The 72,089-nt window shown below is 39.6% G+C and overlaps 2 protein-coding genes and 1 long non-coding RNA gene across 4 annotated transcripts; 1 reads left to right on the top strand and 2 right to left on the bottom strand.

Moving 5' to 3' along the window:
- The first annotated feature begins 100 nt into the window (after positions 1-100).
- LSM8 (LSM8 homolog, U6 small nuclear RNA associated) lies at positions 101-4,626 on the top strand. Of its 2 annotated transcripts, none has more exons than XM_015853520.3 (4): positions 101-182; positions 541-581; positions 1,495-1,622; positions 4,373-4,626. In XM_015853520.3, exons 1-4 carry the CDS (start codon positions 152-154, stop codon positions 4,461-4,463), a joined length of 291 nt encoding a protein of 96 aa, XP_015709006.2. In that variant the 5' UTR covers positions 101-151; the 3' UTR covers positions 4,464-4,626. The 2 variants fall into 2 exon arrangements, with proteins under 2 accessions (XP_015709006.2, XP_085383938.1); XM_085527812.1 differs by having other exon boundaries at positions 101-312; positions 505-581.
- Positions 4,627-12,573: 7,947 nt separating this feature from the next.
- Positions 12,574-15,322, bottom strand: ANKRD7 (ankyrin repeat domain 7). Its single transcript, XM_085527784.1, has 3 exons — positions 14,982-15,322; positions 14,009-14,123; positions 12,574-13,762 (listed from the first exon to the last, which is right to left on the bottom strand). The coding sequence occupies exons 1-3, from the start codon at positions 15,182-15,184 to the stop codon at positions 13,643-13,645; spliced, it is 438 nt and encodes a 145-aa protein (XP_085383910.1). The 5' UTR covers positions 15,185-15,322; the 3' UTR covers positions 12,574-13,642.
- A 2,451-nt stretch (positions 15,323-17,773) lies between these two features.
- On the bottom strand, positions 17,774-19,357 carry LOC146762307 (uncharacterized). Its single transcript, XR_014942303.1, has 2 exons — positions 18,879-19,357; positions 17,774-17,826 (listed from the first exon to the last, which is right to left on the bottom strand). It is a non-coding gene; the product is annotated as an uncharacterized LOC146762307 (long non-coding RNA).
- Between the last annotated feature and the right edge of the window lie 52,732 nt (positions 19,358-72,089).

Raw genomic sequence — 72,089 nt, 5'->3', positions numbered from 1 at the left:
ATCCCGCTCACCCCTCCTCCCTTTGAAGCCCAGTCCCGCCCTCGTGCTGGGGCGGTGCGGCTGCTCAGACGGACGAGCGTCATCGGAGCGCGACGGAAGCGGGGCCGGGAACGGTGTTACCGGTGTGAGGAGAAGCGCGGGAGCCGCCGCCATGACGTCGGCCCTGGAGAACTACATCAACCGTATCCTGCTGCCGGGCGGACGGGCTGCGGGTGGCGGACAGAGGGCGGGCTGGGTGCGAGTGGTTAGGCCCTGGAACAGGCTGCCCAGGGAGGTTGTGGATGCCCCGTCCTTGGAGGTGTTCAAGACCAGGTTGGACGGGGCCCTGGGCAACCTGATCTAGTAAAGGTGTATGTTTGGTGGCCCTGCCAGGCAGGGGGGTTGGAACTACATGATCCTTGAGGTCCCTTCCAACCCGGGTCATTCTGTGATTCTGTAATTAATTCTGACTCTTGAGCTTATTACACGTGCATGTTACAGAGAACGTTAATGATTCTATTTCAGATATCTCTTATTCCTTCCTTAATGAACTCTTGTCAGGTACTGTCGCAGTAATAACTTCTGATGGAAGAATGATTGTGGTGAGACATTTATTTTGGGGGGCAAAGCAAGGTCTCAGGACACTTTGCAGTTTCTTGGGAGAACAGTCGGTTTCACAACAAAGTCCTTCCTTCTCTTGCCATTTCCCCAGCTTTTATGGCTGAGCATAACGTCATGTGGCGTGGGATACACTGTGTTCAGTTTGGTTCAATGCTGTGTTCCCTCTTGTGCCTTGCTGCCCCCAGTCTGCTGGCGTTGGGTGGCTTGGATGCTGCCTTGGTGTGATGTTGGTGCTGCTCAGCCACAGCCAGAGCACTGAGGTGCTGTTGGCACTGTCACAGTGCCAGGTGCAGAGCACAGCCCTGTGTGGAAGGTTAACCTCCTGCTGTGAGGAAGGTTAACTCCAGCCCAGCCATGCCCAGAATCTAACTGTTCTGTTCATAGACCTTATTTTTAATGTTGAATTTCTGGAGGTTTTGGGGTTGTGGATGCCCCATCCCTGGAGGCATTCAAGGCCAGGCTGGATGTGGCTTTGGGCAGCCTGGTCTAGAGGTTGGCAACCCTGCACGAAGCAGAGGAGTTGAAACTGGATGATCATTGTGGTCATTTCCAACCCAGGCCATTCATGTTTCTATGAAATTTCCATACAAGGAAGACTAAAAGTTGTACAATCAGCTGTCTAGAGGAAGGAAATAAAACTTCATCTCTTGTACCAAATAGTGTAGCTTTTAGTATGAGCACTGTATACTTTTTGCTTGAATTCATTACCATTTTCAAAGTTTTCTTCTCCAACTGTTTGTGTTCAAGACTGACATTAGAACCTAAAAAGAGCATCTGTTCTCTAGTATCTTAATATTGCCACTTTGCTGTTTAAGGTATTGGTGAGAGCGAAGATATAAATTTAAAAGGCAATTAACAAACTTTATTATTGTGTGCTTATCTTTTTCCACTCAGGGAACCCTCAAAGGTTTTGATCAGACCATTAACTTGATTTTGGATGAAAGCCATGAACGAGTGTTCAGTTCTTCACAAGGAGTTGAGCAAGTAGTGCTGGGATTGTACATCGTAAGGGGTGATAATGTGTAAGTAGAGCATGTTTTTGTTTAAACCAATAAAAAATTTCACTGTGTGCATATATATATATATATAATATATATATTTATATGCATGTGCAGTCATGTATCTTATATCTTCCTATCTATGGATAGCTCTGCTAGAGCTATTAAAGGTGAGGCATATGAAGTATCAAGTAACTATGCTTCTCTTGCAAAAGTGATTGCATTGTATTGTTATGATATTGTTGGTCTAGAATACCTGAGCTGTAAATTAACCAGGTCACACAGTGATAACAATGTGAAGAAAGGTCAGTATGAAGCGCAGCATTTTTCTTCTTTAAGTCTAGGCATTATGTAGATGTACTTTATTCCAGTCTGTGTATGGCAGAATCTGTTAACAGATGAAGAGAGAAAAGAATGTACATATAATAAGACAGAGATTATGTGCAACAAATTAGCAATCCGGTACACAAAGTTAACTTTTAATAGGATTTATTTAGGGACATTAAGGGAGAATTAAGATAAGCATTAGGGAAAAGGGAATGCTTCATATTAAAAAAAAATGCTCCGAGTTTTAGGCTTGACAGTATAGCAACTGATAGTTAAAGCTGATGTAGCAGCAGATTGAGGGGGTAAATTGACATTTGATGTCAAATGCCATGATGCAATGAGCAGAAAAGCTCATTAAATGCAGAGCTGATGATATGGGGAGGCCACGAGAGTGGTGGAAAGAACCTCCAGTAAATGAGCCTGCCAGGAAGATGAATTTTGCAGCAGCATTCTGAAAACATATATATGTGTATATACACACACACACACACACACACACACACACATATATACCAGGAATATATATATATGTATTATTTTTATATATTATTATGATTGATATATACATTTATATATGTATATTCTGTTCATGCCAGCACAGGTAAGAATTTTTATTTCCAGTTCCAAGGGATATTCATGGGAAGTCACTTTTGACTTTACCCTTATAATAAAAAAAGCTCAGAGGGGGAAGGTTTAGATTGGATGTCAGATGAAGCTCTTTACCAAGAGAGTGGTGAGGCACTGGAACAGGCCAGAAAGGCTGTGGATGCCCCATCCCTGGAGGTTTTCAAGGCCAGGTTGGATGTGCCCCTGGGCAGCCTGGTCTAATACCAGATCTGAAGGTTGGTGGTCCTGCCTTCCAGCTCAAGCTGTTCTTTGATCCTATGAAAACACATTAAAAAAATTGACAAACAAGCCAAGGTAGCAAAGAAGCCAGATCTTTCTTCTTACTACTTGATTTCTTTTTTCACTATATCAAGCTGCCACATTATTCAAATATACTCAATATATTCTTTTGTAGAAAAAAAAAATCTATATATATTTGTATACTTAACACATACAGAAATACGTTTATTAGAAGGAATATTTCTTTATTCCTGCAAATATTAATACACTGATGTTTGCTGTTTGTATGAAAGAAGAGAGAGAAACTTTAGCTTCACAAAAGGAGACTCTGAGGTGGTAGGGAAGCTATTGAAAAATGAACAGTCAAGGGATAAAGTGGTTTCAAGCATTGCAGTGTGGATAAGTGTGCACACTAGAGGCTTGCAGTGAGTATGTACCATCAATCAGAAAAACGCAGCACATTTCAAAAGCAAGTGGAGACTTTTTAAGGGAGAAGGACTGTTGAATTGGGAAAAATAGGAAATGTATTTCTGCTAGATAGTTACGTGTCTTTAAAAAAACAAATGACTTAATAATAACAATAGTAATAGCAATAACATCTTAAATGCATGTGTTTTTGCTATGAAGCAGACTTCAAAAGTGGCAGATTTTATTTCATAGAATCATAGAATCACAAGGTTGGAAAGGACCTACAGGGTGATCTAGTCCAGCTGTCCTCCCTTTACCATACCTACAGGAAACCACTAAACCATATCTCCTAGCTCCATATCCAGACGCTTTCTTTTATATCTAGGAGAATGAGATCTGATGGAAAATCTGTATTTGATGGCATGACATTTATGCTCTGATACTACAGCCAGTTTTTAATCTAAGGAAATGTTTTAAATTGAGAAGTTCTTGTTGGATAAAAAAGCTGTTAATAGTGATGTTGATCCAGCATCAGGTTTTCTTCACCCAAGAATTCTAAAGGGATTCAAATATGAAATTAGCATTCGTGCTATCAGTACTTGAACGTTCAGCTGAGAAACGCAGTTTGTGATGTCTGAGTTGCCAACATGCTGAAGATCAAGTCAGTGATAGCACTGAGAAAGCTGCTTGGCATTCTGATCTACTCATCATCATGGGAATCTCGCTACCCTTGTGGAGATGTCTTACTTTTGAACTCAGTCCCGTCCTGTCTCTGTCTAGTTCTTCATAAATACTGATGCATCAGGAAGGAGAAATACTAGGGATTATTAGGAAGAACAATAGAACAGCAGGCATCATTGTGTCATTGTGTAAATACCTGGTATGCCTTGACTTTCAGAGGGCTGCAGTAGGAAAATGCACAATGAGCAGAAGTTAGAATAACCAGAGGTATGAAATGTTATATGTCAAGGAAAACCTGAATAGACAAAGGCTTTTCAGTGTGGAAAAGGCACAGCTGTAGAGTCAGCTGATTGCTGAAATGGTACAGTGAGGTGGGAGATAACCATGAGAATTTGGCATTTAAGTGATAGAGCTCTACAGTTCAATTTAAACAATAAAAACAAAACTAAGTCTTCACTTTCTAGGTTTGCATCAGAGGATTTTAACAATTGGTAACTTGTTTTTTATTACAGTGCTGTCATTGGTGAGATCGATGAAGAGACAGATTCAGCTCTTGACTTAGGGAATATTCGAGCAGAACCCTTAAATTCAGTTGTGCATTGAAAAGAAGAGAATGCACAGGGACTTTGTAAATCTTTGGTTGTACAGACCTATTTAACAATGTTCAACAGTTTTTACAAATTGTGCGTAACTTGTTTAGTCACCAGTTTTTTTATTATGAATGTTGTAGTTTTGCTTGTAAATTAAAGTTTCTACATTTTACTAAGTATGTTTTTTGTTGGATTTACTTTGGAGATTTCATGCTGTGTAATTTCACTACGAATAATGGGAAACTCAAGCAATATCAGGACAGGGGGCTCTGGTATAGAGTTCAAAGAAGGTAATGCATCTCTGTTCACAGGCTGACATAGATGTAGGTGCTAGAGCATTCTTGGAGAAGCTGAGAAAGGTGATTTCAGACTCTCTTTCAGAAAAGACTGCTGACAAAAACTGGCAGCACAAAGCCCTGTTAGGTTGATAGGCTGTGCATTGTTGAACTGACTCTTCTTCAACAAGGTAGGCAAAGGATGGTCTGCTCACGGGTCTGGTTAGAATTTCAGACTGCAATTCAGTGCTGCCAGGAGGGAGCCTACTCAGAAGCAGAGTTCTGTGTGACAGCTTAAACTGTCAGCTGTGAAGTTTGGTTACCTACACATGTAGACAGCAGCAATGTTAAGATTATTTTTTACTTTTGGATTGCATTCAAATATTCTGTTTCAACAGCAGATTTTATTTCCTTTTTGATGCCATTGGTTTTGGTCTGGATTTGACCAAAGACTGCTAGTTACACTGGTGAAGAAATCGGAGAGAGAAGAACTGGTAACAAAGGGGTTCTTTAAATCAAACAGAAGGCCCACTACCCTTCTAAAAACTACAAAGGTGAAATCATAGCCTAATAAAGTTACACTCTACAGTGGATTGTTAGGTCTTAATTAGAGCTTAATTTTGAGAGAAGTTCCGTTCTCAGATGTTGGAAGAAGTCCGGACGAGGAAAAAGAGAACCACAAGCCGTTATTGTTTTGGACAGGGCTGTGCCAGTTGCTGTGTGACATTTGGCTTGCTGCTAAGATTCCTGTGGTTTCCCACTCTGTACAGATGTAGAAAAGAAAGTGTTTCCTAGGAGATAAGTGGTATTTTCTGCAAAAGAAGTCCTTTCTCTCACTGAAGGAAAGAAAAAAGTACTCAACAAAGAAGAATAGTTCTCAGGCTTGAAGGTACTCTCAGTACGGACTGCTGGTCTTAAGACTGTCAGATGGTTCTTCAGAGTACATGGAGAGTCCTACTGAAATACATATAAGGTGTCAGTTCACGGTGTTCTTGAAAACCGGCTTTTCCTGCCAAGAGCCAAAATCAAGAATATGATAAATAACAAGTAACTGAGTAAAATTCAATGTGTCCTTGCAAATTAGCAAACTGATTTTACAAAAATGAGCAGGGCAGAGAAAGATGATGCTGAGGACAAAAGGAAGTAACACTGAATTGGAGGTAATCGTCATAATCCACTACGTTTCCTGTGTTGCCTGACGTTGGTCGCTTCCTCCTTTTGTTTATTTAAAAGACATCTTGGAGTTAAGGGACAAATCTTGGCTAACACTGGAAAAGGATGTCTCCAGTGAAAGGACTAAACTGGCTTATAAAAAGATGTGTTGAATTCATTTGGTGTGCACTTTCACCACAAAGATGGCTTCTGTTTTGCTTCAAGCACACCAAATGAATCCATGTGCAGAGCCTCCGTGTCCACACATCTGCAAAATTCTTCAGACATTAGTTGGTCAACCCATAGGTTGAAGGAATGTGGGTTTTTTTTGAGGACTTAGTCTGATAAGGGAGGCTTTCTGTCCAGCTCATCCCTTGCTATCAACTACAGCCTGTTACCCTTAGGCCTTGGACTTGGTGAGTATCAAACATGCTGAGCTAGATCTGGAGATTCAACAGGTAGTGTGATGTATCTAGTATGATTCCATTAGTATACTACCTTTCCAACAAACATACCATTTCTGTATGTGTGAATAGATGCTTTTCCACCTATTAGTTTCCGATGGGTTAAGCTGTGCTCCACTGAGAATTTTACTCTGCAGGTAAAATGATCCTAAATACCTGGCTGGTGTTCTCAATGCCTTGCTGAGAGGTGATTTAGTTGATTCCATGGCTGACAGTTCATGGCTTGGTATTTTGTCGTGTCCCTTTAGGAATTGAATGACCTTGAAGGCACTTCTCAACACAATGAAAGCCTCTCAGAAGAGACTCAAACTCCAAATGGGAGTAATGCCACTGTAACTACATGGTTTTTTCTTGCAAGGTTTATTTGGTCTATAGTATTTCTAAACACATCTGCCTCTTTCGCATCCTTCAGGCTGTGGGTATAAGGAGCCACAGTGCCAACCAAAGGAAGTGTGAGCCACGGAGCCAGACGTAGCAGCTCTGCCTCCATGTCCGGCACCACTGTGTGCAACTTGGCTAATTTTTAGTAATTGTATTTTCATTCCTACCTTCCAGCTGTGTGTTCTGCTTAGTGATTAGAACCATGAAAGTCCATGAGTTTTCTTCGAGTGGAAGAGGGTTCTTCAGTCTCAGTTGCTGTCCAATCAAAGAGGGGAAGCTTGTACCAGGTTTAGTTTAACTACATGTGGCAGAAGGTAGTGAGTCAGGTGTTTGCCTTGAAAATCCCACACCTGCCTCTAATACTCTCTTAAGGATTTATTTATTTATTTATTTATTTATTTATTTACAGTAATTTTTACAGCAATTACAGAAATGGTGACATTTCTTCCAGTAGTAGAATCCTCCCTGAAGAAAATAAAAGCTCTGCTGACGAAGGTAGAAATCAAAGGTGAAAACAATAGCAGTCAGACTCCTGCCAAGAGCCACTTGCCTGCACTGTGAGCCTGACCTTATCCAGGCAGTAATATCTTCCTTCCTGGACCTTGCAGCACGTTCCAGGAACTCGGGGACTTGTGCTGAACAACGTGTTGCTGCTGTTAGTCTGACATCAGTAACTCTGGCCCTGAATGGGTGCCAAGAAATGTCACTCCACAATGAACTCCTCCACTTGCACCGTTATATAAACGGTGTGGGTTTCTCCTGGGGACACAAGGGCAGGAGGAGGGCAGTCCCTGTACGATTTTTGTTCTCTGAAACATCAGTAGTGGTTGTTCCCCACACCTCCTTGTCATCATTGTTTTGTTTTCTACTCTAGATTTATCTTTTCTTGACATCGTTGTAAATTTTGCCAGTAGTGACAATTGCAATGCGTTACGTGGAAACCGAAATGGAAATTGCACAGGTGGAAAAAATCAGAGAAACAGAAGTCCATCAAAAAGAAGGAAGAAGTGGGACAGCGTCCTGTTGGAGGTGGACAGGATTCAGCTGTACAGCAGCACGGATCAGAGCTAAGTTCTTGTGAACAGACACAATGTGCATGTTACGTTATGAGAAGCACTGGAAAAACTCCTAAAGTGCAGTCCTTGCTCTGGGATTGTTGTGCTTAAGTGTGTGAGAATTCTCACCTGTATAGTTTCAAACTTAGCTCAGCTTACGATGCAGATAGAAACCTGTATGTGGATACATGCTGCAATGTTTCTGCTAACCATCCAACCTCTGGTAGGTTACGGTGAGCATCTGCACCAATGGTGCAGGTGACACGGTGTCCTCAGTGACAGGTGCCCAAAATTGCTTAAAAAGCAACACGAGTGCAAAAGACCAGCAAAAACACACAGCTACATGTAAAGGGGGGGGAAAAAAAAGCTATTATTTCACACTGAGTTTCCATTTTTATTTCTAATAATTAAGAACTCTTCTTACCAACTGCAACCCAAGTGCCATTTTATCTACACCATTACATTGACACATACAGCTCGTGGACGCTCTGTTCTGCAGTGAGGCGCAGTACAGTGCTGAGCAGAAGCCAAGGAGGAAGTGATTATGGCCGAGGAGTTGATGTTGATTGAAAATGTGTGATGCTATAGAGGAAATATCACACAATGGAACCTCAGCTCGCTTGGAACTTGATTTCAAAAACAGGGCACATGAAGATGTAAACAGTCAATGGGAGCGGGTCCTGCCTTTCTGCTAACAATCAGCTCATTAGCGGTAGAAGCACACAGAATGATTTCCATGATTAAACCACAAGTGCAAAGCGTGTGCTCATCTAATACATGGAAACTGCCTTTTTGCTTCTCACCATGTTTCTTCTAGAGGTTGTCCCACCTGGATGCATGTCAGGCACAAATACAGCTTAAGTCAGGAGCTGGAGATGCTTGAAGTCTTTGAAAAGGCAGCTTTACGATCCTTGGAGTTAAAATTGCTAGGATCAGGCTGGAAGCAGTCTTTAATGTGAAATGAAATGATTAAAACAGTTGATGGGGTTAACTACTGTTATAATTCAAATAACTGTTGACTGTTATGTGGGTACAGGGGATGGCTTCCTGTTTTATCCAGAGACTGGTTTAACATCCCACAGAGTTCACAACATCAGTCAAGCCATTTGAATTTTATGTGCTGACTTCCAACATCACTGTTTTTGATTAGTGCAAAGAGGGCAGAAAGCAGTAAGAAAGGCAGCCTTCACTCTGGGAGCTGCACCATTTTATTTGTGGATAAAGACATGTATGATTCTCTACAACCACATCATGTAATGCTTTTAGTTTTGGACTTGGTTCCATTTGTTCTTTTCTGACCATCAGTAGAAGAGTGCAGCTGCCAGCAGAACTGCCTTCAGCTGAAAGGGAATTGCTAGACCACCCTGCTGCTAATGTTTGGCTCCAATGCACGCATACGCTAAGAGCAGTGTAGAGCATCAGTCATTTCTGGCTCTACATCGTCATCTCAGGCCGTTGAGCACCTGAACACCATTTATTTAAGGTACCAAAGTTACTTGTTGCATTCTGCTAAGGCTGCTGAGCCTTAGTAAACTGAGGAAACCAGAAAGTTCTAAGATGGCTCTTCTGCAGCACCAAGAAAGACTTGCTCAGTGAAGATAGTCTGGACATAAATAAGTACAGAAAAGGTGCAAAATCCAATCACAGAATTGCAGGGTTTGGATGGGACCTCAAGAGATCATTAAGTCGGCTAAAGCAGGTACATCCAGATGGGTCTGGAATATCTCTGTAGAAGGCAACTCCACAACCTCTCTGGGCAACCTGTTCCAGGGCTCTGACACCCTTACCATAAAGAAGTTCTTCCACATGTTTTCATGAAATGTTCAATGATCAAGTTTTAGGGCGCTGTTCCTTGTCCTATCACTACACACCACAGAGAAGAGCCTGGCCTCATCCATTTGCCTCCCATCTCCCTTAAGATATATATAAACATACATCAAATTCCCCATCAGTCTTCTTTTACCCAGGCTGAACAGATGTGAGTTACCCAGCCTTTCCTCCTATGGGAGATGCTCCGGGACCTTTATTATCTTTGTGGCCCTCTGCTGGACTCCTAGGAGATGCCTGTCTTTTCTGAACTGGGAAACCCAGAACTGGACAGACTATTCTAAATGTGGCCTCACCAGAGCAGAGTACAGGAGGAGGATCACCTCCCCCGACCTGCTGGCCACACTTTTTTTAATGCATCCCAGGATATCATTGGCCTTCTTGGCCACAAGGACACTGTTGGTTCATGGCCAACCTGTTGTCCACTAGAACACCTGCAGCGTCTCAGGCACGGACTCAGATGTGAACGATCCAAATCGTTTATTACGAGTTCTCACATCCCTTATATACCTTCACAAGTTGTTATTTCCTAACTTTCCCATCCTCCCTTACAACTTTCCCAAACACCTTATATGTCAACAAAGCATTCTACAAAACACTTTTCAACTGTCCATGCAGGCACATATCCAATCAGAGCTGTGAGACTCTTCTTCTCCTTGCAGAGGTGTCCTTGATTCTCATGCTGTTTATCTTGCTCCACAGCTGCTGCTCTGAACAGCTTTTCTTGTATTCCCACAATTCCCCCTTTTTTGTTTATTGACAAGCTACTACCATACTATAAAATAATAACACTAATTATATTAATAACATAATCATTATAACTCAATCAAGGCCTCGATTGACAATACTCTAAAAGTGAAAAAAGAGACAAGTCAAATACAACATAACAACATTACTGTTAAACCCACTAAGAAGAACAAACATGTTTGTACTGCAACCTAAGTTTCTGCAACCTGAAAATAAATCCATGAGGGTCCCACTGTGTTAATCTGTAACTGATCAGGAAAAGTCTTCAATTTTTATATACTCTGATATATTGATTTTTAATGACCACTAAAATTTGTGCAGTAAATGCTTTTAAGATGTTCATAACCATGCTCTACCAACTGAGTTATCCGGACTAATAACTGATTAATGATCGCACAATTTAATGGAATAGCATGTCAAATAGAACCAATTTTAGAGGACAAATGTACTAAAGTATCACTAGGGGCATTAATACTTATTGACCCTTGAGAAACAGCAAGCCATGTTGGTGGTGGATGTGACAGATAGTGCCAGCAGGGCGTCCCCTGCTTCAAGGTGCACATTTCCTCTCTCACCCATCACAGATTCTCTCCTGCATTCAGGGTCTGAAGGATTTCTTTCAGTTGTACACCACATCCGCATGGCCAGTGCGTGATATAGAGCCCAAGTGGAACACCTGCTTGGAAAACAAAATAAACTATCAAATTTAGTTCTATTAGCATGCACTTTTGTCTAAAATGATGCATGGTTATATTTCAAAAATCCCAATTAGTTGGATGTAAGAGAGGTATCTATTCTATGATAGAGGGTCAAGAGCTCGTAGAATTTGTAGACGATGTTGACCTTGCTGTATTAGCATAGCAAACATTTCCACTCGTGATGTAATAGTTTTTGAAAATGTATGAGGGAAAAATACCCATTCGAGGATAACGAGAGGATCCTTTCTTGAGGTATCCCATTGACATAACAAGCTATATGGCTGATAGAAGTTGGATATTATTATGAGATGTACTGGAAGTGATAAACAAACATGATGGCTATATCGATTTTGCACTGATGTTATTACACAGTCTAAGCATTGTTGTGCTTCTGGTGTTAATTGTCTTTTAGAAGTTAGATCTGGGTCTCCTTTCAGTAGTTTGAATAAAGGTTGCAGCTCCTGAGTAGTAATTCCCAAAAGTGGCCGCAACCAATTGATGGTTCCTAATAACTTTTGCAGATCGTTTAATGTCCGTATGTGAGGTACTATTTTGAGGATTTGTGGCTGGATAGTGTGAGATGCAATTTTCCATATTGCTTCTTTTCTGCATTGCTCTAAGACATCACAGTACGCTGTAGAGAAATTTGTCGTTCCTGCTACCTTCAAATTATCATCAGGAGGAAATGCACCCAATTCGCCTTCCGATCTACTGGACCAGGGTCACAACGATCCCCTGCTTTCGATCCGTCCGTGTCTTTAACCACGTTACACGCGGGCTGCACAGACGCAGCAGCGAACAACATGGGCGGAGCGGGGGGCGGAAGCGGCGCGACGAACGTCGTAGGCGGAGCGAAGGGCGAAGACGCCGTAGAGGGCGGCAACGCGGCGAACGTCGGGGGAGGAGCGAACGGCGGGAGCGCGAAGGGGGGCGGCCGCGGCCCCTCGTCTCCCCGAATCGGGGAGGGGTCGGAGCCGCAAGTTGGATCCGGGCACGGGCCGCTTCCCGCAGCGAGAGGCAGCGGCGGGGTTGGGACGGAGGGCGGCAGGGAATGGTCGGAATAAATTCTTTCCCGTCGTGATTGCTTAATCCCTTCCATTATCCGGCTCCAAACGGGCAACAGCTTAGCAGCCGTTCTGTCTTTAGCGAGAGAAGCCTTGTAGAGTTTTGAGCCGATTTTGTCCCAAAGTTCTCTATCGAGAGAGAACTCAGTTTTCGGAAATTCAGGGACATTTTTGCTTATCCATTTAAGAGGAGTAGCTAATGCTGAAGTAGACAGAGTCTTATCCTGATACGGTAACACTGACCGCAATACTTCGAGATGTACTTTCTGCTCCTTCGTTAGTGAGCTCCCCATAGTTCCTACTGCTCACCTTCTGTCCTGCAGAACGGTGCGGGTGCGCGCCAAACAGTCTCCCCGAAGTTCAGTCGGGCGACGCTGCCGGACCGGGCTCGCTCAGCCGCGGGTTGATTTGCTCCACGTGGTGGGCGCCATTTGCAGCGTCTCAGGCACGGACTCAGATGTGAACGGTCCAAATCGTTTATTACAAGTTCTCACATCCCTTATATACCTTCACACGTTGTTATTTCCTAACTTTCCCATCCGCCCTTACAACTTTCCCAAACACCTTACATGTCAACAAAGCATTCTACAAAACACTTTTCAACTGTCCATGCAGGCACATATCCAATCAGAGCTGTGAGACTCTTCTCCTTGCAGAGGTGTCCTTGGTTCTCATGCTGTTTATCTTGCTCCACAGCTGCTGCTCTGAACAGCTTTTCTTGTATTCCCACAATTTTCCACCAGGTCTTTCATGCATAGAAGTAATTGTCAAAACAGACAGAGTATAGCTTCCAGACTCATGTCATTAGCAAATACAGTTAAGTGCTTGGAGCTTATGTGAAAAGGCTGAGAGCATCAGGACTGTTAAGCCTGGAGAACAGAAGGCTTGTGGTCTCACCTACAGGTGTAATTATCTGACTGTGGGATGAAGTATAAAGAAGACAGAGCTAGACATTTCTCGGTGGTGCCAAGTAAAAGAACAAGAGGAACAGGCAGAAGTCAAAAGAGAGGAAATTAATAAGACTGCTAAAAATCAGGAGTGCAGACAAGAAATAAAATCAGAAAGGAAACAGAAACTGAGAGACGGAATGGGAAGTAGGTGTTCCCTTTCAGTAGTTTCCAAGGTCAACTGTGAAGCCAATTTTCTCTCCCAGAAATATAACTTTTCCATACCTACTGAAAAGAATATTACAAGTCTCTAGAAATTAACATGGCCCAAACAAAAAAACAGCACCAAAAAACAACCAATACAATAGCACATATCCATCCCTTTGCCACATTCAGCAGAACACTGAGGCACAGGATTCTTGTGAACATTTAAATCACTTCAGTCTTCACACAAGCGGGCCAATACCTAGGGATACCAATTAACGCCCCTGCTGAAGCAAATGCTCCTCTGCCTTTTTATTGGGCTTCGTCCCATATAGCTGGAAAAAAGATGCTAGAGAACAGCTTCCGCAGTTCCTCTGCTAATAGGTCAGCTTGCACAGGTAGCCACAGCCCTGGAGAATACTGCACACTCTACAGCATTCATTCCAATGACCAGCAGGCTCTTGTGGAAGAGTCTGCTTCTCTGGAATTCACCAGTGTCTTCTCAGCACCATGCTCTAGCAGGATCACTGCACATCTTTCTTTCTGGCATTGTACTGCCTGGAAACAACACACACGCACAAAAAAAAAGGTAAAATTTCCAGCAGTCATATTTCACTGTGTCACTACTACTACAGCTTCCCATTCCTGGAATATAAAAGCATCTTCCAAGATTAGCTAGCAGACACCAAACCCACACTGATTACAGCATGCATGTTTCTACACAGACTTACGTAAAGAATCTGGAAAGACATCATTTAATACATAATAATTCCTACTTGCAGCAACATAGTATGTTCTACTTACCTTCATCAGTGGAGATCTGTTATCACCGTCAAAAAGATTTAGGTTACACTTGTTTTCAACTAGAAACGTAACAACATCCTCACGTCCATTTGCACATGCAAGATGCAGTGGTGTCCTAAAAGTGAAATGTGTAAATTGAAACAGACAGCTAAATAAATATTATCACTCTGTGGTACATGAACAGGGCAAATTGCATTTCTTTATTCCAATTACCTCCCAAAATAAACAAAATAAAATAAAAACAAGCTTATTCCATTACCAGTGTGCACCAAACCATGTCCCTTAGTACAACATCTGCATGTTTCTTGAACACCTCCATGGACGGTGACTTTACCACCAACCTGGGCAGCCCATTCCAGTGCACAACTGCTCTTTGGAGAGGCTTATCCTAGCATCCAATGTGAACCTCCCCTGGTGCAAGCTGAGGTTGTTCCCTCTTGTCCTAACAGCTCCCATCATGGGCAGGCTGATGAGTACCCTCCATAAGACCAGCTTCCTCCAAGGCAGAGAAGATGAGGATGAAATAACAGGCAGAACGTCAAATAACTCATCATGCCTTGTCACAGACATGGAACAACTCGAGGGTGACTGTCCCCACTGAGAAATTCCCAAATAATTATGCAAGATCCTTCACCTCTGAAAAAAAAGCCTGACAATATTGATCTGAACCCTGTATTTATTATTTATTTAGCACAGTGTACCGCAAAGAGCTCGAATGAGTAGCGGAACTGTACCAAACACAACTTTGTGCAGAAGCCCCTCGTCACCGAAAAGCAGCCGTTACCAAGCACTGGGGAATATGACAACCTAAGGGAACCACCATCAGCTCTGCAAGCAAGAAAGCCTTCATGAAACCAGCAGCCTTATCGCTGCCCTTTCTCACCAGCCCCCAACAGAGCTCTCAGCTCGGAGGAATGCCGAGCAGCCCCTGTGCCCAGGTCATGCAGCAGGGATGCCGGCCCGCCGCCCTTACCGCTGCGCCTTGTCGCGCTCGTCGATGTGGTGCTTCTTGAGTCCTCTCTGCACCAGGGCCAGGTCTCCGGCGGCGGCCCCTCGGTGCAGCTTGGTCAGGTCTTTCCTTCGGATGTCGTACGCACCGGCGGAGCACGCCGAGGCGGTGCTGCCGGGCGGCGGATCCCGTTTTTTCTTTTTTATAAAGCTAAGTATTTTCTTCATGCTTTCTCAAAAGTCTGCCGGGCCGAGCCCCGAGCAGTACGCCGAGCAGGAGTGTGCGCATGTAGGCGCGGCTGCCTCAGAAAGCGCTTGGCAACAGCGTGTCCTGGGGCCGTTGCCTGGGGGCTGTTGCGTGGTGCCTTTGGAATAGTCACGGGGATAACCATCAGCAGGGTTATTTCTTGGCCTTGTGGGTATTATTTAATAGGGATCTCAAAGCACGCGTTTTTAACCTGTTGCTAAACCAGTTGTCAGCTTTCTGTCTTCAGTTTTCCCATCTTCCCCCCCCCCCCCCCCCCCCCCGTTCATACTGTTTATTGAATCTTTAATATGGGTGATTTTGAAGAATATTTTTAATTCATTCCTGTTAAAAACAAATAGTTCAATTTAATTTTTATTTTTCTTCAGAAATTGGTATTTCCTGTCATGGTTCCTCATACTCTCAGTGTGTTCTCTTTGGTAATCTGGAGCTTTCTCTGAGAACCATTGAGTAATTGCTATTCCTATTGCTTTCTACGTGAGGTGATTTCTATTCTCTTACCCAGTACAAGATCCACGTAGCACAGTAAGATTTTCAAGTAAGGGCTTAAATGTGGCTTAAGTGTTGCGTAAGCATTGGCATTTGGGTTAGTCTGCTAAAGACTCACCTTTCCTTTGACATAACAATACGACTGGATAACTTTGCTCACAATCCTCACAGCTCTGAGGTACAAAATGGCAGTCTGAAGCTCTCTTTTCGCAGTCTTTATTTTTCCCCTATTAAATCACTGTATACATTTTGCTTACTGAAGAGTAACAATGGCAGTAAAGGCTTGTTGGACTGATAACAGTGTGCTGCTTGTTGTCTGGTCATAGAATCATAGAATGGCCTGGGTTGAAAAGGCCCACAGCGACCATCTAGTTTTAACCCCTGTGCTATGTGCAGGGTTCCCAACCACAAGACCAGGCTACCCAGAGCTACATCCAGTCTGGCACTGAATGCCTACAGGGATGGGGCATCCACAGCCCCCTTAGGCAACCTGTTTCAGTGAGTTACCACCCTCTGTGTGAAAAACTTATATCTAGCCTAAACCTCCCCTGCCTTAGTTTCAAACCATTCTCCCTTGTCCTATCAGTATCCACAGGTGATTTACTACACCTGATTTGCAGCTGTTGTGTTTTCAAGCTGGGAAATCTGGCTGGGCAGATAGCATGTTTCTGCATTGCTTACTCCGGGGCTTTGAAGAGAACTGGGCAGTTGCATGCATCTTGCAGGTAGAGACTATAGCAGCTTCATCTCTGTCTAGGTTGGAGAGCTGGAGCTGAGGTGGTGCTTTTGATGTTACACTCCTGCAGTCAACGTGTATGCTTAAATACAGTTTTGCTTGTTCCTGGTCCAGTCTGAGGCTCTCACACTGTATCTCATGCACATGGTCTGTTAATCCTCAGCTGGATTAACAGCTAGTTTCTATTGATAATGCTGAAAGAATTCCTTTAGGCTTACCCTAAATGAAAAAGATGCAGCTATGCTTCCCATTTTAACAATGAAAATTAAGAATAGGTTTCAAGATTGAAAAAAAATATATCATTTATTTGCTTTCTTTATGACTCCATTTTCAGTTGACATAAATACATGACTTGCAGATTTTCAAATGGAATGTATAGAGCTGCAACTAAAAGTTTGATCATGTCTCTCTACCAGACCTCTACAAGTCTCATTTTACCAGACAGAAATATCCTCCTCCTTACTCGTGTCACCGCTTCTGGCAGTACATGCATTTGTGAATGGCTGTTTTTCAAGGCTGAAGCACAGGAAGAGTAAAATTTCATCAAAACTGTGATGAACACCTTGAGTTCTCACTGAGAATGGCAACCACAGCCATCAAAGCAGCCTCATGTGGTTGTTTCACAGAAACGAGATCACATATCCCACTAGTTTTGTGGTTTTCTGGTCTCTTTTTATATGCTTTAATAATAAAGACTAAAAATTAAGTTTTGTTATTTTGCATATGCAGTGTTTCTTCCTGAAGTTCACACCTCACTGCCACTCTTGCCAGTATCAGTACAGCACAGGGCTTGCAATCACCTCCCTGCCTCCCCAGACCAAATCCAAGAATCATTTGCTTCTCATAGGCCTCAGATGAAAACACTATTTTATAACAACTCTAACCACGTTAAGGACAGTGAGGCAATTTAAGTCAGTGCTGTGCAGTTCTACAAACTTGGCAAATACCTCTAATGCAGGAGGAATGTCTAATGTGCAGCCTGAGGCCTTCGATACCACAACTAAAGCAGACCTAAACCAGAAAATACTTACACCAGCGTGTTAGTGTAAACCCTTACCTTCTCTAGTGTTAACTACAGCTTGCCATAGCATCATGGCAAGTCTCAAAACCACAAACATGGGGAAATACCGAATGGCAGGATTTTCAGAGTAGCCTATGGTCAGCACAGCTTGGGAATTCAGCTCTCCTAGGCCCTCCAGGAAAATGTAATCATGCATTTTCCTCACAGAATTGCTTAACTAGTCTCAGGAGCTTGCAAAACCCACAGAGGTTTTTAACTAGCTTACTGAAGCAAAGGCTTGCAGGTTGCCCTGAGGGGCTTCATTCGTTTTGCTTTGTTGCTGAACTGTGGTTTCCAGTCTGTCACTTCCAGCCTTGAGCCTGAAAGAGAGACAGGCCTTGCTGTGGACATTCACAAGAGCACAAATTCCGAAAGAGCAGACTTTATGGAGGGAAATTGACTAATTCAACTTTCAAAAACTCATGTTACTTCACTGCATTCCCTTCTATTAGAATTCAAAAAATAGCTTTTTGAAAGGAACATGCACACAATTCTCCCAGCATGGAAAAAGCAACTTCTTGATTGGCAGCCCTCCTAATTACAGGTTAGTAAAACAAGGCAACCAACTTTCATATCACTGAATCTACCCTGCTGAAATGATGCTCAGTGTGCTACAGCAACCTGAGCTCATGCCCCTACTGTAACCTTAATCTGCTCACAGGAGCAGACATGGAATGCAGCAGCCCCATTCCTTCCCAGTCCCTGTCACAGCTGAGTGTAGCTCATCGTGAGCTACAGAAATGTCCCAGAGAAGGAATCAGCTTTCCACTCTGTGTTGTTACAGCAAAGACCTGAGCACCACTCTCTGGGAACTAGGTGGAAATTTACGAAAGACATGGAGAAAACTCAGAGTCCAGAGCTTTGATGTGAGTATATGGCTTGTGCTGTCGTGTAATTTGGTGCCTGTTTACATTAAACATTCCCAGTATGGCTGCAGTCTTTCATATGGACCAAGCTTAGCAAAAGGTCCAATTCACAGTTGGGCATCGAAGGCAGGAGCTTGAGCTCCTCCTAGAGTCAGGGATGAGGAGAATTCAGAAATACTCATTGCTCATCCACTGTTAGGTTCATGTCAGCTTCAGTGCAGAAACTTGCAGTGGGAGCAAAGTGTTTCTGTGTATCCACTAGAAGGCTGTTTCTAACACAGTGCTTTGCCCCTCCAGTTTGTGAAAAGCACCCAGGCCTGCTAGCGGCATTTTGTACCTTGAACAGCTGACCTACAGCTTAAGTATTTCAAGGTCTCATTGTTCAGAAGCATAAGGCAGATGCAGCAGCAGAAGGAGGTGGGTCCAGAGGTGACAAGCCTAGAAGTAAGCAAGCCAAGAAGTAAGCAAGCCAACAGGGGTCCCTGCACATCCTTCACAGAAAGTACCTCAGAGTACTGGGGAGATTCAGTCTTCCTCTTGCTCTGCTCCTGCTGCGGGCAGGGCACCTATGAAGAATGGACAAAGTGAGACACATTCAGTCTCTTGCAGTGAGTTTTTCTAAGTCTGTCAAGCCCTGTCATCAAAGCTTTGCCATGCTCTCTGTGGGGAAGTGCAGCTGCAAGCTTTGTTAAAAATTGGTGGTATCTTGCTTTACAACGTGAGTTTTCCATTTATCATGTTCTGTGTTTTTTTTCAAGATTATAATAGGGCCCTCTGTCAAAAGAAGCCCAACTCTATGCAGAGAGATGTGCATAATCAGGCAGAACTTTCTAAAGAACAGCACTTCTGGACAGAACTTTTACACTGCCTTATTTCCTTCTTGTCCAAGGAAGGAATGAACTCGGTGCAGAAAGCAGTTGTCTCAAAAGCGCGTTGCTGCTTTTTGTGTGTGCATTATGCCATCTAGTGGCAGCAAAATATTCGTTTAACTTTTACCTCTAAAAATTGCACTTTTTAGTCAGTCCATGCTGTAGGAAACCTTCGAGTAGCATCTGAACTGAACTGAAACAGGTCCCTGCTCACTGTCTTAAAAATGTTTAAGAACATGCTTACATGTTCTTAAAAATTTCTTTAGGTGGGGATACTGGATGCTGTTTACAAAAGTACTCTCTGTTTAGATCCAGCTGTAGGACACTAAGTGTCACCCAGGGTCAGTAAGCAAAGGCTGAAAGTTGTAAAGTCCTTCACTGCCCCAGTTGAATCCAAGAGAAGTGAATAATCATGGACTGAATGCTACACTGTTCAAATAATTTTATGCCTTTTCCATGATCTCTCTTGAGATAAGCATTTTGTTCATTAAAATTAATTACTTGAAGGCAGGAACTGGACTTGAGAGAGGGGACCTAAGAGATGTGGAGGAATTGAAACAGGTCCCTGCTCACTGTCACAGACAAAGCCCCTCTCTAACCTCACCTTCCCATGTGCCTTTATGTAATAGATTAGAGGCTTTGGAACTCAAAGGATGGGTAAGTGAGGAAGCCATGGAAGGTGCAGCCAGAGCATTGCCTAGGGCAAGGCAGTCAACCCCATGCCTCAAGACTGCCTCTGCCAAGAAGGAAAGAAGAGTAATTACTGTAGACGACTCCCTTATGAGAGTCCCATATGCTGACCATACCCTACTGAGGGAAGTCTGCTGCCTCCCTGGGGCATGGGTCAGGGAAATTACCAGAAAACTTCCTAGTCTTATTCACCTCTCTGATTATTGCTGGGAGAAACCTTAGGGCTATCAAAAGGGACTTCAGGGAAGTAGGGCAATTGGTGGATGAAGCAAGGATACAGGTGGTGTTTTCTATCCCTTCAGTAGCAGCGAGGTATATTGAGAGGACCAGGAAAACACATTTGATGAACACATGGCATTGGCCTTGATGCCACAACAGAAATTTATTTATTATTATTATTATTGTTACATCTTGTTGCTATGGGTAAAGATCAGGGGAAGGCCAACAAGGTGGACACCCTGATGGGGAGTATTATAGTCTGATAAAGTCTGATAAACCAGAATGAAGAGATGAATGAGGCATTCTATGAGCAGCTGGCAGAAATTATGCAATTGCCAGTCCTTGTTTTCATGAAGGATTTCAACTTCTCTGATGTACACTGGAAGTACAAAAAAAGAACCAGAGGAAGCAGCCTAGAAAATTCTTGGAGTGTGTAGAAGATAACTTACTGTCACAGTTGTGAGCCTTCTAGGAGAGGTGCCCTGTTAGACCTGCAGCTTGTGAACAGGGAAGAACTGGTGGGAGATGTGGTGGTCAGAAACTATATAGGGCAGAGTGACCACAAAATGGTAGAGTTCTCAATCCTTGTTGAAATCAGATGGAGTGTTAGAAAAACTGCTGTCTTGGTCTTCTAGAGGACAGGCTTTGAACTCTTCAGGACAATGGCAGAGAGGGTCCCTTGGGAGTCAGTTTTGAAGGGGAAAGGGATCCATCAGACGGAGCCAGCATGGGTTCATAAAAGGAAGGTCCTGCTTCACCGACCTCATCTCCTTTTGTGACCAGGTGGCCAGCTCAGTGAAAGAGGGAAAGACGGTTGATGTAGGTTACCTAGACTTTAGCAAAGCCTTTGGCACTGTCTCCCCAGTATTCTCTTAGAAAAGCTGTCAGCCCTTGGCTTGGGTGGGTACACTCTTTGCTAGGTAAAAAACTGACAGGAGGGCTGAGCCCAGAGGGTAGTGGTGAATGAAATTAAAACCATCTGGTGTCTGGTCGTGAGTGGTGTTCCCCAGGAATCAGTACTGAGGCCTGCCCTGTTTAATATCTTTACTGCTGATTTGGATGAGGGAACTGAGTACACCCTCAGTAAATATGCAGACAACACAAAGTTAGAGGGATGTGTCAATCTGCCTGATGGTAGGAAGGCCCTATAGAGGGACATGGTGTAAGAGGCCATGCTTTTTACATGTCTCAAAGTTTGCTGAAATGGACAAGTTCAGGCAAGTCCTGGCCAAGGTTCCAGGACTCCCTTTGTCTGAGACACACAGGAACCAAGGTTCGAGAAATCCCTTTGTTTAGGAGATGGACAAGTCCGGGAGCTACTAAAGGGAGATAAGATACTGATCAATGGCCCTTAGGTGGTCTTTTGTGTTGGCCTATCTCAAGGAAGATGGCCATCTCTGAGGACTGATGGCCCTTAAGTGGTCTTTCTCGTGTTGGCCCATCTCAAGGAAGATTGACATCTCTGAGGAAATCACAGGACTCTGACCCGAGCCGTCCCGAAATCTCTCGAAGGCTGGAAAGAAGGATAAAAAGGGCATGGACAAACCACGGTTTTGAGGGTTTCTAGGTATCCGACCTCAGATTCCTCCACCGTTGTCCTACTGCTGCCTATTATCTCTTCTGGGATTGCTGCTCGAGACTTTGCTCCGAGGGACCTTGCTGCCGGAGTCTCCACTTCTTGAGACCATGGTACTCTGACCATCTTTTCTGCGATTCACCGATCTTCTGCTTGCAGTCTGCTACTCCGCTGCTGCTCTCCCCTATGCTTATTTTGCCCCGGACCAACGTTAACAACGTGCTACGGGACGCTGCTGCATTCAGGAGGTGACTATTCCCCGCTTTAACGTAATTCTTGCTCTTTTCTACCTTTTTCTATCGCCTACTTTCCCTTCCCCATCACCCTAATTTTGGCATTCGTCGCTCTCCCTTCCCCATCCCCTCAACTGTCTATTATTTTCAATAATCTGGTCGGATCAACATTTGAATGTTCTTCTTCTTAATCTCACGCCGGGCATAACATATCAAAAGAACCTTTGCCTCACTCCTAAATTGGAGCGAGACACATGGATAGGTTGGATTGATGGGCTGAGGCCAGTGGGATGAAGGTGAACAAGACCAACTTACATAATGAGCCTGAAAAATATTAATGCTGCATGCCAACCCACATAACTAGTCCCAGTAAGTATGCAAACTTGCCTGCTCCTTAATTTATCTGCTTTTTACTGCAGAACATGGCTATATGATGTGCCAAGCTTAGGACAGAGCCCTTTCCTTATCTTTAAGTGGTGTAATGTGAATAAGAAATGGTGCTCTTTCACCTCCATATGTTTGGCAGTTTTACTGTCCTAATGAAGTGCTTATGTTCTGTTGTATCAATGCCCCTGTACTTTATTTATTTACTTTTTCTCTCGTGGAGGAGATGGGTGCAATTCAGCTTCACTTGCATCTTTTGTGCAAGAATAATTGTTTCCAATACTTTTAAGAAGATCTTCCCTTAGAAATAACTTTCAGAGTGCTTAGTATAAAATTTTAAGTTCTTCAAATAAAAGTAGAAGGCTCATTTAATAATTAAGCAGTGTAGTGGTTTAAGCCTCATTCTTCATTTACTGCTTCTGACTGTAATAATGGTCCCTTCATGCGTCTGAGAGAAGCTGAGAAACTGCCAGGTATCTGTAAGAGTGACCTAAAGTTGTAGTGAACTATTGAAGTGAGGCTTTTTTAATAACTAATTTTTATAGAGGTTAGGTTTATAGAGGCTTTACAGAAGGACAAGATAACTCTTCCTCTGTGGTTGGTGCTTGACTGGCTGCAGTAACTAGACTAACAGGCAAATAAGGAATATATACTGAGGTGTCCCATGACAGCATCTCCTTGAAGTACAGGATTGCAATTGGATATTGCTTTCTTAACATAATTAAAAGGCATATACTGTTAGGCTATTTAGAATGCCAAATTAGCTTTAGAATACAAATTTTGATTCTTTTAAGTGGAATTATAGCTGTGGACTCCTTAAGAAAAATCTGACTCTTTTGTTTCTGTAGAAAACAAACAAAAAAGCTAAGAAATTCCTGTGTTGCAATTGTAGTGATTCTAGCTCAGTAAAAACTAGGTACAGAAAATTTACATGATCTACCAAGGCAGTTTTGGAGGAATGGAGCTATCATTCTTGTTGGTTTTAATAGTTAAAGCATGATACAGCAGATCAGCCTAGGGCGTAGGACAGTGCTATCAAGAAAGAGCATCAATTTTCACATGAAACAATTATTTTAAAATATTTTTAAACAACTCCTTGGTCAAAATCTACAGAAGGTTTGGAACAAAAATAGCTGGTTTTTTGTTTGTTTGTCTGTTAGTTTTTGTTTGTTTGTTTTAATACAAAATGATCTGTAGTATCTTGAGAAGATTAATTTTAACTCAGGTTTATGTTATCTGTGACTATATAAGAAAGTATGCAGCCAGATCACTAGAAATTAATGTCTGCATTTGTTCAAACTGTTTGATTTTAGCACTGCAACAGATTCTCTTCATACTTCCATGACTAAGGGTGAAATCCTGCCAGAACAGGCTGGTAACAGTGGGATGCTGAGATGCTCTTTTTCACTGGACATTTCTAAGGGCTCATATTGCATCTCTGACCCTTTGGCTTACCTTCTTAAAGATCTCAGATCGTTAATTTTAATCCCTCTCTGTATCAGTAGTTCTCACCATTTCTAATGCAGTAACCAGCAGGAAAGTATGAGAAAGTCATTTCACAAACCTCTTTCTCCTAGCTGGAGATTAAAGTTACAGCTGATCAAGCAGAGGGGCACAGAGGTTAATTATTTTTGTCTGTTTGCTCAGTACCAGCCTTTTCAGGCCACTGGATAGAGAGACTGTAGAAAACTTAGTGACACAGAAAGTAATTTCCCTGGTGAATTATTTTATTTACAGTCCATACATATGTCCCGTTTAATAGAGAAGAAGGGACTGAGGCTAAAGCGTGCTAATTTCTCTCTGCCGGGGTGCTGTGAAGCCCTGCTGTGCCAGCTGAGAACCTGTAGCTTCAGATGATGCTGTCATCACCCAGTAGAAAAAGCCCCCAACTGCATGAGCTGCTGGTGTGAGCTGGGCGGGGACTGTGTTTCTGAGGATGTAATGAGCTTTTCCCACACCTCTTCAGGTGAAGAAATAGTCAGGTCCTCATACACGGGAGCAGACAGAGATAAGATATTTTGAGTCACTTTCCGCACTACATGCAGGCAAGGCACTCCACTCCTGTCTTGAGTGGCACAGCCATTTCTGATCCCACTCACCACAGTGCTACCTTCTACAGGTACAGATGCATGGCCAGTCCCAAACCCACAGTATATGCACTCCCAGTTATCTGCCTGTTCTATTTTCATAGGTAGAACTTTCACAGCCAATTTCACTTTTTTTTGGTTGTGAATCAGCATAGGTTTGTGGTAGACCAGCTAGAAGAAGATAAGTTCAGCTGTGCCCTTATTCCATGCAGGGGTACACAGTGATCATAGCAACTCTAGGTACTCTAGTTCCTTCACAGAAACTAAGACCTTGAGGACATGGATATCGAACTCATGGTGATGTTAATCCCTCTAGGAAAGGATTCACTCTGATTGCCAGATATGACATAGAACTGGGACAGCTGTCACTGTAAGTGATGGGTACAGGGCACAAGACAGGCTTTAGCAGAGGTCTGCAAAGTGTGCATGGAAAGACATTTGGAGCCAAGAGATAATGTCTTGTGATTTCAGTCAGTATTCCCTACAAGGGGGTGATTCTTTTCAGGTGATAGAGTAATTTACTTGAGAGCAGAGACTCTTAAAGACTTGCCAGCAGTGATTCGTAATATTCACAATCATTTTTTTATATTCAAACTGCCTCTTAAATGCAATTACATGTTTCAAAACTTGTTGAATAGCTTTATGCAGTGTGAGCCATCCATTCTATTGGAAGCTGCAGGAGCATAATGTGGAACATGAGTCTACTAGAGACAGTAAATAAACCAAGATGATTCCCTGGAACAGAACAAGACTGTACTACATATCCTTCAAAAACTGTATAATGAAGGTGAGATGTTCTATAACGCATGTTAAGTCATTCTACTATTCTAATAATGTGAATGCTGTTTTTACCCTCCAGTGAGCATGTTTGCTTCTTTACACGTAATACACTCTGGAATGACCTATTTATTTATTTATTTATTTCTGATTTCACAGGCAACTAATATCATTCAGTTCCTTCCTCACTCCTGCTTAAATATATTCATAAAATTTTAACCCTAGCTTTACACAAAGGCAGATTTCTTTTTCACTTAATAATTGCTGGAGGCAGAATTAATGGTGGTTCAAAGGAGGGCCACAAGGATGATCAGAGAGCTGGAGCATCTCCCCTGCAAAGATTTGCTGAGGGAGCAGACCTCTTTGCAGCCTTCCAGTATTTAAAAGGGGATTATGAACAGGAGGGGAACCAACTTTTTACCAGTGTATGCCAAGGGGAAATAGTTTTAAGCTCAAGAAAGGAAGGTTTGGATGTCAGGAGGTAGTTCCTTACAGAGAGTGGTAAGGTATTGGAATAATAATCAAAGACAAAAATAAACGTAAAATTTTAATAAATTGAAATACTAACAGCATAACAAAATCAGGTGTATATTTGAAGGAGGGAACATGGAAAAATACACGCTAAAATACATAGCAATTTCTATGCTGTGCTCCTTTAGTCAAGTGGTGCAGCTCAGGAGTTGCTGACTGCTTTTCTTTCCTTTGAACCACAGTACCTCTAGAAGGAGATAATAGAGGAGGAAATAACCTTTCAGAATCTTTCTATCTTTTATTCTTTTTGTTTTCCCCAGTGAATGCCTGGTGGCAGTGCTGAGAGCAGCTCTGAAGCTCCCAGCCTGTGGGCTCTACACTGCTAAATGCTCTACTGACAGTGCCAGTGGCTTCCAGCTAATATTCTCCTCCTCCTCTTTTTCTCAACTGACAAGTATGTGAATGCAATGCTTATTTTTAAAACATCAAACCCACATCTCAATAAGTGGGTATCCCCACTACTCTTTTTGTCAACTCAAGACATTTGCCTGTGCTACAACTTTGGTAACTCTGAGCCCTGTGTTTCTAACAGATTCTTAGGGTGTTTGTCGTGTGCTGCTATTGAGGGTGGGAGTGGATAAATGAGCAATATGGAATAAAAATAACTAAAAATGAGGAACACAGAAATTTCAGGAAACACAGAAATTTCAGGTTTCTGAAGCCTGTTTAAACTTGTGCTCCCAGACTCCTGCAAGTACTTGCAGCTTTCTAGCAGGAAGTCTGCAGGACATACAGGGCATTCACACAGTTTCTGGGGCAAAGAAAGGGAAGCAAAGAGTTTTTGTTCATAAGAAAAGCTGCCTTTGTACTTACAATTGTCTTTCCTTTGTGTACTAACATAGGTGGGCTGCACTCTGGGTATATAAGCAGCTGAAACAGATAGGGCAGACCTTCCCCATGACATTCTGATTTGTGGTCACCATTGGAATATAAAATTCCTCGATCCCAAACCCATGTCGAATATGTCTGTGGTATTCTGCCAGGACATCTCAAGTCCCAACTGTATCAAATATACCTCTTGTGAAATGAAGCTGTCCCCAATCTTCTGCCAGAATAGTCTCTTACTTGTGGAAGCAGAGTGTTTCAGTGTGTGGCTACATGCATGGTGTGGACTTATACAGCTGCATGACTGTATGTGATATCTGTGCAACCAACAAGCTCTACCAAAGTAATAATTATCGAATGTCTTAGGTGTCCCAAGAGACCTTCAAGTAATTGAGATTCTTCTGTATTTATTTTACAGGAGGGACTTTATGATGGAGAGTGGCTTTACAACCACCTCAGTCAGTTCCTTCAGAACCCTGGGATGCCATGCTGTCCATTCCCATAGAGTTGTGCATGTTCAGTCTCATGCACCGGTCTTGGACTTGATCTTATCTTACAGTGGGAGGGATTTCACTCCTCAGAGCCCTGCTTGAAGGCTCAGGGATGTGAGGGATGTGGGAAGCTTGATTGGAAGTGAAGACTGATGCAGAGAAATTGCTGAGAACCTCGGCCTTCTGCATGCCTGTTGAAGTCGGTTTTCTCCTCTTGTTTATTGAGGGAGTACACTCACCCTGGTCTGTCTCTCCTGATCAATGATCCTGTTTTCACATCTCTCACCAAGTTCAGCTCTATCTGAGCCTTGGCTTTTGTGATCCTATCTCTGGATGTCTGGACAGCATTCCTGTTTTCTTCCCAGGTCACCCACCTCTGCTTCCACTGCCCAAACAATTCCTTCTCATGCCAATATGTCTACTGAGTTGTATACTCACCATGGATGTGCATATTTACATCTGAATGCTTTCCGAATAAACAATAATTATCAAATCATTTCTACTGAGCTGAGTATTGCTGACCTGTGGGTGTACATTAATCCCACACATTTAATCTTGAATTAGCAGTGTGTGGTAGTAGGGGATGCTTATGTCTTATTTTCTGTAGTTTAATCATCTGTCTCTGACTTCAGTGGAAGTACTTCTGAGAAGGTTGGCACAGCTGTAGACAAATAGTGTGTGGATCTGTCTAATAGCATGTTTAAGTCAAGATAGCTGTTTTAGTATAGAGTACTGTGACAGACATAAAATGATGCGACAGTGTTATGAATATCATAAGAAAGGTGATAATTTAGCAAAACAGATACATAATTGTTGCAAACATTTTACATTTAGGAAGGTCATGACATTGCTGTGTAGGCCATTAGGATTTCCTGAATGAATGTATCAGTGTAATAGCCTACTGGAGTTAGAAAACAGCATAGGGCCACAAAGAAGTCTAAGGGACTGGAACATCTTTTGTATTTGGAGAGGCTGAGGGATTAGGGACTATTCAGCCTGAGGAAGGGAAGACTGATGTGGAACTTGTCTGTGTGTATAAATAAACACCTCATGAGATGAAATGAAGATGAAACAGCCAGGCTTGTCTCAGTAGTGCCCATGGAGTTTATTCATGTTAAATTTTATAATTTCACACTTAATGATCTGAAAAGCAGAGATGTAGATGTACTTACTGTAATGATTTGGGCAGGTAAAGAACACTGCAGGAAGACATGCTCTAGGTGTACATAACCCCTGTTGTGGGGGGTTCAAAAGCACTTTCTGAAGTGCTTAAGTATTACAAAATACCTATGTTTCCAGCAATAAAACAAGAGTTTATTGTGAATTAAAACATTAAATATTTATTAAACAAAAACAAATGTCGCTGTTTATTTTTTCCAATTCTATTTGTTTTTTTCCACATGCTTTTTATGGGTCATGACATTCTGAACTTTTAAGTGGAAGGCGATGCCGATAACTTTGACTATGTTGGATATTAAAACATTTAAAGCCATTTGCCAACATTCTGTGGGTTGTATTCTGTTTCCAGCTTTTTTACTGTCTTCCTGAGTACTCTGTATCCTTTTATTTTTCACTGATGTCTGAGTCAGGAGAGCAATAACTGAATATTTATGCACCCTAATGTGAATGTTGTCAAAAGTTAAATGTATGATAACTGCAGCCTGAAATTATTCACTGTCACAAGTGGAAAGATGCCTTCTCTAGATTTATAGGGTTGTGCTGATCTGTCTCACCAATATTTGAAGGTTTCTAAAAGTACAGTACTTCCCTGACAGCTAGAGAGAGGTTACTGCCTGGCTCAGTTTGTAGTTTAAATGTACTCCATTATTGCCTGTCACAGTTTGCACATCAAGTATGTTTAGTTTAATACTACAGACCGATGAATTATAACAGAGAGAGATCCTGAGCTCAACTCTTCAGGTAATGAAATATAGCATCATCTCAGCAATGGTTTGATTAAGGGTGAATGTTTGTTAAAATCATAATTTTCCTTACCAAAAAAGGTGTTTTTTTAGGATGTCAGTGTGTTTTATGTCTAGCTTGGAGCTAACCTGTAAGAATACTTAGGAATTTAACTGTAGGCTTGCACAACATAGCTCTGCCTATGCGCCTGCAAATTAAAAGCATATTTAATTGCAAAATTCAGTTTATTTAATGGATTTATATCTTAATTGTCTGATGAAAACATTATAAATTAGCATTTTGTTTCATATTTAAAAGAGAAGTTAAAAGTTTGGTGTTTTCCACCATGTTGCTGGCGTATGAAAAATAGCCTTTCTGTAATCACACGCACACCTTACTGAAACATAGGGTAAATTAATGTTAGTTTTTCAAACCAAAGCAGACTAATGACTATATTAATTGTGATTTGTTGGTCCATATATTCTAAAGAATCATGAAGTTTACCCCTGTTCTGTGCTGCTTCTGCTGGTTATATATAAAGATACAACTTATACAGAAATTAAATGCTCAATTGGATATATAGTAAAGACTAAACAATATTTTCCATTGCAAGACTATGTGTTTAGTTCCTTATAGATTTTTGGGACTTTAGCTCAGTTCAATAGATTTTTCCAGGCATGATCTTCAGTCAAAAGTGATGTGCAGTTAAAACTGTTTTCTGATTTTTTTCATTATGCTTAATGCGTGTGATGTGTTGATTTTGTTTCTGTAGTAATCAGATTTGCGCTTTTTAAATACCTGCCAATACATATATCTGAGAATATTTGCTTTAAAAAAACCTGTGTAGCTCAACTTTGACAGAGTGAGGAGCTAAAACACAAAAATAGATCTCATTATTTACCTTTAGATAAACATGGATCCTTTTGATGACAGAATATAATATTTAAATATGCTGGATAAGTTTCATTTTGCAACCCCTGTTGATTTCAAAGGCATGGAACATGTCTTGCTTTTTCTATATGTACTAAAATAAATATTAAGACCAAGACATTTGCATTTCACTGATGAGACATTGACTATGATAAATGCTTAAAGACTAAAGTTTTAATGTTTTTATGTTTTAATTTCTGGATTCAGTAATGCCTAATTAGTCACCGGTATAGGAAAAGGCAAAGATCACCTTTTTTTTTTTTTTTTTTTTTTTTTTTTTTTTAAGAGATAATGAAGAAAAAATATTTATCTCCTTCCAGACACAAATTTGGTAAGCAATAGTTTTCATCTGATTCCTCAGCATGTGTCGGGGTCATATGTTGAAAGGAAGAAATACAAAGATTATATAGGGTTTATAACATGAAGCAGTATTTCTCCACCACTATATTGCCATCAGAACTAACATTACATCTTCCAGTGAACCTGATAATACTATTTCAGATTGCAGTTACAAAATTCATTTGCCTGCTTCAGATTTTGTGTACTTCTGCAGTACCAGAGTGCCTTCCAGGGATTTAAAAACAGAAATGGCAGGGATTATCTTTTTTTCTTTCCCAGCATTGAGAATAAATAGCTGATTTAACTGATATGTTTATTTTATTTTATTTGCTCTGGTGCTGAAGTAGATGCATCCTGTGACAGGACACTGATCTAGCAAAAGATTTAAGCAGACTTTTTGCGCACATGAGTATGGTGAGCTAGTGCTGATTTAGATAAAGAAGCAGCCGTTCTCCTGTGAATTTCTCAGCTATGTGCATGAGGAGGAGGCGGCCTGTGGGAATGGGTCACTGTCACTCTCCTGCCCTTCCAGAAGTGGGAAGAAGCACCTGAACTGCCACCACCGTCAGTGTATAAGGCTCTAGAAATGCTCTGGAGTTTGAATTCACATGGGAGAAGAATTCATTTAAATGATCTCAGGAGACTTTAGCCATTTGGGAGCATTGTTTCACAGTATATTATCTCAATATTGTTACATCTGTTTTTAAATTTTCTGTAGAGACAGATTTGAAACTTGAACACAAAGCTTAAACTGACCTCACATCTAAATCTGAATGTTACCACATTCCGTAACTGCATAGCATGTTTTTTATGTGAATACAGATGGGGGCAGCTTTTCATTATAGTCTTGTGTGGGTTAGTAAACCAAAGAGGAATAACAGAAACTCATACAAAACTGGTTGGTGGTTCTCTCTGTCCATATTGATTGCTTATATCTCCTGAGCACCTTATGAGCAAGCACACATTCCCCAGTGCAGGCTTGTACTATGCAATATTGAGCACAGTATATTACAGGTATAAATACAGCCTGTATTCTGGAAGCAACAACAGAAATTGATGCAACTATTGTGAGGGTAATATCAGGTTTTCCTCTGAAGAAATGAATGGATCATAAAAACAATTTTGCTATAAACAACGTTTTCCTATCTAATATGCCAGTACGATGTACATCAAAGCACACAGTACAGAGGTAATACTGTACATGCCACTGGTCCCCAAAGAAAAGGTTCTGTGGAGCACTGCAGCCCATCAGCCATCTATGGTCTTCTGGGCGGCAGCCAAGAAGAGCCCAGAGGACTTGTTGAGAAGTGCACTTTAAAGCAGTGCAGTGAATGTTGTCTTCTTTGTAGCAAGACAAACCTTTTCAATTATACTGGGAGCTGTAAGAGTCCAACATGGCCCCAGTGGCGAGATAATTGCTTCAAAACTTGGTGCAATACAGAAGTTGCTATTTTAAGAAGTGCCATTTCTTTCCTCTCCTTCGCCTGCATGGAGGGGTTTTATTCTATTCCCCCAACTGAAGTATTAGCAATTTGCAGAGCAATAAATGTGAAAAAATCCTTATATTTAAATCTTGGTTATGATTTTGTAAAAGGAGCATGGAAGCATCTCTAAAGAGCAATTTCTTCACCTATTTGATTTCCTGCTCAGTAACACCTTTGCAGCCACTTTTTAGTGCTTCTTACATTCATTGTCAATCTCATCCTCATGTTCACTTCCATTTTTCTTCTGTAGTACCATGTCATTATTTATACATTTTTGTTATTAACATTATTGTTTCTGGTTTTATATAGAACATGTAATGCTAAACTTAGGCATCTGCCAAATGAAATGGATGACTGCAATGTTTCTTGTGCTTTTCCCTGTTCATTTTCCCTTTCACATCCTTTGAATGGGCTGACACACTTTATTGCTGTCTCCTCTTCCCTGAGCAACTGCTTCTAGAAATTGGACTCTGATGGGGACTGCAAGCTTATGATTCTTTTCTTTAGAAGGGCACTGTATGACCTACAAAATTCAGTGTTATCTGAATATAATGTCTCCATTGAGATACAAGACAATAACCTTAACTTGAAACTAGTAATAAGCACTTTGCTTTGATAAAGTAGATCTCAGCTTTTGTAGGTTCTAGTGCACTTGCATTACAGAAGTTATTTGCTATTAGACATCAGAGATATCCTGAGCAATGCAGACAATGAATGAATGGATGGAAGATGTGCACTGAGCTTGTTCTCAGAGTTGTACAGAAGCAGAATGCAATCTGTCTGCATGTTTGCAGCAGCAAAAAACACTCCTGTTGTTTGATCTACTTGCCCACTCTCATCTAGATTATGCTCTCCCTGAAAGCAAAGCAAAATGTCAGTTATGTCACTGTTGCGTTTGCAATATTAACTTAATATCCCAGCTGACATGGAAGATTGTACTGTAGTCATATTTCTAAATCCAGTCGTTTTTTTTCTTTCTCTTTTAAAACTGTTAGAATATACCAAGCATATATAACATCTGAAATATTTTTAGCTTGATTTCCTAATGAAAAAAAACATATACAGCTGTATTTAAATGATTCTTTTCTCACTTTGTAATTAATTTTCAAACTTTTAGTCAGTATTAATGTTTCAGAGAACTGAACTCCTGTGTACATTTCTTCCTATACGTCTGGTTACATCAGGTACCTAAACAGAGGAGAGAGGTTCCCACTACTGAGGGAAGGCGCAGTGACTTCTACTTGATCTGTCAGTCCACAGGTAGCTTGATGCCAAAAATGATGAGAAATCTGTGAAAGGATGTGTGAGGAGCATTGGGGGGGGAGGAACACAGAGCCATCTGAACCCATGCATCAATGTTCTCACTGCCTAGGCAGTGACTTGTTTTAGGTGTTTCCTTCCAGTAATCTCCGAAAATTTGTCCTTAATTCCTGGCTCAATGACATCCGAGTACTGTGAACTGTATTGATCTGAATGTGTGGCTGTTGCCAGCTGACTTGCCTTGCAGTAAGCCAGGAGACCTCAGTGACCACACTCTGGAGACCAGAACAGCAAGAGGTCTCCCTGGGGTAAATGGGCACACAAGATGAAGGCAGTTTGCGTAACTAGAGCATCAGAGCAGCAAGCACGTGTAGGGTACCCCTCTGACCAGGCTCATGTTCTTTCACTGTGAAGCTGGACTTTGATTTTGATCTCTCTGGTGTGATAAGAACACTTCAGAAAAAGCACACTGTCCTGAAAATCTGTTCTCAGTCATTGTACTGATAGACTGGTTATAGCTTGTGCTCTGGGTCTATAGTCCATACCTAGTTCTATTGATAGAATTAATACAGGAGGGACATACACGCTCCTCAAATTTCAGTCAAGGAAGAACAGAGTATTCCAACAGAAATTTGTGTCTGCGAAAAGTTCAAGCTTAGGTTTGTCATTTTCTTATATAATCAGAGAAAAGAGAAAAGGAGAGCCCTTTCCAGAACTGTTCAAGTTTAGAAAGGTGTCATTGAGAGCATTCCTGTGGAGAAGGACTCAGGAGTTTTCTGTTAAATGAAAAGTTCGATGCAAACCAACAGTGCGTGTTTGCAGCTCAGAAGGCCAATCCAGGGCTGCATCAAAAGAGGAGTGGTCAACAGGGAGAGAGAGGAGATTGTCTCCCTTTGTTCTGCCCTTCTAAGGCCCTATCTGGTGTACAGCATCCACGCCTGGGGCTTCCTGCACAAGAAGTATGTGATGCTGTTGGAGTATATCCAGAGGAGGGCCACGTATTTAATCAGAGGGCTGGAGCGACTCTCCTATGAAGAAAGGTGGAAGGATCTTGGCTTGTTTGGCCTGGAGAAGAAAAGGCTCTAAGGAGACCTCATCTGCTTCCAGGGACTTAAAGGGAACTTACGTTTTACATTGTCAGATAGTGATAGTAAATGTTTAAAAAAAAAAAAAAAAAAAAGAGATTTAGATTTAGAGAGGTTTAGATCAGAAAAGCTGTGGATGTCTCATTCCTGGAGACATCAACTCTAGATTGTACCAGGTCCTGAGCAGCCTGAGCTGGTAGGTGGCAACCTGCACATGACAAGGAGTTGGATCCAGATGGTTTTTAGAAGTCTCTTACAATCCAATTTATTCTACAATTCTATGATCTTTCTGTCTGTCTATCTATCTATCTATCTATCTATCTATCTATCTATCTATCTATCTATCTATCTATCTATCTATCTACCTACCTACCTATCTATCTATCTGTCTTTGATATTTTCAACAGGAAGAGAAAATTAATTGTCATCACTTTCACTATAGCATCAATTCTCATCTTCATATTCATTTGTAAATTACTTCAGCATACTTCACAGAACCCAAAACTAGGTTCAAATAAGTAATGAAATGGAGTAATGGAATTTCTGACGAGGACTTCATGAAGCATTCCATATAATTTTTCCCTCTCATTTTTTTGTTCATATGGGGTAATGTGATCTATTGGCGATTTAGAGTGTTTGGATTGGCTTTGACATGGATTGACATTACCTATGATGTCATGACTCATGTTTTCAGAATCCACTCAGTATTATTAAATTATGTTTTGATAAACATGTAAGCAGATAATAAAATCTTTGCTAGATATAGTTTTCAAATAAAAGGACATAAAAAGATATGGTGGGTATTTGCAATTTATGTAAAGGCGTATTTTTTAAATTTTTGAAACTAAACTTAAATTTTGATACTGAAAAACAATATATAGTTATCTAAGCAAAAATAATGAACAGACATGCTAGATTTTATAGTATAATCAGTAATTAATCTCACTGCAGAATTTTTTTTTTGTTGCTGTTTGGTTTTTTTTTTTTTCATGTGTACATTCTGTGGTATCTTTTGTATATTGAAAATCTGAAAGAAAATTGGAACTCTTGTTTCAAAGATAGGATGACAGAAACTCTCTTGGAGGCTGACATTAAGAGATTTCCTGTAATGAATAGCAGATCAACACACACACACAAAAATGCAACCACCCCACATATGGTGTCTGTCACTTCAGATGGCAAAAAGAAAAGTGTTTTTACTTCTAATATGTAACTGGGAAAATGGTGGTTATTTCCATACTTCAAAAGCACAGCAGAGAATTTTTTATTTTTTTTTTTTTATTTTTGTTATTTATTTATTTATTGAAAGCCAAATGTTGTTATTAGCCTTTCTCTGCAAGGGTAAAACAAAACAAAACATTTTTCCTAGCAAGCATTGGTAGCCAGCCATCATGCTCTGGGTGGTGACTAGTGAATAAATACTTAGCGGAGACCTACATTGCAGTTCTGATAAGTTTGAAATGTAAAGTTCCTCAGCTTACAAGCTTGAAGGCTGTAAAATCCTGCCCTTAATAAAAGTAGAAATTCAATGTGAATGGTCTGTATTTCACAGCATACAAATTATACTATATGAAGATCTGAGTTATGCAAATCTGAGTCTTATAAAAACCAACATCCAATAAATAAGTAAGTAGAGAGTTCTCTGATACGTTCTTAGCAATTTATTGATTACATCATATCACGTTCATTTTTAGGGATGTAAACAGAACAAAGCAAATGAATGGCACCTCTAATCCAGTTGTTCATCCCAGTTTCAGATCTGCTACTTCCCTGGTGTCTAATTACTGTTAGAATAAGAAGGCAAGATATGTAGTGAGGTATTGGAAAATATCTCCTCTGAGCTTTGTTAAAGATACATATTTATTGAAACATGCTTTATGTTTTCTAAGGTACTTTTACCTCTGGATCACTGCAGACTGAATAAGTCTGCTAAACAAAATTCCCCATGGAATCTAATAATGAATGCATTATTTCTGTAAGCACAGTTGAAAAGAAATATCAAAAAAAACCTTCCACACCTACCTGGAGTGACAGCATTAATATGCAGTCCCTTTCTCTTCACACTATTCATGCCATTGTTAATGTATGGGATTTCCGTCTCCTGAAAAACTAACAGCAATGTTTTAAACCACTCTAAACGAGGAACATTTACCATGTGACATAAAATAAGCCATTGGCCTTGTTATTTGAAATGAACTACTGTACATTTGCTGCATAGTGTTGTCTCCAGAGCCTTGAAAGCCCTTTAAATACATTTCTGCCTTAATTTTATGGTCCATACTTCAAACATAAAATACCACTGAAAATGCACTTTACCTTAAAACAATGGAAACAGGACAGCTTTTGAAGAAGATTTATATTATCAAGTATCCACATGAACATACCTGTAATTTCAGTTTCTGCCCTGGGAAATGTGTTTCCAAAAAGATGGTTTAACTTGTTGACAGGCAATTATTCTTTGAAAAATGTAGTCTAATTAGACAGTTCTTCTTTGTCATAGATCTTCAGCCATTGCTCTGCACACAGTGGCATGTTGATGGACATATTGCCCCTTTTATAGTCCGGTTTCAAGGAAGACCTTTCAAAAAAATTACAAATGCTAAAATACACTTTAATTTAGAGGAAAACATTACTTCAATTACCTTAGGAAAATATACTCTTTATGACAAAGGAAAACTTCCCTGCTTTACCAGGCAGTGGTTCTGCTCACACTGGTGCTGCTGACCACACAAATCAAACAATTGTGTACAACAGAGATTTTTCATCAGAACTGTGAGTGGTTCTCCTTTATTTTGGAATAGAAATCTATGGCCATATCCTCCTTTTCACAGTCCTGACACTCCCTACCCCCCTACCCCATGTGGAAAACAAGTAAATAACTGACTGGAATTTTTCTTACTTTACTTATGGTTTGATTCAATTCAAGTTAGTGTTTCTGCTTCCAAAGCCTCATAGGAACTGGGGCTGTCCTGTCAGGCACTATACACTACATGTTTCTTTGCAGATGCCTCAGCTGATTTTCAATGAAAGAAGAATGGGCAATGGTACAGAAGAGCAAGATGATGAAATCAAGGTTGCACATCAAGCCCCTGCCAGCACCAGGTAAAAAATCCACACTTCTTGATGCTTAATATGATGTTGCGCCTGCTAAAGTGCCTTAAGCAGAGCAATTTCAGTTTACAGAAATTTTGTTTCTTGGCAAGAGATTGGAAGTTGCAATAAACTAATATTTTAGTACATCAGCATATTGTATGGAGCTAATACTAGGATAGATAGTTAGAGGTCACTGAAAATTAGCCTTTAGAATCTCCTTCTCTTCTTGTTTCCGTGTAAGAGTGAAAGATTGCCTGTTAAATCTTATCTAGCCTTGCTAAGATAATAGCTAGTGAATGCCAAGATTAAAAAAAAAAAAAAGAAAAAGAAAAAGAAAAAAGAAAAAAAAAAGAAAATCAATTAGGGAAGGTCTATAAATATGAATAGGATGGAAAAAAGAATATGAACAGATGAAAATCTTGTCTGGTGGACATGAGCCAGCAGTGCGCACTTGCAGCCTGGAAGGCCAGCTGTGCTCTGGCTGCATTAAAAAAGGGGTGGCCAGCAGGGAGAGGGAGGTGATTGTCCCCCTCTGCTCAGCTATTGTGAGGCCCAATCTGGAGTACTGCATCCAGGCCTGGGGGCCCCAGCACAGGAAGGATGTAAAGCTCTTGGAGCAGGTCAAAAGGAGGGCCACTAAGATGATCAGAGGGCTGGAGCACCTCTTCTATGAGGAAAAGTTGAGGGAAATGGGCTTGTTTAGCTTGGAGAAGAGAAGGGGGAATGGTTTTAAACTAAGGCAGGGGAGGTTTAGGTTAGATATTAGGAGGAAGTTTTTTACACAGAGGGTGGTGACACACAGGTTGCCCAAGGAGGTTATGGATGCTCCATCCCTGGAGACATTGAAGGCCAGGCTGATGTAGCTCTGGGCAGCCCGGTCTGGTGGCTGGTGACCCTGCACATAGCAGGGGTGTTGAAACTCAATGATCATTGCGAACCTTTTCAACCCAGGCCATTCTATGAATCTGAGATTCTGTGATTCTATTATTCTATGATTCTATGAAATGTACCATGTTCTCTAGCACTGAGTATAATGAAATTTGTAACTGTTGCTTGACAATAACATGAAGGTTGTTCCAAAAGTAGTGCCTCCTATTTTATTATGTTGACACACATGTCTATAAGAGAAAATGTAGATATCTACTGCCTTTTCTATCATTTACTTTCCAGAGTGATATTTATATTGATTTCTATTCAGTTCAATGTAATACTTCTCTGTAATCACAAGAGGTGCTGAGGAGCCAATTTTAGCATAGATTTTTAAGAAAAACATTTCAATTTACAGAACTCGCATTCCTGCAACTGAAAAATACAAAGACTGGCTGTACCAGTGTCTCCTTGATAACAGCACAAAGGGAGCACTTATACACCTTCATGTTTTTTTCTTACACAGTTCTCCCACAACTTTTGTTAACAATTAAACTCAACGTATTTTCCAGTTCCTTTAGTGTAGGTGGAAATAAATTTTCCAGGTTTTCTCAGAACTCATCACTAAGTTGAAATATAGGTCAGTCCCTCTTGTGCTTGAAAGAATATGCCCAGAAAGGTGTTGCTGAGTGCCTTCAGCTGTCACACACCATAGAGAGCAGCGGGGACAGTAAGAAGCAAAACATGCCATCAGGCTTTGCCTCAGCTGAGTCCAGTCTGTTGTTCCTCTCCCCCATAAAAAAAAAAATGGAACTATTTTTTTTTTTCCATTTGCATTGGCTGAACTAGCAGAACATGTATATTTCTTTTTACAACATTATTTCCAGGATAAATTTTATATCCCTTGTTCAGTGTATGTTTTTATAGTGTGAAATACATGAGTCACATAACAGTGTAGTTCTTCACCTATACCATTCTGCTCTGAATTCTGTAATGAAAAATTAAATTTGCAAGCATTAATTAAAAATATGATTCTTTCTTGTGATATATGACTGTAATATAATACAGACAAATTTTAACTTGACTATAAAAGTGAAATGACGATACCAGTAACAATCCTGCAGATTTTAATACAATACTTAACTTCTGTGCTTGGCAACTTGTTTCCAACAGACAATTTTATAGGGCATAAATATAAATAACAGCCTTCTAGTTCATTCCCATGACATTTTATTCCCTGCTCACACTCATAACAAAAGAAACAAGAGTCAAGACATTCAAAAGTGTTTCTGGAGCTTGCTATGCTGACTAACACCAAAATAATTAAAACAAATTGTTCACAGTAGCTTCAGAACTATACACCTGCATTTAGGTGGCCTAATATATTATCCAATTACTTCCCTTGGCAGAGCATGTTAGCGACAACCAGGTTACATGTTTTCTGAGCTGGACTGGTCCATACAGCAGTGATATCTGCAACAGATGTGCCTACAGCTCCCATTTCCACAGCTAGGTTGTGCAGAGCCAGCCAGAACACCACACAGCCATGCCTGGATGCCCAGGAGCTCATCATCCTGAATCGTGTGGAAAAAAAGGGAACTGGTTCTCAGAATTCCTCCATTCAGTATTCTTGATGCAGGCATTTCTCCTGAAAGCATCTAACCAGTTGATGCCCTGAACTATCAGGTGTTGGGACTGGTGCACATATACTAAAATCCAGAGATATTGTTGGCATACTCTTTGCACCAGTCAGCTATGTACTGAACATTTTAAAAAGAAATATATGAAAGCTATTAATTAGATAATTGTAGATATTTCACATTTTCAGTCTGCAAAAAGGAAGAATAAAAAGCTGATGGAAATATTTCATTGGCAAAATTACATCTCAAAATAATTAATATGCTGATTTTCCTTTTGATTCTTATATCAGGAAGCTTATTAAAAAGTATTCGACATTCTAAGCTTTTTAGTTATGGTAGTACTTTTGACAACAACTGTGAGTAATTATGGATGCATAAATGGATAAAATCCATCATTATTCAAGTCAGACTGTGATGTACATTGAAAAGTAGATGGCTCTTTAGTTCACTTGTTCCAATGATAAAATAAGAAAGTAATGATTCCTGGAAAGTATTTTGAGACAAAATACAGAGATCTATGCAGGTCTAGACAATATTATTACTAATATTGTTAGCATTAACTGGAGTAGTGATAAGCAAAGTAGACTCATTAGTAAGAATAACAGTATGCAACAAAGTGGGGAGTCACTGTCTGATCACCCTAGCACACCTGCATTCATAGCTAATAAGAAACAATTTAATTTTTTGGGAATGCCTTGAGGATTGAATGTCTGATAACTCTGAAACTATCAGATTTCAATTGCAAAAATGACCCTCAACTTTCTATTTCATGTTTGAAGTGATTTAGCAATTATCTGAGCAATCCCCCAAATTCTATTACTCATCTGAGATCTTCCAAAGATGCAGATCAAGTGAGAAATGTATTAATAGCTAATCAAAATACTCATAAAAAGAGCCTGCTGAGCTAAAGAAGGCAGAAATGATGCTCAAGTTCTTAGTAATGCACAAAAAGGAAAAAAATGGGGCTTAGGGAAGGACAGATCTTTTTTCCATCACAGGAGGGAGAGAAAATTCAAAGGGAAGAACATGACTCATTTTTGGATTATTGATGGAATTTTGAGGTAGCCTTAATCAAGCAGACCTCAATCTGCTATTTTCTATCTAGCTCTGTGCTCCTCAGTTTGTACCTATAACTACAGGTCTTGTCTGAGGGAAAGCAGAGAACAAGATTTTTTCTGAGGGTTTACTTCAGTTATAGATGTGTGCTTGTGTGTTTGTCTGCATCTATTGGCCTTTCCTGCATTCCTGATTTCTGTCTGTTTGCTCTGTGCACATCCATGTCCTTTTATACGACCAGCAGCACTGAAGTGCTACTACTAAAGAAGAGAGCTATTCTGCTTTAGCAGCCAGACCTCTGCTGGTACACAGTGCTCATTTTCCAGATGAGTTTCCATTGGGCAGAAAAAGGAGAAGAAGCAGGATGAGTCTGGCATGAATCAGTGCTCTGAGTGCTGCTGAGTGATGGCTGGTATCATTCTGCTATGCTGCATGGAAGCAGCAGAGCAGATCAGACCAGAAATAGTGCACTGAAATTACTCTGCAATTTTTGGATTCTTCTTAGTGTTTCTTTTTAGTTTCTAGATATTTTGGACTACGAGTTTTTTGTATTACATGCCAATGACCTGCAAGGTTTATAGCCTCTGTTATCACTGAAGTAATAAGGACAGATTCAACAAACTTTTCTCCCATGCCTTTCCAACTGCTCCCTTCCCTTGTTTCCCTGCTTTCGACACTCTCTATTTTGACATCATCCTCTTCATTGATTCATTGATTCTGGGGAACCTCTCTAGCCCCTCAGCATGAATCTCACAGCCTAGGAAAGTATTTTTTAACTCTGCAGCCCCACTTCTGCCTTAACTTTACACACTATCTCTGTTCCTCCTCCTCTTATTTCCTTCTCTGCCCATTCTCTTTTCTTTTGCCACTGTATGCTCTTCACAGCCCTGTGTGTGCCCATGAACAATTACTATTTCTCCTGGCAAAGGGAGAGGACATTCTTGATCCAGGTGTAGGGCTTCATCTAGCTCACTGCAAGCCATGAAAGCAGAAGGATGCACCATGATCTGAAAGGATGTTCAGAGAAATGTTTGAAGGCTATAAGAGCTGCAAATTATTATTATTATTATTTTGCTTGTAATGCATGAATGAGGTTTCAGCTCGTCATTGGTGGCATCCCTGGCACCTATCAGATTCAAGTTTTAAATATATAGTGTAATGAATAAACAGAGATGTGCTATCGGACAGAAAGGAGCACCAAACCTCATTCAATTGGCTATAAATCAGTGGCAGCATCATACAAAAGTGGAAAGCATTTCTGACTGGCAGAGTGTTTGACAACTTTCCAAAATTCTATTTTTGCTGAAATAATAGGTACCGTCTCTTTATTCTTGCTAGGTACAGTACAATCCCAGAACAACTCTGTACATTTTTTTCCTTGAATGTTTTTGAACATTTGTAAAGCAAACATTTGCTTTACAAAATGCCAAACAGACATACTTTGCCCAGAAGCACGCATGAATTACAAGATGATTTTATCTTTTCTTCGAGAGGTGAAGAAAACAATGTCCTTTGATGCTTTAGCAATTTTTTTCAAACATTAATTAAAGAAATTTAATGAGATTTTTAGGACTTACTTCAAGCTATAAGGAAACATGAATTCTTGATTAAATTTTGCATAGTAAATTTCACCTGTAAGCCAAAAAGCTTGATGAATTGTACAAATAAGAAGCTGATTTGGTCATAGAGACAGCATCTCAACTAGGTTTAAATGTCCAGTATCTTCTAGTGTTCTAATCAAATGTAAACTTTAATTCTAAATTTATGCTTTGTGACAAAATTCATTGTAATGTATAGGGAAAAAGTTCTTCATTTCTGAAGAGCCAATCAAGAGCAATTAAATGGCAAAAGGGCTACTAATGTAACATCACATACCGAATTCAGAACATGAATTGTTTTCAACACAAAACGCACTTCACGGAATCATAGAGTCATTGAATATCCTGTGTTGGAAGGGACCCATAAGGATCATTGACTCCAGTTCACTTTACTCTTCCTGAATAGATTTGATACTTTAAAGTGTTTTTGTTGGCATCTTCAAAAGTGCAATATGAGGTAAGATCTTAAGCTGACATTGCCGTGTAATGGAAGTTCACCAACTCAAGACATCCAATGTGTCTTTGAAAAATTTCCCCAGGCTTGTAGGCAACTCTGATAGCAGGAACAGATAAAGGAGAAGCTAGAAGGACTTTAGCTTACCATTAGCATTGAGTGGCACTGCACCTTCTCATGCACAAATTGATGGGAACACGGGAGCACAGTTAAACGGATCTACAGCCCTCCGAGCCTTGACGCCCTCCTCTTCCTCTCCCTCTCAGGGCTGAAAATCTATCCTTCTTTGGTTATTATACTTTATGCATCATTGATGTAATTTGAAGTTGCAAGTGGGCAAAACATGCATCTCTCATTTTTATGTCTTGTCTTATAGTATCTTTCATGTAGCTCAAAGTTCACTTCAACTGCAGTTTTTGTTAGGGCTCAGAGAATGTGGTCTTCAGGTGCCACCTGAATGGTGAATGTGTTAGTGCTCAGTGGAGCTGCCCATTGTATACTGGCTTATTTTTTATGTTTGTTCTTACTATTTTGTTTGGCTGGTTTGGGTCAATAAATAATTTATTTTTAATTTAGTCAAGGTATTTTCTCTGCATGTCTCTCTGTATATATCCGAAGTTGTTGGAAGAAATTGACCCAAATATTGATGCAAACACTTAGGAGTTGGCTCTGGCTTTTGGTGATGGTCTAGACATCTTGGATGAAAGCCAGTCCTCCCGTGGATCAATCCCGAAGAGGTCTCTTTGGTAGACAACCTGTTGCTATTCATGGCGACACTGAACTCTGAAGTCATGTAGTATTGATTCTGCTTTTAATTTGGACACCTAAACTTTTTAAGGAGGAAATAAATAGATGATGAGTACTGATGCTCTGATTACTAAGAGCAAGCAATGAATAAAGAAGAGTATTTGTTATGCACAAATAACTTTTGTTAGCTTCTGTAAGAATTTGCTAGTGAAAACATTTTCCCAGTCTGAACTCCTGCTGCGTTTGTGAGCAAACTAGAAATGAGAACAAGAATGTAGCCTCTGGAGTTTACACAGATGTTTGCAAATGCAATCCTGCTTGGATTATATTTCTATCACTGCTACTATCACTTCTATCATTGGAAAATGAATAGCATTGCTGTCTAAGAATGCTATCAGTGCATATGTAACAAGCTGATTGCTGATAGTGGTTCCAGTCAGTGGTAAACATACAGCTCCAAAGCCCTATTATTACTGTCTCTGATCTTCACCCTCCTAAGCATATCTGCTGAAGGAGCACACAAGCATCAACCTCTAGATATCAAAGTATTTTGTTACATTTATTTCTGATCTTTGCTGCTTGACAATTGTGTGTTACAGAGAAATGCTTAGCAAAAAATATTATATACGATTTAAAATGAATTAAATCAGACATTTATTAGTTGAAATGAAGTTACAAAATAAACTTTTTTAACTTATAATCCTCAGAGTCAGGTAGGCCACCATTTGTGCAGTAAAATACTTACTTTTGTAAAACACCAAGTCCACATAACTGAAGGAGACAGTGTTAGAATAATGTCAGCTTCCTTTACTTGGAGAGTATTCATAAAGCAAATAGTTTGTACGACCATTTTGTCTATTGCCTTTTCTGATGTTCATTATTTCTGTGTACATTCACTCTGCTAAACTGTGTGCTGAAGTATATTCTTTCCCCAGCTGTGCAACAGATGTTTTAAAGGATCAGCTATAAATCTCCAATCTGCATCGTTCACTTCCAAATCCTTTCACCAGTTCTATCATTACAATGCTAAGAAGGATTTATATGTCCAATAATAAATAATTAATAGAGCAGTTAATGCACAGGAAAGATCACACCGGTTAAAGTCAAGAGAACATGACATGATATCCAAAACAAACTTGTCCTATAGACATAATGTTTTAGACCTTTGAAGTCTGTCAGAATGAATTAATTCTGGCCTTTGCTCTTCATTTTCTAATATATCCATTCATCTTCTAATAATTCACCTCAGTCAAACAGATGTGAAAGACACATCATTAAACTGAAAATGCCAAGAACCTGCTCAGTCAATGGCTGTGCGGGATTCCCCTTGCAGAAATATGACTTGGTTTCACTGTGCTTCCTTCTCACACAACAGTTTGTTTAGTCTTTCTAACTTAGATACATGCATGAAAGTGTCTGAACTGAAAAGACAGCTACAGCTCAACTAGTATAAAGCACTGATGCACACTGGTTCTGTTTCTAAGTCTCTTCCCTCCACTCTCATCTCAGACTCCTTCATGTTACTGGGAGTTATCATAGGAAGTGAGAATTTTCTGGATGAGAACAACTAGTTCCCATAGTTTTCTTCTCCTGTACTTTTTTTCACATGAACATATGTAAAAGTTTTCCACAGAAAGGCTTTGTGATCTGTGAAATGTTAAACAGAGGTCCAGACGGTACCACTGTAAGCCTTTCCTTTGTTTCTGGAGTAAAGTGTTTTGCCTTGTTAAAAAGAAGACAGAACAGGTCATAGAAACTGTAATTTCTTGGTCTGTTCTTACCCTCAGGAGGCAGCTGTAATAGGTCTTCTTGCCCAGCCAGGTCTTAAGCTTGCACAGATGTTATTGTTCAGCCAGTGTAGTTTTTATGTAATATTCCTTGTCAGAGTCCCAGCTGATATAAAAGACATGAATAATTAAAATAATTTTAGATATTGAAGGAAGCTGCTGGCTTGGCAGGTGCACGGTGCTCTATCAGAATTCAGCCTGTGTTCTTGCTGTAAAACAATTCTTGGGATACATCCAAGCATATTCTAAAGCTTGTGATGGTTTTTACCTGTATGACAGATGACACCTTCACTTTAGACAATTACATGTGCTTGCTCTAACACAGCAATTAAGGACCACTTTAGAGAAACTGGTTTAGGATATATTTTTGGCAGCACGTGTGTTATTCCAGCAAAATGCTTGTTCTGTGAAATAAAAAGGCAAAGTTAACCTGGCTTACTATCTTGTCCATTTGCATTTGACATATTTTTAGTAAATAAGAAAACATGCTTAAAAACACTTTAAGTAACAAAGATGAGAACTTATTTTTCTTCTTTGTCATTCACATGTTGGTATGAAATGAACTAATCTCTGAAGTGGAATGCCTTCCATTGAAGCGTTTGGTAATATTCTATAAGAATACCACCATACAAAAATAGAACATGTCATATGTATCAGTGAGCAACTGTCAGAAAAACTGTTTGTACTTACAGAATGGAAAAATATTTATAACAAATACTTCAAGCACAATTTTTTCATCATGTTTGCTGTGAAACTGGAAATATATATATATATCAATTTCTTACTGCTTACATCAGCAGCCATGTGTTCTCCTTTGTGCTGAAGATGTTCTTCCAGAACCTCACTTATTCCCTCCCAAACAAGCAAGCTAAGTGCTGTTGTAAACTGCTGCGCATCTCAAAGAGATGTTAGGTTTGCTGCTGTCTGTTGGTGGTCTCCATGCCTTGGGATATTTTAATTCCTCTCTGTGTATAGCATAAGTAGAACAAAGCTGAAGTTTCTAGCTTGGATCTATCACATTCGTCATATACATCCTCTACTAGAAGTGCTCAATGAATTTACCAGCTACTTGCCAGCTAAGGTCAGATGAGCAGAGATGCAAAGATGGTCTGTTTGTTTTTCTACATCAGGCAGAGACAGTAGATGAATACATCTCCTGTTCAGAAGCACTGAATTCTCTTTCCTATGTTCCTTATTGGAAAGAAAAACTTTTTTGTTTTTGTTTTTGTTTTGTTTTAAAGTATCATAAAATTCCTTCTGGAACTGATGGAACGAAGCAATCTCCTGAATCTAACATTAACATCTCTGACTATTCTCATTATACTACCATAATTTCATAAAAACAAAGTCTTAAAATGTTACTGGAGTTCATCGGTCTCTTTTATTTAAACATATGGGAATAAAATTCCATGAGTCAGGACTTGTGTTAAAACAAGCTTGATTTTTGAGTACAGAGGCAGTTATGAAACATCAAATAATATATATAAAGCTGAGTTTAAGTGTTGTGCTATAGCTGTGTGGGTATCATTACGGTAAATATGCTGGCATCTGCTTTTATACAATTCTTTGAAATTCCAGAATAGTCTTTAAAGATGCTTCATTAAATCATTTTGGCATAAGTTTTTACCTCTGGGCATAGTTGTTCTTTCTGCTCTAAGTATAATGTCAGTGATATTCTTTTGAGATTGTGGAAATTATCATTGCATACAGTGCAGAGAGAGAATTCTACATTGTGTACTGTTTTCATGGTTCTGCTTCAATCCCATCATAATTTGATGTCATAGTTCAACTTGGTCTCTTTTGTTTGCAGTACAGGAAAAACAATTCATCTTCAACTCTCACCATATGGCAGAGCTATTGATATGCAACAAGGCATTAGTCAAATTAGCATTTTCAGCAAGCCATGTTCATCTGTGCAATTGACTCAATAATTAGACATGTTCTTTTATGTCTACAATTAAACTTACCATATTTTCTAATTGAAAATGTCCAGGCTCTTTTCGGCAAATCCACGAAGTGTGAGCAATATGGTTTTGGGAGGAAGCTGTTGGTTTTTTTTATGTATTTTCTTTACTGCTGACAATTGCTTCTTTGAGGAAGGAGAGAGTCAAGCACATTACTGAACAATAACTGAGAGCTTTGGTACAAGAACTGCTCTGAAAGGAATGCCTCCTACTTTATTCTGCAGGCTCATGACAACAGTGGTGGATGTTGGTGGTACAGCACCAGAGGTTGAATCTTTCCACCAATTAAGGTGCTGTGCAACAGGTGACAGAAACGGGGTAGTCTGACTAAATGGCATCTGACATGGAAGTGCATATGAAACAAGGGTTTACACAGAGGTTGCTCTGAAAGTAATGCCCCTTATTTATTCCCATGGAAACTACAACAGATATAATGAGCACAATAGCACTGTTTGATAGAGCAAATTCTCAGCTTCAAAATGCTACTTTACAACAATGCAAAAAAAGTTAACTATGTGCTTTTGCCAGTGTTGAACAAGAGCCAGAATGCCACACTAGCAAAAACCTGCATCAGCAAAGGTGATCCACTGTTGCTGTTGCCACTTCTGAAATACACCCCCCCACACACACACCTCACTGTGCTCACATCCTCTGTTTGGTCCCCATAAACATTCAGGGAGCACTGATGAATTGCAGTGGGTGCCATTTTCTCTGCATTCAACAACATTCTTCTGCTTCATACACACTTACATATCAGGCACCATTTAGAAAGACTGCCCCTCTGCTGCTGTCTGTTGCATGGCATCAGCACGCAATGGAATACTGGTGGGAAGGTTCAGCCTCTACTGCCATCTACCTCTGATGTTGTGGGCCAAAACAATAAAATAGGAAGCACTAGTTTCAGAGCAAAGCTAATCTGTTGAGAAGTCCTCAACTGTTGCTACTAAAGAGACCTTTTGTCTTTTGCTTTAAAAATAGCCTATTCAGTGAAGAGAGATGAGAAAGTAAGTGTCTGTCACCTTGGGACTAAGCATCATGTAGCAATGCTCAGCACTGAATAAAAGGAGCTGCAGAAACTTGTAATCTGCAATGGCTCTGGTCCCAGGAGGGGCCTCTGGTGATTGATGGCTCTCGGAAATACCCCTGTTTACTGACTTCAAAGAAACCTCAGTTAATGCTGATGTTTATCAGGATGAATTTCTGTCTGATCCTATGTGGTTTTTAACAGAATAGAGAGTATTATCTTTGCCAGTTTTCTATCTATGATTCAAGACTCATGTAGCAAGTAGCTGCACTGACTCGTGATGGCTCATCCATGAGTACTTTAAAGCAAATCTGGAAACCTGCCTTTCCAAGTATGTCCTCCTTCTCCCTAATCTGTTCCTGAGGTGCATTAGGCACAAGCTTATTTGTGGTCAATGTTTTCTTTCTTCTGAGTCAGCAAACAGACAAACTGGGAGGTGAGCATTCAGAATCTCATAGTAGCATACAGGATAATTTTTTAGGAAATCTCTGTAAAAAGTAACTGCAATCCAGAATTTGCTAAGTTTCTTTCTTGTTTTGCCATTCAAGCAATTTTAACCACCTATCTTTTCCTTCCAAAAGTCTGAATTTTGCATGGTCCTGCAGTCTCTCACCTAGAAGTCTCAGGTGTTTACAAACTCATTAAATGTAAATCTGAAGATAAAGTCCATTACACAAATACAGATTTTCTTCTCGGGGATGGTGATAACTCTCTCTTTCATTTTGTAAATCCTTGTTGTTTTGCAGCCCCTTTCTGGCTACCTGGCTTCGGCTTCTGTAGCTGACTCAAAGTGTATCAGTAATATCCTCTTGTATATCCCTTAGTCTTCTTCATAACAAATTCTCTGTTTTTCCTCTCATTTATATTTAGTCCTAATATCTTATAGTCCTTTCTAAAATAAATGGCTCCATTTGAAGGCAGAACACAACCTAAAATATAACAGTCCATTACAGCTTTTACCTCCTTGCTACAGATTTATCTAAGCTGTTTAATTCCTATTATAACTCCACTCGGGAGCTTCATATGCCCTGTTTCTCCTCCCTTATCTCACTTATCTTTCTGAGAACATAAGGTACAAAATGATAATTCACTCTCCTGCTGTCTGCCTCCTTCCAGGCTGCACCACCAACTGTACACTCCACAGCTCAAAGCAATTCAGTATTCAATTGAGTTTATTAATTTATACATAGCAGTCACATTTGTTTCCCGCAAAACACTGAATATTGAATTCATTGCAGCAGTTACACAAATCCATGCACAAGAGAGCTTATGAATAAGGCTGTGCTTCAGTGGAGACCTGTGAGGGCTGGATTTCAGCACACAGGCTCACTTTTCAGACCAGAATTGCCTCCAAGTCACTTAAATGTTCATCCAGCATTTGAGAGATCTAACCTGATTTGCCTAAATCACTAGGAGGATGTGAGAAAAAAGGAGGGTATCACCAGCTCTGCGCTCATTTTTTCTACAAACTGGTAGAGTGCACATCTCATACAACAGAAAAAAATAAAATTAAAAAAGTGTAATTTGCTTTCTCAGGCTGTTTTTGTGTATTTCTCATAGCTGGTGGAGAAGCACGCCATCAATAAAACTCTTTCTTTTATTAAGGAAATCCAAACCCCCAGAGAACTCAGCATCTCTGGCAGACTGATGAGTAGGAGCAACCCTGTGCTGAGCCTGCCCTGAGCCCCTCTGCCTGCTTCTCTCCAGGCAGCATGTGAAGGGCAGCCATAGCCTCTTGGTAACAAAAAGGATGGAGTTTTTACATTCTGTTCCCCATATCTGAAGTGTTATTGCTCTGGATAAGGCATAACTTGTGTCTACTCAACTTTGGGCCCAGGCAGGGCTAAGCTGGGGGCAGTCTAAGCAAGCTGGTGGCTGAAACTGACCTGAGAAGGCCTGTTGTCTCCTACTGTGCATCCTGGATGATGGGTCACCCATCTCACTCCTGCTCCATCTCCCTACAGCACAACTCGGTTCTTTGCATTCTTCTGGAAGGAGCAGATGAGAGGGCAGTTCTCTTACTGATCTGCTCCCACCTCCTGTCCCAGGAGCAGGGGCTGTTGGTGCTGATTTCTGGTGAATAGTGCTGTCCTGTGGACTGTGTACCCTGTCAAAGAGGTCCACCACTTACTGTTTGTTGTGGAGAGCCCTCCTCTGTCAGCTCCATTTGGGTGTCTTCACAACCCTCTCTTGGGACACAGAGTTTCAGACCACAAGAGAGCAGCAGTGCACAGTCACTCTATTACTTTCCTGGAGCTTATTTAAATTATGTGCCCTGATTTGATGCAAGTGAAGAATGTGATTTTCCGGCAGCACTGAACACTCAGAGCTCATGGGAGAATCAACGTGAACTCTGGCCTTAAGCCTCTGGAAAAATCAGATCTGTAACGACTCAGGGCAATCTCTGATTCTCATTCTGGAAGCAGTTTTTATAAGCTGCAGGTAACTGTTGCATACAATCAGAGCTGAAGGCATATTTATCTTAATGGAAAATGAAAAATATACCCTTCCTTCCACTGATTAGATCTGTTTTGTGTGTTGCAAACCTTTCTGTAGCAGCTATTCACTATTATTTTCATTACAGCTCAGGCACTGCAGGAGAACTAAAGTAAAATCAGGAGGTGGCAGCAAATTAAGCTTTTATATAAACATCTACTTCTGACACTCAGCCAAACAACTGACTGCTGCATTGTGGATCAAGGCTTAGTCCCCATTTCAAATGAAAAAAGCTTCTGGCATGAAGGACTACAGCCCAGGGCTTTGTGATTGGAATGGCTGTACTTTCAGCTCCAGATGGAGACAACTGGAACATTAACTGATGTTTCCAAAAACTGTCAAGAAATTAATCATCCGTGCACTTTGGGGCAACAAAATCCTGTTCATCTTTGTGTATATGTACATCTAGACCAGCTCATACACAGACATTTTTAACCTGAAGAACTGCAGGAGACATTTCTAGGGGGCTGAAAAGGTTGCCACTTGGCATTCATGCACTTTCAACTCTCTCAACAACTACCTGAAAGGATGCTGTAGAGAAGTGGGGGTTGGCCTCTTCTCACAGGGAACAGTGATAGTGTAAGAGGTAATGGCTTCAAGCTGTGCCAGGGGAGATTCAGATTGGGTGTTAGAAAAAAATTTCTCTCTGAAAGAGTAGTGAGGTATTGGAATAGGCTGCCCAGGAAGGTCATGGAGTCACTGTCACTGGAAGTGCTCAAGACACATGTAGATGTGGTACTTAGGGAGAGGCAATATTAGAGTAGGCAATATTTGTGGTAGGTGGACAGTTGGCCTAGATGATCTTAGAGATCTTTCCCAACCCTAATGATTCCATGATTTTGCAGCTCAGCAAAAGCCCAAGGAACATTAGTGAGGCCTTTTGTCCTCCTGTCATGCAAAATATCTCTGGTCAGTGCTTCTGGATGCATGCTGTGGAGGCTGGGTTTTGTTCTTTTGCATCAAACGTGCAACTGATTTGAGGCTGAGTTCTCACTGAATGTGATAGCTTTGTCATTGGAGATTACACTTATGTTGGACAGGTACAGACTTGACTATGGATAACTGTGAGTGAATAACTGGGAGGAAGTCTGTGGTAATGCTGTCACCATCCCTGGGAGCTCAAGATCCTCCTCTATCCTGTAGACAAATCTCCTCTCAACTCACTGCAGATTAATGGATCCCCAGGCTTGGAGATCTATATCCCCATTCTACGCCCTATCCATGATGAATGGAAAATGTAGATTAAAGCACTGACCAGCTTTGTTATTTATAAATAGGAAATCGTCAAGTTCTGAGTGTAACTTTAAAAAGTATTATTCATCCAGTGCTACATTAAAAATTGCCTCTTGAAGAAAAATTGCCAGCGCTGATCTCACTCCTGCTATGCTTGCTGAGATGGGGATGGACAATATTGTTAGTGCTAAACCTGAGGGATATGGATGGTCTGTGAAAAGCTGAGTTCTAAAATGCAACAGCCCCTCTATACTCTGCAAATCTGTTCCCCACATGCATTCATAAACATGCCTACTAGTATAACAAATATTTTTTACAAGATTTTCAGTCTTTCTAGCACTTCATAGACAATGTAACTAAGAAGCGTCAGCTGGATTTTATTCACCTGAGTTCATTATTGTTAGAATCACTCACTGCTTTCCATAACAGGGACAGAAGAAAGTATTGCTGCAGAGCTGTACCAGGTCACAAGGCAGAGGCTGAATTCTGTCCCCTCCAGCTAAACCTGCGCTGTCAGCTGTGTGGCTCAGGGGCATGTGCTTGGTCACCTGTAACCTCTAGATTGCTCACACTTTTCCCTTTCCTGGCTTTTGTCTATTCCGTCTCTCTCTCTCCCAGGCAATGCATGGGCACAGTGCAGAGGACAACCTGTAGGCATTCCAGTAGGAGAAAATGTCTTCTGTTTAACTGAGAGGACACCCTTCTGCTTTGCTGGGCTAAGCATGTGAAGTTAATGTAATCTGTTTCATCAGATATATTAAGCATGCTCAAAAATTCTCCATCCTCATAATCATTGTGCTGCTGAATTAGGACTGTTTCCATCAACTTTCTCTTTCATAAACATAAGTAAAAAGCTTTTTTGCTTTTCAGAAGATATTCTATTTTCCCTCGTGTCACTGAAAACTAAAATACATTTCTCTCAGCTACTACTGTACTCTTTCTTCATCTTTGTAATTCTGTTTTCACTTATGTTTCTGTGACCCTAATTCTATTTCCTTGTTTCCCTCTAACTCTTTTTAATATGAGTGATAAACAGAGCATCTTATTTTGGGAAAATACTGCTGTAAAATGTTGACTGAAAAAAAAAAAAAAAAAGGAAAAAAAAATCAAAGCTCTGCCTTCTTTTGTGTCATCCTTGTGGTGACAGAATTAGGACAAGACTAAAAAAATTCAAACTTATTTTCACATTTTCAAAGTAACCTGAAGCATTAAGTTTTGGCATGGAACACCTAATGAGTATCACCATAGCAACTCTTTGAAGACACTTCACTGAATCTTGTTTGTTTTACTGTTGTCACTTTATACTGCTAAAATTATAATAGTGGAAAGACTACCTTCACTGCAAAACCTGGGTCAGTTTGATCCACGATGGCAATGGGAATAGGTTCTTTACTTGCAGAACTTAGAAAACTTTAGTTGAGAAGAGCAATGGAGTAGGCTCAAGTGCCTCCTTCAGCTACCTGGTGAGCTGGTCGGCCTCCTGCTTCTGGCTTTGTGTTTAATATCAGAAAACCACTCAACCCAGCAGACGGTCTGGTTTGTCAACATGATTAAAATCTTACCCTGTGCCACAGAAGAAAGTATCCTGATGACAAAGTGCCTCTCATATAATGGCATAAACACAGATAGAGGTAGAACAGGAAAGCAGGTGAGAATAACTTCTAATTTCTGAGGTTAGCACAGCTGTGGACAGTTACAGGCAAATAGGCTCAAGTGGGAGGAGGCATGGCAGGAAGTGTGATCAGAAATAACAAATGTAGCAGATGAAAGGTGAAAAGAGGCAGTATTGTGACTTACTGCATTTTGGCAAGTATGAATTTGTGTGTTTTGGGAGGTATAAAATTATTACTGTTGAAAAAATCCCAGAGAGATGAAGTAGCAAAGTGGGAGGGCACAAAGGGAGGCTGGCTTACATCTGACAAATGTCGTCCTTGATTTTTTTGCAAACAGGCAAAGATGTGCTTAAAGCTGATTTTTCAGATATATTGTAGGACCACCAATTATGAGCTTAACTGAATGATGCTAAGTGCCTCCTTCAAAATTCAGGTATCTTCTATCCTCGTAGACTCAGAATCACAGAATCACAAACTCCCAGGAAATTAATAAGAGCTTCTTACCTGCATGGATGCTCTATGTAAATTAATGTTTAGTACCTGAATCACACAAATATGGAGAACATCTTTAGCAAACGTTGTATCTGCATTACAGAATGCTATGGCATTGGTACTGCATGATGCATAATATCAGGGATGTCTTTGATTTCTCAAGAGGTGTTCATTTGTTCTGTTTTTTTTTTGTTTTTTTTTTGTTTTTTTTTTCTTCTTTATCTTTGTTATATTCTGAAAGGACTTAAAATTCTTCAAAACAGAAGTAATTGGTGTAAATGCCTTGCTTTATCTCTAGTTGTTATAAATTTCTTTATTATGTACTTCAGGCTCAAATGATATTGTCTGAATGTAATTGTATGTATGAATGGCAATAACAGATTGGGTTTTATAGGCACGTTTGTGTGACAGACTAGGGAAAATTAAAGTAAAAAATGGGGTCTCGATAACTATTGGTGATAAAGACGAGTTAGGCTTTGGTTCAGCATGATACTGCAGTAGCTGCTTAATTTCAAGCATGTGGGCAACCCCATTAAACTTGATTGCACAATTTAGTATTTCAAAGATCAATCCCTGAAAGGCTTCTAACATTTAGGGCACAGTGTAGAGAAGCATGAACTTCTGATAGCCCATTCCATGTGGACTGAAACATGATCAATGGATACTTCACATTCATGCCCACAGGCTGTGAAAAGGCTGCCAGAAGTGGCTTAAGAAAGTAAAAATAGTGTCTGAAATGTGGGGGAGAAGGAAATGTCAGTCTCGGCCAGAAGCGCTTAATTTTGACCTAATATGTCACTAAATGAAGAGGGAAAGGTTCTGACAAAGAATTTGATTGTCTCTGAATGGAGCTTAAATGCTGTCTTGATAGGAACACAATGAAACAAGTCTTCAAAACATAACTGAGTGAAGATCCTGTGAACTGGGACATTGAATTTTAGCACATTCACTGATTCTTTATAACCTTCTGACACAGACAAAGCTAGGGACCTAAAATAAGAACATACTGCAATTTAGATAGCCTTAACAACTAGTCAGGGGAAAAATGGGCTGTCTGTAAATCTCTGAGGAAGCAATTGTAAATATTCCAGATGTATAAATGGAGCAGAAAGACATTCTGATCCCAGAACTAGTAAAATGTCACCTCTGTGAAAGTTAGTTACAGAACTTAAAAAATGTTGGAAAGAGGAGAATAGTTGATAAAATGGAAACTGGGATGAGAAAACAACTGCTTGCTTAGAGTTATTGAAATCTGCTTGAAAAAATATGTAGGACAAGCCAAAGTACGTCAGAGATTTCACACTAATTTTTCATGTAGCAGAGGGGAGGTGTACAAGGATGACAGTGCTAAGACAGCCGCTATGTAAAATGCAGAACTGATTTAATTAATATCTTATATCAAGTCCCTATTTTCCATATCATGGGATACAGTTCACTGAATAGTATCCACCTGTGAATGGACAATTATGGAGGAATCTGTGCCTCTCATGTGACAGTAAGGCTATGCAGTGCTTTGTATGTGACACAGTCTACTAATGGAAAAAAGAAAGGTGTCATTGAGAATGTCTAAGCAAAAACCCCACTAGGACTTATTGTTCCATCATATTTCATAGTGCAGATGGCCTCTTATCTCTTGCATGTCATATAAAATCATCTTAAGTAGTATTTGTGCTCCTTGCTGACACATGGTCACAAAGAGTTTCTTCTACTGGAACCTCTTAATGTTGGTAGATGACTTCTTTTTTCCCATCTTAAATATCCTTTTTTTTTTTTAATTGCTAAAGCAGAGAGGTCTAAAAAGTTCTGGCTTCCGTTTTAAATTCAGCTTTAAAATGTTACAGATGGATAATTGAGTTTTCAGTTCTTTATCTTATTTGAATGAAAATATGTTTTTATATAAATGGATGTTTTGTCCAACATAGCAGTGAGAATAGAAGAAGTAATTACAACTCCTTTTGTTGTTGTTGTTGTTTGGTTTTGTTTTTATGCGGGCATGAATCTGTTGGAAAAGCTACACAGTGATCTTCTAATGGGCCACTGACTGCCTAGCTTGCTATGGTGATCAAATAGTGATCAAATCCCATTATGGCAATTAAGATGGAAGAAGTTTTGGTTTGGTTTTGGTTTTACTCTTTCAAACTTACAAGTGAAAGTGCAAACATCATTTGTGGGATAAATGACTGTGAAATACAAGAAACCTTCAAACTTCAAATGATATATATGTGTAATATTTGACAGTGTCTCTGTCGTAGGCATGAATCCTACCATCCTTCTCATATATATCCCTGACTGTGATGTCCTCTGACTTTAGTCCCAGTTTCATGCTCAGGTACAAGCCAGGCACCAACCAGGGAAGTCCTCAGCAATTTCATAAATCGTAAGTATGGAACCAGTGTTATTGTTCTACTATGTCATGGAATCATACATTGGCCTGGGCTAAAAAGAACCTCAAGGATCATCTAGTTTCAACCCCCTGCTGCTACTGGCAGGGTAACCAACCACTAGACCAGGCTGCCCAGAGCCATGTCCAGCCTGGCCTTGAACACATCCAGGGACGGGGCATTCACATCCTCCTTCAGCAACAATAAAGGGTTAAATCCGCAATTACAGCTTGTGTTATCTTGGAATATAAATATAGCCACAGTGAATAACAGTGGATAGCCTTAGTAAGGTTGGAGAGAATTAAAGCCCATAATGTGTACTGTATAACTAATCAGTATTCCAGATGGAGTTTGCAAACAGTTTTTACAAAATGAGAGCACTACATAATTAATAGGTATCCATACTACACTGAAGAGTTGATTCATTGCTAGAAATAGAGGCATTACATCAATCTCTTGTGGGACTAGGATGTGCTAATTAGAGCATTCTGGGTTTAAACGAGAAAAGAAAGACACCACAGTCTGCACAAAAATATTCCAGTGTTACTACACATACAAATCAAGGATGAGCCAGGGTAAGGTATTATTTTTATCAAAGTATATGTGTAAGGTAGAATTTCTAATTTGGTGGGAGTGTATGTGCATGTCTGCACATGCATAAACACATATGCAGGTTATCTGTAGATTTGCAGGGATAAAGATGGAACTGCTGGCTTCCTGTCATAGACTGCTTGTTCTACGCTATGAGATACAGTGTGATGATGCGATGAATGGTGCCTGTCCCATTTAGAATGGAACAGCATTTGTCCTGAAGACTGCACACAAGTGAGCAAAATGATCTTTTGGGATGTTATATTAATTAATAGATAGTGGTTTGGTAGGCATATTGTTCAGCACCTTATTCATGTATTGGAACAGCTGCTAATTAATGGGTAAATCTACAGCAGTACAGTAATAAGTTATTTATCAATTCATGATATCATACTTGCTGGAGCAATAGCTCTCTCCCTTTATCTTTTTCCAACACTACCATTACCCATGCCAGAATGGTAGGTTTAGAAATGTGGGGTTCAGTGAACATCTGCAAGTGCTGTACAGTAGATAACTCCGGAGAACCATGAGCTCACTCCTCTTGTCCCTCAGTACAGCTAGTGACATTCACTAAAACGTGGCTCTTAGCCTTACCATGTTGTTAGGTAGATCAAATTAGTGAAAATTTTACCTCAGTGAGATTGCATTGTTTAATAGAAAAATATGGATGAGAACTGCACAGTTTTTTAGCATTGAATAAATGTGACTTTGACACATGTTAAGATGAAATGCAGTTAAACTTAATTTTGATATAAGCACACTCAGGTGTTTTAGGAATTAATTACAGAAACAATCTCCTGCTTTCAGATCAACATGAGTAACTTATAAACTGAATAAGGTACAGTGGATTTTAATAAAATTGAGACATTTAAAATATTTCCAAGTGTGAAGATTTCCCTTCTTTCCACACTTCTTACCTAATTTCCAAGACATAAAATGAATACATAAGAAGTGTTTTGCAGTTGACAAAACATTTGCTAAAACAAACAAGGAAGTGACAGTACTTTTTTAGGAGGCTACAATTTGCTCAATAAATAGTGAGACAGAAAGCAGATGATTGTTGTTGGTTTTTTTTTTTTTCCCATTCAGGAAGTTAATAAGTAGTAATAATTAGTAACTCATATTCAACAGTATTAACCTATCAAATCACCATTTTGATGTGTTACTTGTTGCTCCTTCAAGGTTAATATTAAATTTCTAATATGGAAGGGTCAATAATTAACACTTAATTTTGTTGCCAAGAGCAAATTATCTTTTTATTTTCTCCATCCTCCTGTTTACTCACTTCAGTAATTTAAATCTTAGCAGGACAGGTGGGACATAATGCAATCTTGTAAAGTTATTGTTATTCTCCTGGAGATGACATGGCTTAGGATGGCTTTCAAATGCAGATGAAGGAAGCAAGGTCAGAATGGCAATATTGTACCTTTTTTTCTTTTTTTTTCTCTGATGAACAAGTCCTCAAAACCACAGTTTCCAAACATCTGCCAATAATTCTTGCAGGCACATATGCCATCAAAAATTCCACTGGGTTAAGTAAAGATGTAGGTAAATCTCACAAGGTAATAATAAATAAAATAAAAACCTCTGACACTATTGTTTTCCTTTAGAAAAGAATTCTGTCGCTAAAGCATTCACTTGTTTCTCTTGAGTATTTTCTTGATAAAAATATACATGTCAGTGGGTATGAACAGTGCTTCTTCACAAAAGCTGATGAATTGGCTGGATGAACAAACAATGAGGCAGACTGAAAACTGAACAGCTGAGGCTAGAGTGTGGTGATAAGCAATGCACAGTCTAGTTGGAGGTCAGTAGTCAGCAGTGTATATCAGGGGTTGGTACAGCATCCAACTCCGTTTAAAAATCTTCATTAGGTTTCTGGATGATGAGGCATACTTGTTGAGTGTAACGTCAGTGACTGTTCCACCAGGTTGTTGTTCTGCCACACAGGGAGACCTCAGCAGGCAGGACAGGAACCTCATGCACTTCAGCAACAAGAAGTGTGAAGTCCTACATGCAAAGAGCAACCACCATGAGCAAGAGCACGTGCTAGAGGCTGACTTCTGAACAGCAACTTGGCAGAAAAAGGGGACCTGATGGGCACTGAGTTGAAAATGAACCTAAAATGTTTCCTTGTCACAAAAGAAGGTGATTTTAACTCACTGTATCAGGCAAAGTATTGCCAACAAGCAGAAGGAGGTGATTCTTCCTCTTTACTCAGCACTGGTAAGGCCTTATGTGGAGTGCTGTATCCAGTTCTAGGCTTCTCAGTGAGACATGGAGTGGCTGGATTTTTAACAGGAAAGTGAATTTAATAGAAGTGCCCACTTTTGAGACTTGAGATTAATCATTATAAGGTTCCTGATTCACTAAATAAAAGAAAGAATAGTGACAATCTTATTCCTTCTTGAATTGTTTATTTGTGGGAGAAAAATTTGTCTTTTCCTGAATTCTTGTCTACACATTCCTTATCCTTAATAAATATAGACCTCAAACAATTTCTAAAAGCAATAACTATAATTGTTGCATTTTTCTAGTGTTTCAAACCGTGGGAGAAGCTCATATACACACAAATGAAGAATTAGACAGAAAAAAATATTATCAAGTTAACTAATTTTTATTTATTGCTGATTTTGGTTCTGAATGCATGTAGAATTTTGGATTCTTGCTGCTACCAGCATGGAAAAAAAGTTGTGTATCTGAGGGCAAATACAGGTAATTAGACAGATACAATTAAAACAGTACATAGGCTGCTACTTTTCACTACTTGTCCTGAAGCCCCAAACACTATACACATTTTACACTGTTCTACACTCTTCCAGGTTTGGAATATCTTGTACTGTAGATTTTCCACCATTTTACTTGTTATTTTGCTTTAAAATGATTCTGTTCGCTCTCCCCTTTGTGTGTGATACGTCTGAGTGCTTGGCAAAGATAAGAACACAACTGTTCTGCGTCAGGTTGATTTAATGATGGAGATCAAGAAGACATTATACAAAATTGCAGAACAAGGACTCATTGTTAAGAATTACTATAAGGTAAAGTACCACAGTATGGAAAAAGGGGAATAGAAGTGAACAGTTTCTGAGCAAACAAGACAATGCTAAACCATGAAGGTGTCATTTTTGGACATACTATTGTGCGCCCATTGCATATAATTTGCCTTACTTTTCTCAAAGGGAGAGCTGAGATTAGGACACAGTTTATAGTTATGCGGATTCCTAAGGAACAATGACCAAGGCATGGGATGGGATTCCCTCTAATGGAAATTACTGAAAGCACTTTGGATCAATATGTCTTAAGGGTGGTATATGTATGTTCCATGCTGACTTAGTGTGAAGGGTCAGAGCTGATTATCTAAGATCTTTTGCCTAAGAAATCCAGGGTGTTATTGAAAACACTTTATATTTCTATAAATAACTAACAATCAAGAAAGATCGACTTCAGGTTACACAGTTTAGCGGTTGAAGTCTAAATTACTAATCTTTAGTTTCTAGGTATTATGGAGTTTCACACAACTAATCTTACCTACAATAAATCTTTTACAGTGGCATGACTTGTTCTTTTATGTTCTCTTTTCCCTGATTCTAAGAGACTCTCAGCTGACAAGATTTTAGTTAGGTATTTAACTCCTATGCCCAGCTATTGTGAGAAAACTTAGCCTAGTTCCTCCCATTCTGAGTTTCCTAGTTTGCAGTTTTCTTTCTTGAGCAAATATACGATTTGTGAAAGTGATTCAGAAGATCCTTCCACAGATAGATACAGCGAGCTTCCCATCTGGTTTCATCTGAGCCATGCATAAGAAAGAATCAGTCAGGATTGCTGGTAATTATGCACTCATGCAAGGCTGTGCTAGTATTGTTCTCTCTCATCCCAGTTGATCAGCTGAAAGTCAGCTTCACTGAAAAATACCTATGGTGAACAAGAAGTTGAATGTTGGCCAGAATCATGCCTTTGAAGCAAGGCCAACTGTCTGTCTAAGACTGCATCAAGAAAAACACTGCATCATCTACAGGTCATGAGTTCTTCTGTTCAACACTGATGCAAGCATAACTTAAGTGCAGGGTCCAGTCCTAGGTTCCCAAATACTAAGGGACATGGGCATACTAGAGAGATTCCAGCAGAAGTCCATGATGATCCTGGAAGGGCTTGGGGTATGTAAGCATATGGAAAGGCTGAAAGAGATGACATTGTTCAGGTTAGAGAACAGAAAGCTCAGGGCAATCTTATTTGTATGTATAAATACCCGATTGGAAGGGAAAAGAAGACGGAGAAAAACTACTTATTAGAGCCCAGGCATAGGAAAAAGGCAATGGACACAAACTGAATCACTGAGTCTTGCTTGATACCATGAAGCACTTCTTTACTGTACACATGAGAAGCTGTAGAGTATTTATCCCTACAAACACTCAAAATCTGTCTGAACACGATCCTAGGCAACTGTGCTCTCAGCAGGGTTAGACAATCTCCAGTGGTGCCTTCCAGCCTTACCTACTTTGTGTAATTTTGTGATCAAACAACTTCTAATGCATGATAGCAAAAGTCTCACTATGGAAAGAATGTAATGTTCTGCAGCTCAGCATTGTCACTGCTTACTTCTGTTTGGACTGAAGTATGAACTTCTTACAGAGAGTGGTTTTGCAATGAGGCCCTTTGTGAAGAAGAAAGTTCTGCTTTCTTGCCGGGTGTTGTATTTACTACACAGACTGCAATTCCTTTTCATGTTAGTAGAGGGAAGATCTGACGGCTCCTAAGTCTGAAGATTTACTCTGCACATTTTATTTTCCACTCAGTTTAAGCAGAGACTCATTAGCGTTAGACTGAAAAAATCTGATGCATGATTCTACAGTTTGGCCTCTGGTTACTCATTACCAGTTATGAGGACCTGTCTAATGTTTAAAATTTAAACACTGACTGAAGTCAATTTTAAAATAGCTGCATTGGGAATGCTAATAATTCTGACATTAATTTTTGTCCCATTGCTTTTATTTTATCTGCACTGGATCTAACTGTTGTTAATTGTAATGTCACCATTTGTGTAAATGTAAATTGTAGTAGTTCAGAAAGTGTGAAGGATATTTCCTAGTAGACAGTATCCCAAGTTTAACGCTGCTCTTACCAGCTCATTATCTGAATTCATGAACTAAGGCCCCGAGTCTGAGCAGGGGCATGTGTGCACTCTTGGTTCTGCTGCTGCAAAACTGAACCACACAGTGAATATTAAAATGCAGTTTGGGATATAATAATTCCTGGTAGCTATCCTTTTTAACCTTATTTTTATGGAGTAATCAATAAATAATGTGGCTAAACACAGATATAAATTAATTTGTCTGTTCCGCACAATTTTCATCCACATATGATTTTATTGAAGATATTTGGTAAAAAGACCCAGATTGTACTACTCTTTCTGTGTAACATGTGCAAGTGGAGTTGTACGGGTTTCTTGAAATGGGAGACTGATCATACATTTTTTTTCTCTCCCAGAAGATTTAATATTGCTTTAAATGTTTGCATGCAGACATATGAGCTTAGCAAGACTACATTTTAGACATGGTTATTATGTATTCAGCTATCACTTCTGTCTCCCATGCTACTATGAACTTCTGCGGTTCAGCAATGCTTGACTATAATTTTCCTGAACTTTTCTATCAGATGCAGTTTCTCATAATTGAATTATTTAGAAATCGTATGAATAACTCAGCTACAAACCTCTTCACAGCCTTAAGAGCTTCAGAGAGGCAGACTGACCCCAGTGCCCATGGAAGGAACTTTTGATGACAAGCAGCTGAGATGAGCAGCAGTATGAATCCCATGGCTAAGCTAGTATGTACTTGCCAAAAGCTACTCCCTAGCAGTCTCTTGAGGCTATGAATGTGAAACAGATATAAAAACTTCCTATTTTTCAGAATGGTTTTAAATTGACACTTTCTTTGCCAGATGCTTCCAGTACAGTTTTTGTATAGTGTCTTCTGCTTCTTTAAAATTCTATTCTTAACTATAAAACATTTACATTTTTAAGAAATATTATTGAGGCAGTAGCATACTCCTACATCTATGAAGTGGGCCTGTCTGATTTCTGTGCATCTAATTCTATTAATTTTCTCAATACATTTATTTTAGATATTTTGAAATCAGTTTAAGATATTTTGAATGTGTTTATGGCTGTAAAGTTCATGTCAGGTTAGAGTTTTGGTTTCTAATATGAAATTATTTTCATATTAGAAGTTGATGATTTTCTGTTTATATAAAAACTTAAAAGATTATAGAACTGTAGAACCATTTGAGTTGGAAGAGACCCATAAAGGATATCTAGTCCAGCTCACCTGCTGGACAGGTGACATCTACAGCTAAATCAGATTGCTCAGAGCCCTATCTAGCCTGATCTTGAATGTCTCCAAGGACAGAGCATCCACTACATCTTTGGGCAACCTGTTCCTGTCCCTCACTGCCTTCATTGTAAAAAACTTCTTCCTTGCATCCAATGTAAATCTCCCCTCCTTTAGTCTGAAACCATTTCCTTTTGTTCTGTCACAGCAGACCCTGCCGGAGAGTCTGTCCCCTTCTTTCTTGTAGCTCCCTGTTAGATGCTGAAAGGCCACTATCAGGTCACCTCTTCTCTAGTCTGAACAGCCCCATTTCTCTCAGCCTGTCCTCACAGAAGAGGTGTTCCATACCTTGGGTCATTTTTGTGGTGCTCCTCTGAGAATCTCTCTTTCAGAATCACCCTTGCTCTCTCCCGGGATCATCTGCAGCCCCTTTACCAGCTGCATTTCAAGAACACTTGGGTCTCTAGTGAAGCAGTCTTGTGAGCACATAACTAATCTCAGATCCTTCTTTTCCCTTCTTTGCCTGACTCATACTGCCCTGTAGCCCTCACAAACCTGTTCTCATGTCATTTCTCAGTTAGCTATATCTGGTTTCTTATTAAGTCTTTCTATCAAAAATGCTTTCAGCTTCCCTCCATTCTGGGAATGGTCTAGAAAATCTGAAGGGATTTCCCTCTTTTCTCACCCCATACTAAATCACAAGGTTAAAGTGTAGACACCTCTTGAATCTTTGACACTCCTACCCTTTCTGTTCATATCGTCTTCCTAAATTGTAAAGGTCTTTTGGGATATGGCTGTATCTTATGACTACCAATATAATGCTTAACTTATTGGTGAAAATATAACTATAATAATGTGTTGACTGGAATGGGATGAAGCGATTTAAGCAGTGTTGTTTTCTATCAAAAATGTAATTTTATCAAAATGGGGATCTTTCCCAGGAAGGTACATATTTTTATGATGAATGAGAGAGTGAAATCTTCACATTCTTGCGGTGTTCAAATATTATATTTCACTTGTATCATTTGTATTCGTTTTTCTTGAGACTTTTTGATACAAACAGGTCATATTATGTTAAAATTCTAATTCGCAAGTTTAAAGTACCATCTGCAGACTATATCATTTTATTGTACTCATATTCTAGTTCTCTGTTCTCTTTGGCAGCACATTACTTGTAGGAAAAGATCAGTGCACTCTTACTCTCTTTGTTGACACATCTCTACAAAAAAACATTTGTGATATGTCATGCAATGGACCTGTAGCAATTAAGAGATGGAAGTGAGCTTGGAGGTTAGGTTTTTATTTTGATCATGTGAATAGAGACAATGGGATGAAAGGTTTCAGGAATCAAGTGCTGGGCTATGAAATATATTTTTTTCTAACTTATGATCTGCCTTTTTCCTGAATCTGTTGAACCTTGGAGAAAGAGGCTGGTAGCTGGTAGGCATCAAGCTGAATGAGTTATTCAGGCACTATACATATCTATCCCATAAACCACAGGTTGGCTATGTCAACCTTGGTCTTACGGCATTGCAGTAGAGAAAATTAAATGAATCAAAATGACATAAGAGAAATGAGGAATGTTACTGCTGTGAAATGTCCTTCAGAATGTCTTTTCTATGGAAATATCTACATATGCCTCCTCAGGCAGATTCAAAATGAAGTTTATTTCATTGACTAAAACATTTTTTGCTGGAGCCCAATTTCTCTGAAATGGAGGATCAAGTTCTCAATAATCTCCTGTGACAGAGTCTGAAGCCTTCACAACAGTGAATGTAAAAATACATCATTCTTCAGTGGGGAAAAGGCAATATTTCCTTCTGTATTTTAACAGTTTCTTAAAGCTCTCCAAGGATGTTGCTATGTATGGTGTATGGGGGCTTTTCCTCCTGTTTGTTAAATAATTCTTTGCATAGATAACTGGAGATACTTTCCCCTCAAAATTTTATGCTGTTTTAACAAAAAAGAAATATAATTTTTCCTTCTCAGATTTACTGTTTGATGAAACTCTGAAATATATGCAGGAATTCTTTTTATTTATATGAAGTCTGTTCCAAAAGTAATGCCTCCTATGTTACCTTGGCACATGATGTCAGAGGTAGATGTTGGAGGTATGGCAGTGGAGGCTAAACCTTCCCATTAATATCCCGTTACATTTTGCTGCCCTGTGACAGACAGCAGCAGAGGGGCAGTCTGACCAAATGATGTCTGACACAGAAGGGCTTATGAAGCGAAGATGTACCACTGAATCCCTCCACATGGGAAAAATTACAGCTACTGACATTCCGTGGTTCTTGCTGAGCATTTATGGAGAGTGAGCAGCACATGTCAGCAGAGTGACGTGGTGACTGTTGTGTTTCTGCAGTGGCAACAGCAACAGTTGGTCACTTTCAATGGTGCAGGTTGTTACGAGTGTGGCATTCAAGCTCTTGTTCATCGCTGGCAAAAATGCACAGCTAATGGTGGTGACTGCATTGAAAAATATTGTATTGTAGCTGAGAATTTGCTCTATCAAATAGTGCTATTGGACTCCTTCTATCTGTTTTAGTTTCTGTGGAAATAACTGGAGACTTTACTTTTGGAGTAACCAACATATATCATTAGATATATAGCATATATATATATATATATATATATGTATATATGTGTGTGTGTGTGTGTGTGTATGCACACACATATACATACATATACACATATATACACAAATATATATATATATACATATATATATATATAAAAATCTTTGTGTATGTGTGAGTGTATATATACATGTATTTTTTACTGCAGTCCCCTCAGTGCTAGGGGATGGTGATGTTCTGCTTTTTACTTCTAAAACAAATTACAGTCTCTATTCAATTACATCACTTAAGGGGGTAGGTTATTTTGTGGGTCTCTAGCTCCTTCAATTTCTTGTCTGTTCCTTACCTTGTAATCACATTATAGACTACTTTTGACATGGCTATCATTTTCACGTTATGTGTAGTGCTTTTTGTGATGGAGTCCTGGTCCATGATTAGATCTGCCAGATCTTACAGTAGCAATAATACTAATAATATTCTTTTACTCCCACTGGCTGCAGTTCTGCTTAATGCAGTGTGTCATAGACGAATCTGATAACTCCCAGAGCAGCAACAGAGTTGTTGTGGCAGCTCTGGCACCCTTAACTGATGTTTATGAAAGATTGTGGCTTTTTGATGCCTGTAGCCAAGGCCAGCAGCGAATGAGGCTTAACTTGGGAACTAATTAAAAGTCTGTACCTCGGCATGGTACTGTGGAGTTGACTTATTACCTCTTAGCTCAAGTTTCAAATAGTTCTCAGTAAACCCATGAGGAAACAAACACAACCACATTGTCATTTTGATATTGTTATTATTCTTGCATGAAGTATTTGCTGAAATTAGTGGGAGCAGTTTTAATAGACACAAAAGGCCACCAGATGTCAGTATGACCTCCACTATGTAGTGTGATACAACTCACTTTTTTATCAGACAGAACCAGGATTTTTTAATCTTTTTTAATCTTTTTTTTTTTTTTTTAAATAGAAAAGTTCTATTTTCTGTGGCTGAAAAAGAATACAGTCAATTATTAAGTGCCTTTTCCAACTTTCAGAGAGTCTTCTAGTTATTACAAAGGGAGTGCAAGAATAAGTGCTTGAGAAATTCTGTCTTCTTCAGATTGGACCTTTGCAGAAAACCCAGACTGACTTCTAGATTGATAAGAAGCACAAATGTTTTGCTGTGACAAAATACAAAGCTGAATTCAGCTCTCTGAGCAGAGAATAGGTCACTTTCTTTCTTATATATATAATTGGTGTGTATATATGTATATATATATATATATATATATATTTCTCTAAAGTTCATTATAAATTAACATTGTCTCATTCATTTGACTTCAAATCAGAGGGCTTGGCTGTGGCTTAAGTTTAAAAAATGCTTAATGATTAAGAGGTGGATTAATGCTTCAGATTAATGATATCATGAGAACTGACAAAATCGCTAATGTTCTAAAATCTAAGCAGATGATACAAAATTATATTTATTTAATCTTCCACTGTTTTGTAGAGGATGCTAGAAGTATATTTCCAGTCACTAGCCTGTCCTAGAAACTGAGCAGATTTGGTTCAAACAGCCAGATATATGATTTAAATGCAATCTGGTCTGGAAGGCAATCAGTTGCATACTTCCAGCAGACTGTCTCTATGTTGATCAATTCCACTGTATGTTTCCACCTGGAAGAGCTTAATTAGTGAGTAAATATGTGTCCTCAGTATTTCACACATGGAAGTATGTGCTGAAATCATTGAAGCATGTTGGAAAGAGGTATTTCTACAGTGACGAGCTCTAATTTTAAGCAGTCTGCTGACTTCTGGAATCTATAGAGATGAATTAAATAGTAATTAAAACAACTATGAACTGTGAATTCATGATCTATGAAATATGTATATATGGAGCTTTAATGAAGAATAACTGTGGAGTTGCATACAGAGCATTACTGAGGAGTAGTCATCTTTGAGTACTGGAGTGTTGTAGAACCTTCAGTAACAACTGTCTGTATGACAATATACAATCTTTTTGCTTTTTGTTTGTAAGATTTTAAATTGTTTTAATCTCTGCTGAATGTTCTTTCCTCCCTGCATTTTCCTTTTCTTTTTTTGCACTTTCTGACTGCATATAGTTTATTGTGCATTCAGTTGTCTTCAGAGGGACATGAGGATGCTCAGTGTCAGCTAATGTTTGCACAGCTTGGAAAACGCAGCATGGAAAATACAGCTACGGGAGTTGTGCCACATGTACAGCCAGTGACAAAAGCTATTTCAATGGCAGACTTTCCATTTTCAAAAGATTTCTACATTTGCAAAATTTGACTGGATATCTAAAGTTGAATGCATGTTCAAAGTTCTTCATGAAGGGAAGAAAACCAAACATCTCAGTGTTGTTTGAATTCATTCTGAACATTTAATTTTGGTAAAATATAAGTAATTTCCTTCATCTTTGCATTTTAAATGTCTGTATAGTAATTAAAAGGAATCATGAATTAGTTTGAATTGTGTTTTTGAAATCATATACCATAACAGATCCTAACTCTGTTATGGAATTTTTAACTTTATTTATTTATTTTTAATAGATCCAATTTAGCCTTTTCAAGAAGTATCAGGCAACTATTAAATTCATTGTAGTCTCTTAAATACAAAGACTTTGTCTCAGACATGTCTGGGTCTGGGAAGCATCAGGATGTTCTTGCCCTTTTATTCTTTCTCTGCTCTTCCTTAGTCATCTTCTGTCAGCTATTTCTGGAGATAGGATACTGGGTTAGCTAGATTTCAGGCTTGACACAATATGGCCTTTCTTACATTGTTGCATTCCTTCTGTTGAAGATATCTGTTTCTGTAAAATTGCATATTCCATGGGGTCAAATTCCATATAAAGCTTCACTGATTTCTTGTGCTCTCTAAAGTTACTGTTAAGAAAATCTTACTTGCTGTAGTTGTTCTATAAAGCCTTAGCTTGAAAATTGTCAAGCTGATTCTGAAAAGAAGGATGAAGTGTTTCCTAGCTAGTTTTAAGTTAGAAAAAGTATCCTAAATCATAGTTTTCTGTTTTGGCTTCTGCGTATTACTCCTTTCTCTTTTCTTGGCTCAAAAGTGGCTCCTTGTGTTTCAGAACTCAAAGCAATTTAAACCTTCTGTCTTACCGTTCCTTAAATAAAGGAAATGTGGGATACCAAAGTTACTAATGATTTCTGGTTTGGATTACTTTGGCTTGATCCTGTGAAATAACAGTTACTTGTGCTCCAGGTTGAAAAGTATGAGATGGGGAAAACTCAGTTTTGATGGCATGATACATGAGAGGAACCTGTGTTTGGGAATCAAAGCATACTCCACAACAGTCTACCATCACACCTAGAATGACATGAATGCCAACAGTGTACAAAGGGTAATGTGACATGTTCAAGGACTGGTACCTCAATAATGATTCCCAAAATCACTCCAAAATTCCTCATTCTCTATCTGACTGTGCTATATGGTAAGTTAGGCAGCTATACAAGCAGCTCCAAGTCATTCTCAGCTGTGTGTGTACAATTCTAGGTTCTGATTACCTGGAGCAGTGAAAGAAAACCAATTACCACCACAAAGCAGCCTGCGCCAAAGACAGATCAAACAGAAGCAAAAGGGCTAGGGAGTGGAAGGAAGTAATTGTTTATTCAGTGCACACTGAAGGTGAGCAAGGGGAGCTGGAGCAGCGTGCATCTGGATGTGAACTGATCAGTTGCCCAGACAGCAGGAACTCTGTGGGACCATTTGTTGATGCTGAACCTAATGCAGCTGCTCTTACATTCCCTCTGTCCCTTCCAGTGTGATGCACAGCATGGAAGAAAGCACAGTACAGGGCTTCATTCTCCTGCTTTTCAAGCACGGAATATAACAAAGAGCATTGTCATTTATGAACTTACCTTCATTAGCAGGCTTCTCAAATTCTTCTAAAGTATGTTTGGTTAATTCCCTGCTTACTCTATCACTTAATTGCAGTAGTAGGCTTTGATCCTAGGAACCTGTAGGAAGTTCCAAGGGATGCAAATTGTTATTATTTCCTGCATAATGTATGAGGGAATTTGATTTGTAAGGATGAATCACATTTGCTGCATGAGAAGGGAGCTGGCAGTAAAGCTGCACAAAACTGCTCGCACAGAAGCTGATGAATGAAGACTGATTTCTGTGATTCTCGTCCAAAAGCTGAAATGAAATAAAAGTGAATCAGTCATGGAATTACCATGGGGCTGGAAGCGCAAACAGTGTACTTCTCCTCTTCTTCCCACTCTTGTTTGTTGATTGAGGTCAGAAGCCACGTGGAAAAATGGATTACTTTGGTAACCTTTATATTTCTATTTAATATTTAAAATACAACTGAAAACTGTCTTAAAATAAGATTTTAAACTTTGTATTGTTCCTTCAAAATGTAATAAATCTGAGTGCATGAGTCCTGAAGAAGACTGAAAAGAACCCCACATGTACTGGTAAGACAGCCTGGAGCAAACAGCATAAAGGATTCCCTCTCAAGTGCTCTGCTAATTTTTAAGGTGTGATAGTGCCTGCAATGCACTAGATGGAGTTGCCATCTCCATCAAATGGAGGAAGTCTTTTTCCAGTTGCATACATATGAAGAAAACGTGATCTAAATACAGATCTGGAAATCTGACCTTTCTTTCCACTATGCGTCATTTAGAATTTGTATTTGACGCTCAGTAGTCCATTTTTGCCTCCTGTGCAATGTTATTTACACTTCTAAAACCAGCAAGAGAGCTTCATATACAACTTCGCAAGGAATAGCACAGTTTATTTCAGGTAACATGTAAAAAGAAAGATGGTTCAGAATACCCTCAAAATGGTTGAATCATATTCAGTAATTTAGTACATACTCTTACTGCTCAGATAGAAAAGTGTTGATGTTCAGCTGCAACTGTTCTTTGGAATACTCATTAAATTGAATGTTATTCAGCTAATTTGAAATGATCAGTGTAACTGAGGTTATAGATGTACTCTGGTGCTTCAAGCACAGATATTTTTTTTCCTATCAGTAGAAAGAAAGTATAGAATTTGGATCCTAGTGTGTCTTAAAATGTGTCTGTAGTCTCAATTTTAAAGGCAACAAAACACACTACACAATTTCACAGCAATTCTTTCTGATCAGATTGTGTTTTGATTTTCCATCAATCCCATTTATTCAGTCCCAGAATAATCACATTCCCTGGACACATGAGATTGCTCATGAGGGAATGCTTTAGTTAATAAAAAGTGTTGAATGATAAAAGAGCAATTGCTGAAAAAGTATCTGCTTGGTCCTATCTGCATTCATTTTTGAATGTGTACTTCTGTCTCTTTGGGAAAACAAGTCAAAAAGCCTAACAAGGAGAACACGTGCAGACTCTTGCTTCTTCTATGACTGTTGAGCTGAATTATATATTTATTCAAGCTTTGATTTTGTCAGACTGGTATGTTTTTATTTTTGTTTTCTATTTTTTATTTTTATTTTTATTTATTTTTTTAATATATATTGAGATATAAAAGGTGGTTTGTAGGTAAATAACCTGTTTAATACACTGTAGGAATAAACTGAGAGGCATTAATCTCCACCTCAGGGATTTTGCTACTCTCTAAAACTCTGGAGAGAAAATGAGCTTTTTTTTTCCCCCACCTCAAGATATATTAGTAAACTGAAAAGCAAAGTGTGACTGTACAAGGTTTTCCAAAACTGGAAAACATTCTGTCTTTGCATTCCTATGCTGGAGAAAGATGGATGATGCCTCTTTGAGAAAACCTCTATTTTTTTTTTTTTTTTTTTGGTGGTTTTTAATGCTGTTTGCTGGCCTTTGCAAGGGAACACTTCCTCATCTTCTGAATCCAAATGTTACTTTGGCTCCAGAGTATGTGTCTGTGATGTATTTATCCATGATGCTCTATCTGAATGTATTGTCAAAAAAGCACTTTCCTTCTGCTGGCAAACATTAACATGTTTTTCTTAGCCACAAATGCACTCACAAATAAGTAACTTAAGTAAAACTAAAAATTCTCTCCCTTTAGTAAAAGAAAGCATTTGCTTCATGGTTACTGAAGAACAACAGAGGCACATGATAGTCAAAATAAATGTGATCACAGGTTTAGACCCATAGATTTTT

This window comes from Coturnix japonica, chromosome 1 (assembly GCF_054131305.1).
Source record: "Coturnix japonica strain WE chromosome 1, WE-NBRP24, whole genome shotgun sequence".
Lineage (NCBI taxonomy): Eukaryota > Metazoa > Chordata > Aves > Galliformes > Phasianidae > Coturnix > Coturnix japonica.
This window is presented reverse-complemented; position numbering and strand designations above follow the sequence as displayed.

Coding starts and splice junctions, on each gene's coding strand:
- ANKRD7 (XM_085527784.1), bottom strand. CDS start 15,184: ATGAAGAAAATACTTAGCTTTATAAAAAAGAAAAAACGGGATCCGCCG. Junction 14,124..14,981: donor GAGCGCGACAAGGCGCAGCG/GTAAGGGCGGCG, acceptor TTTCACTTTTAG/GACACCACTGCATCTTGCAT. Junction 13,763..14,008: donor ACAGATCTCCACTGATGAAG/GTAAGTAGAACA, acceptor TGTTGTTTCCAG/GCAGTACAATGCCAGAAAGA.
- LSM8 (XM_085527812.1), top strand. CDS start 282: ATGCCCCGTCCTTGGAGGTGTTCAAGACCAG. Junction 313..504: donor TTGGAGGTGTTCAAGACCAG/GTTGGACGGGGC, acceptor ATTCTATTTCAG/ATATCTCTTATTCCTTCCTT. Junction 1,623..4,372: donor ATCGTAAGGGGTGATAATGT/GTAAGTAGAGCA, acceptor TTTTTATTACAG/TGCTGTCATTGGTGAGATCG.